Source organism: Rosa rugosa, chromosome 7 (genome assembly GCF_958449725.1).
Source record: "Rosa rugosa chromosome 7, drRosRugo1.1, whole genome shotgun sequence".
NCBI classification, from domain to species: domain Eukaryota; kingdom Viridiplantae; phylum Streptophyta; class Magnoliopsida; order Rosales; family Rosaceae; genus Rosa; species Rosa rugosa.
In genome coordinates this window covers 13955074-14025667 of record NC_084826.1, presented here as the reverse complement: position 1 = coordinate 14025667, position 70594 = coordinate 13955074, and the positions used below count along the sequence as shown (strand labels likewise).

Sequence of the window (70594 nt, the reverse complement as noted above, 5' to 3'; positions counted from 1 at the left end):
TATGCAAGCTTCACAAGTCTATCTATGGCTTAAAGCAATCTCCTTGTGCTTGGTATTCCAAGCTCAGTTCAGTTCTTGAGGAAGTAGGTTTTCACAGAAGCAATGCAGACTCTTCTTTGTTTATTCGGATTGGTTCAACAAGCAAGCTTGTGGTGCTCATCTATGTTGATGATTTAATTGTGACAGGTGACAATGTTGAAGAGATCAATATTCTTAAGCAATCCTTGCAAAATAGGTTTGCTATGAAAGATTTAGGCATCCTCAAATATTTTTCTTGGAATAGAAGTGGCCACTTCCAAAAAGGGTCTTTTTCTAAACCAAAGAAAATATGTTCTTGATCTTTTACAAGATAATGATCTGCAGGATTGCAAGCCTGCTTGCACTCCACTTGACAGCAAGCTCCAATTTGATGTACAAGGTGAGCCTCTCCTGAATGTGAGTTATTACCAAAGGCTGGTCGGTAAGCTTATTTACCTTACCATTACTCGTCCTGATATAGCTTATGCAGTAAGCATTGTCAGTCAGTTCATGCATTCGCCCACTTTGGCTCATCTTCACATTGTTAAACGCATTCTTCGTTACCTCAAAGGTTCTGCTGAAAGAGGTGTGTTGTTTAAAAACAATGGTAACACTCAAATCATGGGTTACACAGATGCTGATTGGGCAGGGAATTCTCTTGATCGTAAATCAACTACCGGTTTTGCACATTTGTTGGTGGTAACTTAGTTACCTGGAAAAGCAAGAAACATAGAGTGGTTGCTCGCTCTGGTGCAGAAGCTGAATATAGAGCTATGACTTCTACTGCTTGTGAGCTTATTTGGTTAAAGGGCCTCTTATCCGTTTTGGGGTTTCCAGGTTGTCAACCAATGCCTCTTTTCTATGACAATCAAGCTGCAATGCATATTGCATCTAATCCGGTATTTCATGAAAGAACCAAACACATAGAAGTTGACTGTCACTACATTCGAGCTCAAGTTCAATCCAAGATCATTTATACTCATTTCACCCGAAGCCATGATCAGTTGGCTGACATTTTCACCAAATTACTTCCCACTGCTCAGTTTCTCAAGATTTTGGGCAAGCTTGGATCAATGAATCCCCTTGATCCAGCTTAAGGGGGGAGTATTGGCAGTAGCAGTATGGCTTAGTTTACTGGTTTGACTTAGTTTACTGGTTTTCTAGTTTGTACATTAACTTCCACTGTTCATACCTTACCGTAGTTGTTAAGATAGAGTTGTTAAACATAGTTATGGGCTTAGTTGAGGTTAAAAGTATGGTTGCTTGTCTTTCCCCCTTATATAAAGGTGTACTCTTGTAATCAGTTTAATTCTATGAAGTAATATCAGAAAACCTTCCTCAAAGTTTCTGTCTTGTTTTCTTCATAAACATAAACACAACAAATCGCAGCAATTGAAACATGAACAAATCAAAATCAACAATCCAAAACAAAACCAAAGATGAATTCATTTGTTTCGAGATAACCACAAAGAACAAATTCCTAAACAAATTGTAACAGAACCCATGCTCATTAAATCACACACAAAACCCTAAATCGAATGACCGTAAAATTTAGATAAAGAAGTCACCTTTTATCAACTGAACCGAGCTCTCTCCCTCTCTCACTCTCTCTCTTCTCTCCTCTCACTATCAGATAGCACAGATCCAAGTCATCATCAAACCAATAATACCAGCACTAACTCAGTCTTTGTCATCAAAAATTGACCAATGTTGGAATAACAAAAACGCCAATTCAACACATCGCAAGGTCGTAAATCTAAAGAAAAATTAAGGGCAAAATCATCATTTTACTAAACAGTCCACGAGTTTTAGATGTATTTATGTATATCTATAATTTCACCTTAGAGAGGAAAGAGTCGTGACGACTAATCTCGCAAAAGACTCAAACAACAACAATATTGTTTTGGACTTTCGGATCTGGGCTTGTATAGATCATGTGGAGCTACATACCGTACCTGCTTAATATATAATATGAACCAAAAATAGATAAGATAAATTTGATATGGGAAGCAACGTACTCATCTCATATTCTCATATACAATTTGTGATGAAGCTTTTGCCAACGTCGCCTGCCCATCCAAGCTGCAATGTACCGTATGCATAATAATATTTGCCAACGTTGTTATGTTGTTATTTTGCAGCGCACGTTTAATATAATTTTTTTTTTTTTTTTAAGATTCTTGAGAGATCAATGGATGCTTACCTTGATATCATGACCTCTATTCTTGACAGTGGCGCTAGAAGGCTTGTGATTGATCTTTAGCTCTCCATACATTGAAGTTTTAGATTCAGGTTTGCCTACTGAAAGGACCACATGGTCCTAGCAATGCTGAAAGCGGAAAAATGGGTAAAGGCAAGTATATGCAGATGCAGGTGATTGAGATCACCTCTAGTCTCTAGAGGGTGATGAGTTAATAAAAGAAGGGGCGTTACTGTTGTATATATGACCATTATCACACTGCGTGTTTTGGCTTTAGTAGTACTAGACAGCTCGCCCGCGCGATGCTGCGGGTTTGTGTTTTTTCTTTCATTAATTTTATATGCAATATAGTAGTAATCATAAGCTAAGAAATATTAACCGAATATGTTATGGTTTTACATAACAAACTCCAAACTTGAGACTATTTCAGCCTACATAAAAGAAGATAATCGATAAGGAAACTAATGAGGTACGTTTATTGGTTTAAAATGGTACTAACTATGGAAATAAGTTGCCCTTTCGCATCTGTGCTAGTCCTACATTTCTCACTGATGAAATTTACAAAATATTCCAAATCTCAGCCTCCACCATACACTTCACCATCCTTGTTGCCCTTTGGAAAAAAATTTCAATGTAGGATACTCACTCCATACCTACATAGGACTTTGCATCAGGCCTGCCAATCCAAACCACATATTTCATATCAAAAAATTCAAGTTAATAATCTTGGGGAGTCAAATGCTATTAGTCAACACCAAGAGGAAAATAACTCTAATTCTAATTCAGGAGCTAGTTCCTCTTTTGCTCGATTCAGTTTCAAGCAAACACATAACCACCATCGGAGAACATGAATTATCTAAAGGCTTGTTTCAACTTATGAAAGCTCTAACATTAGCAAAAGCTTAGAAACTAAGATGTACTATCAGGTCGAACTCAATGCTTCGAAAGTATCTAACAAACGCACCAAATATAACATAGAAGGAAAATTGGAGCTCATAAAATACTTGCAACGTATTCATCAGGGGTCCAACTAATTAATGAAATCCCATTTAATCGTGATATTCTCAAATGGATCAAGCACATCATAAGCTTCTGCACAAACATCCATCAAAACAAACCTTAAAACATCAATCCTCAAGATTTCCTATAACGTTGACTTCATTATATGCAATGATTATCATGTCAAAACAAAGTTTCATCCAAAACCAAAACACTTGTTGATTCAAAGACAACTTCTTTCGGTTCATTATATTAAGGCATTTATACTATTACTAAATATAAATAAATTTGGAACACCAAATACAGATCATGACTATTTGTATTCAAACCCAAGAATTAAACAAACTGTAAAGGAATATTGAGTTTAAATGAGCATAAGAAAGAGAAGAGGTTGTCAGACGCATTTCATCAAACATGTGGTGAGCAACAGTTTCAGTTTGTCTTTCGCATTCATACTCAAATCAAACTGAACTAAATGCAAGACGTTGAATTTTTTATTGGGTTTTTCGATTTCAGATCGCACAACTCAAATCATGCTTGATTGAGTTCAACTGATTGCTCCTAAATCTCAGCTACCAACTACTTCAAAACCCACAAAGCGTTCAACTCAAACAGGAAAGAAAATTTCGAAATCCAATCCTCACCTATTCTCCACAACTTGGTGTATCGAATATTTCTTCCTCTTCCCGTCTTATGTTCTTCATCTCTCTCGGATCAGCCTTCATTCTCTCTCTCTCTCTCTCGCAGAAGACCCAGAAGAACTCTGTTATATTTCTCTCTCGCAATCTTCTTTCTATCTCTCAGCAGATCAGCAGGGCAGGGCAAGTGGGTGTAATTTGATTAGAAAGGAAGGGCAAAATCGTCGGCGGGTATTATAACAGACTGAATGGCAGGGATGTAACTTAAGAAAAAATTAAGGGCAAAAGCGTCATTTACTTCGGGCTCGAATGAACAGTAGCCACGCGAATGAACAGTTAACGCCCTTTAGATTATAGATAATTTCTTCCATGATTTTTTTTTGTTAAATCCATCTGTGTAATTGCCCATATATAGACATGAGTGGTGTAGTAAACTAGTAAAAATGTTACTCCTGGCCCGTGCATGGATAGTTTCATCGGGGTCTGTGATAACACGTGCAAAAGGCAAATTTCACAAAATGGCATATTTCTATGGTATAGCTGTATAACATAAAAATCACGTCCATGCATATTATTGAATTGTCAAAAATGTTGTTGAATTGGTATATATCCTTTCACACTGTGTGATCCACAAGCATGTTTCTCAAATGGAGTTAATTTCGTATCTATCTAAGGGAGAATATGTTAAGCTACAAATTTGTCATGCCAAAAAATATGTATGACTAGTTGACTACAACTTCGGCGTATGAGTCCTCTCAGGCATCCCCGCCATAATAATTAAAAGAAACGATTACTGATCTACCGGTTTTAATTAATTGGCAGTTTTAGGCTCACACATAGTAATTTGGATAAATTATTATTATGTGGTCTAAACTAATAATATTACTTGAATTTGGTGGGAACCATGCAGGGAATGAAAAAAAAAAATTAAATTAAGAGACCCAACAAAAATAATTGCAAGTCATATGAGCTAATAATATCAACCCGGACCACCACGTGTACTATGATCCGGGACAATGTTATAAGGACAATTCTTATGTTTACCCCTTGGGTGAATGATCATATTCACCCTCTCTTGCAATAAACGCATAATAAATGTATAATTTGTTAATCCAACCATTCATGTTGTATAACGTAATACAAAGATTAACTATGTAAAAAATCAATCAAATTGAAGACCTTTTAGTTATTCATTTCTATGAAATACATGGACGGTTCATCATAATAGTAGTAAGTGTTGTTAGAACCATCAATTTGTTTAATTCAATTAGATAATTAAACGATTTTTGATTCGATTGATTTTTTACAGAGATGATCTTTAAAAGCTAATTTAAGAGATGGACCGTTGGATTATAAATTTATTTAATAAAAGTATGTTAATCGACAATGGGGGTAAATATGCTTATTCACCCTAAGAGTGAACCTAAGAATTGTCCATGTTATAATCTCTCAGTAATTTAGAAATGGTAAGAATATATCGAGTAAAAATTTAAATGTTACTACAGAAATCTAACGTGTCGATGAAGATTATAGCTAGATAGCTTTTTGAAAGTAAGAAAGAAAAAAATCAAATTTATTAGTCTGTAAAGCTTTTGTAATTTTATAGAGGAGGGGGAGAATTTTCAGGGGGCCAATTATATAGAGGATAATATAGCGGTCATATACTCAAATATATGTGAAATTTGATGATCACTTGATGTTAGGCGGTCGAGATTTGCCTCGAAGCTAGTAAAGTAAGCACGCTGCCGGAAAAACGAACACCTTAAGTGATGGAGCTCCGGTTTTGAGCAAAATCACGCTCAGAGGCGAAGATGTGAAATATTGAGGACGTACTTTTCTGTTTTTGGAAGCCAAAACTACTTGAGAATCATATAAACTACATAAGTCAAAGGACCTTATGACTCCACAAGATTGAGTAGTAGTAGTAGTAGAAATCCTTAGCTAAGTCATTTATTAAATTTTCTAGTAGACTTATCCAACTTTTATTTAAATAAATGTTATTTAACTATCTTTTTGGAAATATTTTTTTTTTTACCAGATAAACAACTTAAATGTTACGACTAGTTTTTCGTGAGTCAAACTTACAACCTCTCACTTACGAAAGGAAGACTATGCCACAAACCAAATTGTACTGGGCATAAATAATTTTTCTTATAACCAATTATATATATTTTTAATTAAAATTATTATTACCGAAAAATTATATGCCTGTTCAGTATTATTTGGTCTAGTGGCATAAGTTTTCATTTTATAAATGGGAGATCGTGACTTCAACTTACAATAAAGTGATAGACTAATGAAATGTTTTTTTAATTTTTTGTTTGTTCAAGTAAATATCTAAACTTTTCTCTCTGCGAACGAAAAAAAACTTTTTCTCTCTTCTCGTCCGGCGGCGCGCCCTTACGGTGCCGTCGTCGGACGGGCCCTATTTATCCAGATTGGGTCTTCTATGAGGCTTAGAATCTTCGATCGTTGCCATCTCGATCTATTTGGGGTGGTTGCGGTGGCTGGTACTGTGTTGAGGAAACGGAAGGTGGCGGCGGCTGGCGTGTCTTGGTTGGTTGCCCGGTGGTCCGGTTGGAGGATTGGGTTGGTGTCGCAAGGTCTGAGGCCGGCAGGTGGTGACGAGCTTTTGTCGGTTTGGCTGGGATCCTTTGGAATCCAATCGGACCGGAATTGTTCGATCTGGTTTGGGTCTAAGAGATCCGAGATGGGGAGGGGATGGACTGGGAGTGGCGGCGCTCATCAGTGGTGCGACAGGGATGGTGGTACGATGGTGGCGGTGGTCCGGCGGAGTAGGTTTTCGTTGGAGGGGTTGGGATCCTTTGGAGTCCGATCGGATCGGAGTGACCTGATCCGGTTTGGGTCCATGGGATCCGAGATGGGGAGGGGATGGATGTGGGTTGGTGGCGCTCTTCGATGGCGTGACAGGGATGGTGATACGATGGTGGCGGCTGTCCTGTGGCGGTCCGGCGTAGTGGGCAGTTGCTCGGAGGTGGCCATGCTGGGCTTGGACCATGATTGGCTGGTGGTTGCTGCACTTCCTGTTTCTTTGGCAGAGGCTTGGGTTTGGGCCCTCGTATTGGGCCCGGCCTGGGCTGGTTTATGTTATTTCTATTTCAGTTTTATTTGTTTTAATTGGCTAGTATTGTCGCGCCTTTGGCGTGTAATAAGTCCCTGCATGTATTTTGTAGGGTTCGTCGGGCTAACTGCCTGTGTATGCACTTAGAGTGCCTTGTCTGCTCTAGGTAGGCGGCGAGCTCCTTGCTTTGTCAAATGGTCGCTACCTCCTAGTGGCAGGGTGAGACTAAGTGTCGTCGGATTTATTTTTCGACGGCAACATAGTAGGAAAGCTGTGCTAAAGCGGGTACTTATGCTATGTTGTAATCGGGTTACATATCGAGTTATCTTTCCACAATGTCACTACTATGTTAAAGCAAATGTTGTAGCTAATTGTGCACTCTTTGCTAGTTGGTGCTTGTTAGAATACAAGTCTCCTGTAGAGATTTCTGATATTATTTCAGAAAATACTCTAGATGCTTATTGTAATCAGGGGTTTAGGCTCAATGTCCCCCCCTTGTATTCGATAGTTTCATTAATCAAGGCTTGAGGGCAGCCGCACTAGCCCTTTATTCAAAAAAAAAGAAAAAAAAAAAGTGATAGACTAATTGTTGTATATGAGTTATTTATTTGATAAAAACTAGATAAATAAAAAAAAAACACACATCGTAAGGCAGGATCAAAACACCGGATTTACGCTTTTGCCTTGTATATAGTTAGTGCAATGATACTCTTCAAAAAGGGACGCCACACAGCCTTTCAACAGATGATGCAGCTTCATATTCGTCACTCTACGTCATTATTTGCTGCACAATTTAGGTGTTGTAATCGTTCTAATCTTTTTAGAGTCATCGAACTCGACAAGTTAGATTAATCAGTTTGAATAAGTTGCAGTAGAGGTTTAAGTTACTATATCAAATAATTGATGCTAGCTCATCAGTCATCGACTTAGGTATACAAATCTAATTCTTGAACCTTGTATGGATCCTTGCTAGAACTGCAGCATGATAAGCTTCCTCTTGCAGTCAAGGAGGTAGGACCTAACGAGTAATAAGAGTCAAAAAGTGACTGATATCAAACATATGTAGTGTATATCAGTGGGCCGTTGAGGGACGAGCAAATTTCTTTCACTACTCCAATCATTTCAACAAGCTCGAATATACAATGTCATATATTGACATTATCCAATGCAGATAGATTCTTTTTTGTCCTAGATACAGATGCATATTATTTCAATGTTACTGCAGAAAAGAAAAGAAGAAGCGTACTCTTTAGAAAATTCTTACCCTTTTGTTACTGGAGAGTGGAGACAAAAAAGCCTAAATTAAAGCGTATATAAGTATGTACGCATGCATTACTATAATCTATAATCATTCATATATGCGAGATATCTAGTTTGGTTAGAAAAAGAGGCTTGAGCTAGAGGTTATATATGGGTTGATTGTTTCAAGGTATATTCTGAGAAGGGTGTGAAGATTTTCAAAAGCTGATGAAACCGTAAAAGATGTTGGGGCGTATATGCACTTTTGAAATGCTTTATTTTAACTGTAGGGTGAAGGGTCCAGGTTGCAGTTAAAGTTGCAGAGAGGAGTATTATGCTTTACATGTTGGAGAGGGAAGGAATATGAACACAGTTCCTACTTTTAACATAAATATTCAACAATGGACCACCCCACTTGTCTCATCCTCTGAAACTAGTGTTGGTAACTTTGTCTTCACAATCCTTGATAAATTATAGCATAGAAATGAATGTATAATGTATTTGATGACCGCTGATAATGTGAATCTAACATCAGGTTTTGGTTTTGGTCCCCCTCTTTTGTATTCTTGTTTTCCTTTTCTTAATTTAAGAGGATAGGAAGGATCTCTTCCTCACCTATCCAAGCCTTTAAAAAAAAAAAAAATCTAACATCCGGTATTTAAATTCGACAAAAAAAAAAAGAAGTCAGGTATTTAAAGCCTAGCTAGCTTGCTTTATCATTAGAGCAAGTTCACCCGTTTGGTCACCAGGTTACATACTTTTCACTGCTTTTTAGTGTTTATTTCCACTCTTTGGGTCACGGACACAGTTTCCAATACGATCTGGGTCACCAGATCAGCTTGCAGGTCACCAGGGTGACACAGGGCACGAAATACACTGTGTCTGTGACCCAGAGAGTGAAAATATACATAAAAAGTAGAGAATAGTATGTGACTTGGTGACCCACGGGTGGACTTGCTCTTAGATAATAGATACCACAGTAGGAGATCTTCAGTTAGAATGTGTGCAATTGCTTCCTTCCAACACGATTACAACTATATATTAGTTTTCGGGACAACATTAGATGGATAATAATTTGTTGGTTGACATATTTTACGAGTCATTCGTAGTTCATGTATATCTCAATTTTAGCTAGTATTCAAACTTTAAGCAAATCTTAAAATTTGAGAGCTAAATTCTAACTCATATTTGACAGTTATATACCCTAAATTCTCTAAAATACTCAAACTTAAACTTTTTAAATATTGATCACATGTCTAGCAACAATTCGTTGAGCACACTATCAAACACTGTCAAGCAAAATATCGATCTCATGCATATAAATAGAGGGTCGGGCTCTTGCTTGGTACACAACTACACACTACTGACACTAGATAGAATCATCTTGCTAATAAAACCAATCCAAAAACCCTAAAACGCTAACCTCCATGATCGTGAGATTCATGCAATCCATAAAAGACTCATCGGAGATTCTGGAATTGAAACAATGCATCACACAGAACAGAAAGTAATCAAAGGGTGCCATAATGAAAGCACATGATTAACAGGGCAGGCCTAGGGCATTGTTTGTAGATGATGATCGATCATTAGGCGGGGTTTAGGGCTTTAAATAATTTGAAAACCAACAAAGCACCGTATTTCTATTATGTATTCTTTCTCATGTCTGATATGCCAAATCTTTTTCCTTTTATAATCAGTAAGCGTAGGACCCTCGTGTCCAATAAAAAGAATCCATGTCGAAGAAAAAAGGGGGATTCGTTCTGATCAATTTGTTCCCGCATCCGCAGGAGGAGGCTCCATTCCATTAACTAATCCTAGCTGCTCGAGTCTGGATATTACTGCTGAGGCTACTACTATTCACCATACTCTGTGAACTTTATGATGTAGGCCCTTCTATTCTGACCAACCCAGATTCATAACTAGGTAGGGTGAAAGCTCGTGAAGGGTTCTGAACTATAACTGGCAGGCATTGAAACAAGATTCATGACGAAAGGAAAATCCTAGCAGCTAGACTACTGTATTTCTGCAGCTGAATTCATGGCTTTCTTGCATCATTGCTTGAATTCAAGAAAGAAAGAAATTTACTGACTGGAGAGGTGAGGTGAGTAGGTCATGAGGTGACTATACAAGGTGGTCAAAGTTGCATTGTGCATAGCCGAATAGTGTTTATGGATTACTGGATCATGGCACGAGCTTAACAGTGCTCCGCATGCAGTAGCCAGGAGCCGGTCGCCCAGCAATAGTGTAGTAGTAGTCAGTAGTCAGTAGTGCAGTAATTTTTATTATTAGGTATTGGTCGACCAAAAGTCAAACTGTCCGGCTCAAGACGCCCCGAGACAATAACCTCTTTACCTAACTTTTCATATTGCATTAACCCTAGCCAGTCTGCAACGATCTGGTGCCATGTCAGCATTCCATTAGACTAACTACCCCATGCGGCTGGTTGAAAATAGTATTAGGAACCCAGCTTCATGGTTACTAATTTATACTTGTTCACAGTTCACCACAATATTGGATTAGCAATTTGGACTCTTGAGTGATGGTATTCCCACAACACATCCATAGTATATCATAATTTTTTTTTTCTTCTGAATTATCTATTTAGACCAAGAACTAAAAAATCGATAATATCCTTGAAATTTCAGCGATATTTCCGTTTTTTTAGGGTCTCGATATATCTTTGACTTACCAAGAGAATATCGGGACAATATTTCTGGAAATGTTCAAAATTTTCTAGAAATTCCGAGATTATCGCCACCTCTCGCTATATGTGGCTCGTGAAAACTAGCACTTGTCCTTATCTAATTATCTAATTTGCTAACTAGTAAAAAAACTTTTCTATGTATTTCAATGGACCATTTTCTACTTATTTTTCTGTTTATTTGAAGATCGATTTATTTTTAAACATATATAATTAATTGTAAAATATTATTATAATTAATAATTAACTCTCCTAATCTCTTTCAATCAAAAAAAAAAAAACTCTCCTAATCTCCTATTTAAATCATTTTTTAGAATTCTCATGTAGAATTTTATATCTTTGTCATGTCAATGTATTTTATTATACTCTAAATTACTACAATCATTATACAATTAAGTTCATCAAACACTTTTTTAAAAAATATTATAGGTAACTGATCATGTAAACATTTCATAAGAATTCATTAATAATTTTCATGTTACTTTCTAAATTTCAATCATTTTTTTCAAAAATTTACTTCGATCGAAATTTCTTCAATATTTTCATTGAAATTTCCATTTTTTAGACTATCGATATTCGATATTTTAGTCTTTAATTTGGAGAGGTGAGAAAGAAAAGAGAACCGAATTTTGATCGGTTTGTTTTGTTTGGTCGATTATTAGTATTTAAATTTATGAATGAAAATCTACCAAATAAATTGATTCACTTGCTTTTTTATGCACCTCTCAATCGCCTTCAACATTTCATAGCCCAGCACCTAGGTGACTTTTAGGCATTATAATCATTGTGCCCTGACATCGCCGTAATATGCAGAAATGAGGGAAGACATAAAGTTGTATGTGTACTATACGAATTAAGCACTTCAATTGTTGAACAATTATTTGAGTAGAAGAAGTTGTTTTCACTTACTCTTCTTGACCCTAACTATTTACAATAACCAAAACGTGTGATTGTATATGTTAGACGCTGATGAAAATTAACTTGTCAGAAAATAGAAACACACTGTTTTGGGGTTTGTCTTGAATTAAACACAAGGTGAGGACTCTACCATCAATTTAAAAGAGTACATTCGGGCATGGAGATTATGTCGAGCAAAGAAAATTGGATACAGCTTCCTCGAGAGCAGTGGATTCTCGCAGTGAATAGTCTCTCTCTCTCTCCCCTTCTTTTCCTTTTCACCTCCATTAAGTGAATCCCAAAAAGTCTTATCCTTATGATTATAAAGGAAGACAAAAAATCAACCAATTGGATCCATACAGTAACTAAGAAAGAGGAGGAGTGTGAGAAGAAACACCAACCTACTCACCATCTTCTCCTCTCCTCAATCACTGAACACTAACCCCATTTTTCCTCCAAAGAGGCCTAACCATTTCTAAGAGCTACCTAGCTATACTAATCCCTCCAAACATTCCTTCAAAAATGCTAAGCGCAACCTGCATTGTCCTCATCTCTCTTCTCGCTTCATTCTCTCTTTCTAAAGCCTACCTCAACCTCACTCTTCCAGGCCAACATCCCAACCCAGATGAAGTTGTTCAAGAAGTTCATAGGTACATTATTCACCTCTGTTTCCTCTGTTTCTTTCACCCCTCTCTTTGTAGATCTGAGTACTCGATACTTCATTTTTTCTTGCAGGAGGGTAAATGCTTCTATAGTAAGAAGACAAATGCTGCAAGTAACCAAGAGAGACCAGTTCTCTTCATGCCTAACCGGAAACCCTATCGACGATTGCTGGAAATGCGACCCAGACTGGCCCAGCAATCGTCAACGCTTAGCAGACTGCGCAATCGGGTTTGGTCAGTATGCTCTTGGAGGCAAAGGTGGGGAGTACTACATTGTCACCGACTCTTCCGACGATGATGCCGTGAATCCAAAGCCGGGAACTCTGAGATACGCTGTGATTCAGCCAGAACCGCTGTGGATTGTGTTCCCGAGCAACATGCTCATCAAGCTTTCTCAGGAGCTCATCTTTAATAGCTACAAGACTCTTGATGGGAGAGGAGCTAATGTTCACATTACGGGTGGGGGTTGCATTACTTTGCAGTATATAAGCAATGTCATCATCCACAATGTGCATATCCACCATTGTGTTCCCTCAGGTAAAAACAATTTCTCAGTTTCTTTCATGAATATGCGTTTCTATAGTTGCCAGAAAATGTGATCCATTCACAATCTTAGAGGGGAGTGAAGAAAATCTCAAAGGAATTTTTGCTTTTCACCACTTTAGTTTCTTTGAGACACTTTACTGGAAACCATATACTTTTCTGTCACTTAAAAAAGTTACATGTATTTGATTTACGAAATAAATATTGAGATCGCAGGTATAATTGTTTACCTAGAACGTTTGGTGTGCCAATAATTGCGAGTATCCAGTTTCCTTGATATGCTTGGTTTGTCTGTATCTAAGTTTCATGGTAGCTTGCTTTCCAATAAATTAAATTAAATTAAATTAAATTCATGGTAGCTTTATGTGTTTGGTTTGCTGTATCTGAGTTTCATATATAGTAGCTTGATGTGTTTGGTTTGTCTGTCTTAGTTTCATAGTAGCATTGGTCTATTTTTTGTGTTGATTTTGTACTTCTATCTAAAACGATACCGTTTTCAGATTTAAAGTTGATATTTAAGATTAAGGTGTCTTACAGTAACTATCAACATTTTGAAATTGTTTCATAATTTCAGATTTTAGAACCGTACTTTTCAAATAAATTACTATAATTTTGAGAGCTTTTACCATAATAATCATAACTTTTTTTGAAAGAGGGCCAGTACGGCTGCCCTTAAACTTTGATCATTACTGAAACTGCAGAATACATGGGGGAGACATCATATCTGAACTCCAAATTACAATAAGCATAAGGAGAATATCCCGAGATAATAATGGGAGTCTCTACGAAAAATATGTATTCTACCAAGCACCAATTACTATAATAATCATACTTTGAGTAAAGCATATTTTTATATTTTTTTCACCGTTAAATTTACTTGTACACTTGAGCTAATGATGAAAAAAATACTCACCGTTACGGCGTTACGTAACTACATCTTACCATTTACCATGCAGGGAACACTAATGTGCGGTCAAGCCCAACCCACTACGGCTACCGCACGAAGTCGGACGGCGACGGCATCTCCATCTTCGGGTCCAAAGACATATGGGTCGACCACTGCAGCCTATCACGCTGCAGGGACGGTCTGATCGACGCCGTGATGGGTTCCACTGGCATCACAATCTCAAACAACTACTTCACGAATCACAACGAAGTGATGCTACTGGGCCATAGCGACGATTACGTACCCGACACCGGCATGCAGGTGACCATAGCCTTCAACCACTTCGGCGAGAATCTGGTGCAGCGCATGCCCAGGTGCAGACGCGGCTACATCCACGTGGTGAACAACGACTTCACTGCATGGGAGATGTACGCGATCGGCGGGAGCGGGAACCCCACGATAAATAGCCAGGGCAACCGGTACACGGCGCCGACCAATAGGAACGCGAAGGAGGTGACGAAGCGCGTGGACACGGTGGAGGGGAGTTGGAAGGGGTGGAATTGGAGGTCGGAGGGGGACATAATGGTGAATGGAGCCTTCTTCGTGGCGTCCGGCGCCGGAGTGGAGATCAAGTACGAGAAGGCCTATAGTGTGGAGCCCAAGTCAGCGGTGCTCATTGACCAACTCATCATGCATGCTGGTGCTCTCGGAGTTGGTGGCAGGTCCGGTCTCTTTTTCTTTTTTAGTTCTTCTTTTTCTTTTCTACTGGTGCTGCACTTTGTTTTTTGCTCTTTTGGTTTCACTTTTACTTTTTCCTTAATTTGCTGGGGAATCCCTTTTCACAATAATTAACTAGTTCATGCCCTAATTTAAGGTGGGTTGAGTTAGAATCATCTACTTGGTTTGAGGTTGGGTTCATCTTGGGAGAAACAAGGACTCGTAGCATTATGGTTTTGCTTCCAACATGTCCCTCTTACTAAAATGATATATTAATGGATATTCATTTCGTTAGTGTTTTGGGGTTGTGGTATTATATTTGTAGAAGTGTGATTTTGCTAGGTAAGTTTTTTCTGGAAGCAGTTTTGTCTTGGTGGTAGATTCAAAGTGCTTTCTAAAGAAGTATCTTCCTAAGAAAGCAATAAAGATGGTTTCTACAACACATAAAGCACTTGATTTTTCTGCCGAACAATGTCATATAAGTATTTCACAGCTCTAGAGGCAAAACCAGACCACTTGGAGCTTTATTGTTTGAGAGTGTTTTAATTAGAAGCGGTTTTGCTCAAAAGCGCTTTTGTTAGGAGTACATAAAACTTGAAAGGCGTTACAAGTGCTAAGCACATTTGTCTAATCACCTTTTGGTTATATGGATCTTGGAAGTATGGAACAAACAAAAAGCTTCTTCGGGTTAGTTGCATATTTCATTATTCACTCCTTAACTCTTTGTTTATTAGTGTTCCAAGTCTTTGAGAATTGGGTTTTAGTTCTTTTTGGGATTTAAATGGAAAAAGCTGTTCAAAGATGCTCTGAGAATGTGACAATGAATTATAATGCAAATTTGAATGAGCAGGGACAACAATCTGGGGAAGTGGAACACAGGACCCAACGAAGGTTTCGATTCAGGCCCCGATTATGAGGATGAAATGTCTGGAAGCAGCATGAACATGCCAATGCAGCCACTTTCATCCACCTCCATTCTCTTTACCTTTTTGATTTCGTTCTCGTGTTGTTTTTGTATATTATCTCCGACTTGCATTTGATCGCATTGAGAAACTAACCAATGGTTTCAATTTCAACTTATTGTTAGCTTGGTGTACATTGTTGACCGCTTAATTTCTTACGGTTTAAGCTTTTCAGTTCATGGTTTAACATATACAAGTCTATGGTGATTTTTTTTTTTTTTTTGGTCATACTGGTTTGTATTTCCACATACTAGGTTAAGGCACAATCCGATCGGAAAGAAGTCAGTGATTAATTGGCTCGTTTATCAACAATTTAAGCTTTGAAGTTTAGTGATTGTATAGAACTTTTTTGTCTCGCAATAATCTTGGACCAAGGTTTATTATAACTTATAAGCAAGGCAGCAGCCATGTCACCATATTCACGTACCACATTAATAAATTTGGTACCCCATTCATACAGAAGATAAAATGCAAGACAAATCGAATCTATTATTGTCCCTTTTGCTTTAATTAGGTTAATGACTATTAATCAATTAATGCTTTTAATCAGGATATAAGATGTCTTCTAGAGCATATATACATCTAATTTTTAAGCTACTATTTAATGGAAGAGTACTGCTGGTGTCTGAATATGAATGAATAAAGGGTGATCGTGATGCAGTTCCTATCTAGTTCCATATCAGTTTTATTATTCAAGTTTGAACAAACTTTTCTCTATGACCTACTGTAGTTTTTGTGCTTTGGAGCTTTATATCCACACTCAGTCCAGTCTGGGCTACAAACTTAAATACTACTGTTTAAAGCAGGATAGGAGGTGACGATATACTAGTGCTAGGTTTTAAAACACGAAGAACTTGCCAACTTGGGGTATATGTATGTGACGTCTGCTGAAACTTCTGTTCAGTTCACGTAGCCATATAACTTTGACAGCCATGTTGCTGGGTGGATAATATTATATATCTTCTGCTCACGCTTGACTAACTCTTTTGCTCATCAAGAAGTACAACAAGCAGCATGCTAACTGCGAACCAATCAATTTTCTACTATATCTTCTGTCATCCATTGACAGATGACAGTAGGAGTGATGATAGTGCCAATGGTTTTGTTTTGAACATTGGTACGTCTAAGTTACATATACAATGTGGTTAACTTTTACCCTGTGACTCTGTTACATTCTGCTGTATGTTGTCCATGCTTGAATCTGTAATCTTGAATTTCTCATCCTCATAGATAGAATGAGCACACTAAAATGAAGATGATTAGCTGATGGTACCCCTATTTGAGTTCTCAATTTGATGCTTTAATATTCAATAAAATGCTGCAATATTTCGATTTTTACAGTTCTAAACGTACTTGATTAACCTCGATAGCTTCCACTGAAAAGTTCAGAATTCTAGGTTAGGGATTAGGATGTATCATATATCTCTTTGGAATCAATAGAAGTTGAACGGATAAATCACAAATTGTTACCTGATTGATACTAAAAGACTTGGACAAATCTTTTTTGTCGCAATATTGATTAATTCATTTAGAATTGATCTGTTCGCAATTAGCATGCTGCTTGTAATCTTGATGGTCTAGCATAAGCAAAAATCAGAAGACTAATTAATAGAACACTACTTTAAAATGGAAATGGCTCTTCTGCTCAGAATTGAAAGGTTCCAAATGTTGCTGTAACTGCTTTCTTGATTTAGGGGTCCGCTTATGTATTACTTGGTCTTAATTTGGATGTACACTAATAGAAAAGAATCTAAATTTTAGCTGAACAGTTGACAGAAAGTACATTTGAGGTGAAGTTATACCAATGAGTAGTATTGCTCCTTTTATTCAAAATTGGACCCTCTTTGAACCTCAGTTTACCAAAAAATGGTGGATGGAGCATTTAGTAAACAATTTGGAGACACTAGGCATTCATTACCAGCATTTACGATGACAAAAGGAAAAGCAACAGCTCAACACTGTAAAAGAGACAGATAATATAGACAAATATAGATTTGATTAAGAAAGTTGGGCAGCACATGCATGCCATTCGGAGTTACAGGTTGAAGGAGACCCTTCTTGCTAAGTGAAGTGCATTACATTAGTAGATCCCATTACTCTCTCCTAGGCAGATGAATTGACCAAAGCTATTCACCAGCATACTCTGTCCCCATATGTGCCAAAATTCCACTTGGTGAGTTGGGAAGAACAAACTGGAGTAACATGCACTACAGTTTGAAGGTTCATCAGATTTCAAAATTTATAGTGGGGTTAGTTCATGTCCCAGAGGGAACTTGAACAATCCCATGCATCACTATCATGATGTGGAATCCATGTTATACCACTTTGTTCACTCGATAATTCAGATATCCAATCTGATAACCATGTTTCATATGGAGAGCTTGGCAAGGCAAAGTCCGATAAACAGAGATCATCAGAGTAAGTTTCCTTAGCTCCCCATAAATTCTCAACTGAGTCCTGATCTTGATCAAAGTTATATTTTTTTTCAGCACTCATATCATCACAATCCTGAAAGAAAAGACCCTGTTGGGCCCTTTTCGATGTACATTGCAAGTTTCCAGCAGATGCAGCATCACCATCTTGAATTTGTGCTTTCTTCACTAAATGTGTCCTCCAGTAGTTCTTGATCTCATTATCAGTTCTTCCTGGCAACACTCTTGCAATCTTTGACCACCTGCATAAAAGGTAGATATGTATAGTTAGAGCAACACTTGGCAAACTCAGTGCAGCCTAGTTAACCACTTAGGAAACCTTGCTAATAGTGTTACTAGAAGGTAATGATGTCACAACTTACTTGTTACCCCAAAGTTCATGAAGTTGAAGGATAATTTTCTCTTCTTCGACAGATATGTGACCATGCTTAAGATTGGGGCGGAGATAGTTCAACCACCGCAACCTGCAACTCCTACCACTTCTCCTTAAACCTGCAGCATGTGAACAGCTTCTCAGTTTACTTGTTGAATACAAGAACAAAATCTGCATATCTCCTACTTTCAGTAGGAATCACCATACGTACCTGATTCCTTGGCTAATGCATCCCACCTCCGATCCCCCTTAAGTCTTACATACATGGTGAGTCGTTCATCTTCCTCTTCTAGCCATGGACCTTTGCGCAGTTTTTCACCTTCCACAGCTGCTGCTTCATAAGCCATTGTTGGAGTGACAAACCCTGAGACAGAAAACCCTTTTATATGAGAAGCAGGGTAGAGAATTAGGAAATTTAGAAAGAACAAGAGTGATGAGAATCTCTTAGATGGTACACTAGGTGGACAACACTAGTTTGTGGGAACTCCACCTTTGGCTTACATAACTTCATGCTTTTAGGGCAACAATTAGGTCATCTCATGAAGTTCGAGTTGATTGTAGCTTTATTTCCCCTAGTTGCATCACATGTTTTAGCTCTATATGCAGTGGTTGTTCTGGTATGAAAATATTTATATTAATGCAGTGCAAATATAGCCATTTTGTCTCTGCCTATTTTGGAAAACGTTAGCAGAGCGACATACTTTCGTATGATTAGAGCAAAAGAGGGAAAAGGATAGAGATAATGTTTTGGAAGGTAGTGAAGTAAGGGAAGATTTGAAAGAACTAGTTTAATAGATCTTCTGTATACTATATATTATCTGAAGGGAACTTGGTCTAGAAAGCATTATATATATTATCTAAACATCTGAAGAGAACTTGGAGTAGAAGCATATCAAACTCTTAAAGAGAGGGATTGAGAAGGGTTTATTGTTTTCGACCAAAAAATAAAGAAAGAAGGGTTTATTGGATCAAAAACTTCATCGACCTTTTATGTTTGATCCACAGTCAATTGACATGATTAAAGATTATAAGCAGCTTCATAACTGAACATATGCATGTATGAAGTATATGTAGCCAAAGGTTTTCCAAAATAACAAAACCAGACATTACTCAGGAACCTCATTTTATATAAATTTCAGTAAAAAGTATTCATGTCACATCCACACATCCGTAGAGTTCTGGGGCCAAAACGATGTTGAAAAAATAGAACTCTCGTGCAAAAGTACAACATAAGATATCTTCTGCTTCTGACCTAGATTCTAGGAACTACGCTTTGACTAGAGCACAAGCAAGAAGACAACACAGAGGGAGACATATTAGTATGTGAAGCTTCCTAGCCAGGCTTCTGCTCACTGCAACTCTCTCCTCTTGATAACGGGAAACCAGTGTGCTAGCGATCTATAAATGATTTATTCATGAGAGTGACAGCATCATCCATGAACTGCATGAAAGAAATACCAATGTGTCAATCATTGAGGTCCTTTAGAAATGTAGATTTCATGTATTATCTAAAGAAAGAGTAATGTTTTGGTTCCCAACAAAACCAAGTACTTGACGGGAAGAAAATTTAAATTATCATCAATAACGCATGGAAGTTATGCTTTTTAGACCCCAAGTCTACAAAGACATGATAACAGGCATAAAGTATTAACTTCCTTTTTCACTTGCAAGCAAGTGAATGTATAAAATTGATAGAGATCTTCCATTTATCAGATACAACTGAAACCTGCGTCCGATTCATAGTAAAACTAACCACTTCTAAACGGGTTGGTATCTATTCTCATAACCTTTAGCAGCAAGGAAATCTATATTCAATTCAGAACTTCATTATGTAGCTGGGCAAAGCCCATTTTCCGAATTCAATGTGATTTAACCAAAAGAGTAATAAGTTTCTTTAAATAATATAGGAGAACAAAGTGGCATAATCTTAGTGCATCAAAAGCAGACCAGGAAAACTGGGAGTTATGACAGGCTGATTTGACCATGTAGAAAACCCATTTCTCAGTTACAATACTTCGAAAGTTTACTTCATTTAAACCTTATTTCTTCTCTTTATTACTTGAATTTGCCATAACTTTTCATTCCTACTTTCCCATGCCATGTAACTGGGAACCAGCACCAGCAGTTTGCTTGGACAACACCAATTTCAAGGACAATTTATTGTTAAATTCTTCAATCTAAAGCTATCTGCTTTCATTACAAATTTAAATGGTAACCCAAATTAAACACCAGATCTAAAATTATAGAGATTACCTTTCCAATAGACTTAAGCTCACGTCCAATGGGTTCCAAAAATTGTAGGTCAACTTCAATAGGCCATACCTGCATGCCAAATATGGATCAGCTAAAGGTTTAAAAACGAATAATACAACCAAGTAACGGTCAGTAGCACCAAAATTCAAACTTAAAATGCCTATGACACAAGCACAGTAATCAAAAGTATCCAGCATTAGAGATTCTCCCTGTTTTACATTTTAAAATGTGATCTCTCAAACACACTTATCAAGCACAGTATCTGTTTTCCTAAAAGTAGAACATACATCAGCAAGCTTAGAAGTTAAAAGTAATAACTTTGTGGTAATATGAGAAAAGGAAAGCAATGTCCTACACTACAAACTACGATCAAAGGTGGGTAAAAAAAAAATCAAAAGGACAACCATTGGCGCCCAACCATTTTAAACTCACACAACATAAAAGTAGCAAACATTTCATTTCCATCTATGCCACCAAAATTGCAGACACCCAACACAATGCTTAAGCTATTAGTGAAACAGAACAGCAATCAGTTCAAACAAACACACAAAACTCGTGAGAGCTAAAAGGGACCCTTTTTTTTTTACCTTGAGACCAAGTAATTTGACGGGTGTGACTTGACCCGGAACAATGCAATCGGGTCCTGCGGCTTCCACAATGGCGTCCCTGGCCAACCCATTTCCTACCGGATTGGGGTGCTGCAAAAAGAAGACATTTTTATGAAGACCCAGATGATAAAAACCCAGTAATTACATATGTGTAGAAGAAGGAGAAGGACCTTCATGACGGAGATTGCATAATTGGTAGTGGGGTTTTGGGGCACACGAAGAATAGGGGAGTGGTGGATTTTGGGGACGGGTCTGGAGTTTGAGGCCCTCCAAGGTACGTCCTTTGGCAGTGAAGCCGGAGCTCCTCCTCCTCCTCCTCCTCCTTTGCGGGACATAAGGGTCTTTTTCTTGTTTCTGAATTGGTGACTCTGTGTGTGTCTGGATTGATAAGAGAAGGTGAGGAGAATCAGAGAAAGGAAGGAAGGAAGGAAGCCACAGAATGAAGGATAATGGTAGAAATGAAACCTGAGACGCTGGGGTTTTGTAATTTGTGAGATGCTCAAAATTTTGTGTTATCAAAAACGAACCACAGATTATCAAAAAAGAATGTAATTTCACCCAGAAAGATTGAATATTAAAAATAAAAAAAATTCACCCAAAAAGCCAAAATACTGGATTACCTTTATTTATTTTTTTGGGGCCGTGACCACTTACCCAATTTCAGCATGAACATTGCCCATTTATTCCACTAAGAGTTTTTTAACCCCCTTAGACAGTTTTGCCCCCTATTAAACTCTTTCCTCTCAGACTCTCTCTCTCACACACGCTTCCTCTCTTTCATCGACGGCAGAGACGACATCGCCGGAGCCTCAGAATCCGATTTGGGAGCGGATCGATTAGGAGCCACAGCGGCGTTGTCAGGTTCTATTCCGGCGCGTCAATATGGAAGAAGTTGAGGTGGCTGACGATTGGAAGTGGCCAGGTCTGGTTCGACTTGGTTTTGGTTCAAGTCCGATCTCTTGCCGGAATGGAGTGTGGGTCGAACGTCGGCAGCGTCTGAAGAATTTGGGTCATTGACGTCGGCGTCTGAAGATGATTCACGATCTGGTCTGATGCATCGACAAGATCTGTTGTACTCATCGTCTGGGTTCTTGGGTTTCGATTCCGTCGGCTATTATCACTGGTACACACCCAAGCGCAACTGACTCAACCAGACTCGTCGTCCAGACCCGAACGTCGACCGACGTATAGCCTTCAGAAGCCGGAGACGAAGCCACGGTGCCGCCGAAGATGGTGATTGGGTGCCCAAATCAGTTTCTGGTTTTTTTTTTTTTTTTTTTTTGCTACCCATTACATTTCCTGGCTACTGGGGGCAGTAGACACATTATTGGCCCCCAGTAGACTTTGATACGAGGGACAGGGATCACTATAGTGTGGTGTTTTGATAAGTTACCTGTTGTTTTCTATGTATTAAAGTCAAATTATCTGTGAATCCTACAAAATGGTTCATTTTTGGTGGTCTATTGGGAGACAATAGAGACATTGGACTTTGTATTGGGGGGCAATAATATGATTATTGGGAGGCACTAATATGATTATTGGGAGCCAATAATATGATTATAAATTGATCAATTGTGCCTGTAATGTATTCATTTTGGTTTTGGGAGTTCGTACAATTCACTGGACGGCAATAATATGATTTTTGGGAGGCAATAATATGATTATTGGGGGGCAATAATATGATTACTGGGGGGCAATAATATGGTTACTGGATATTATTAGGGACCGGTCGTCGGATTCCGGTCACCGGTCGTCGGATTCTGGTCAACGTTCGCCGGCGCCCTGCCACTGGTCACCAGAGGCCGGCAAGGTGGAGGATGACTTCTCCCTCTAAGTGAAAAAGAAGGAGAGGGCAAAAAAAAATAAAAAAAATTAATTGGGTAAAGGGGAAATAATCCCTTAGAGTGTTTTGGGTAAATGAGGTTAAAAAACAGTTGGTGGAGCAAGTGGGCAATTTTTAGCCTAAAATCGGGTAAATGATCATTTCCCCTTATTTTTTTGGCTTCTTTGATAGCAAGAATGCTAATTTCATTCAGTAGTTTTTACTCATCTGTTCGTAAAACTTAATATTTCGTGTTTATTAGTCTCCAAGGTTAATTACAATCTATTCTCAAAAAAAGGTTAATTACAATAATACTAAAAAACCCTAAGTGTGAGTTCTCTCTCCATGCATTCAAACCCTAAGAGTGAGTACGGCGGCTGCCGGCTGTTTTTTTCTTGTGACCTCCTCACCTCCATGGCGTCCATTGAGGCTGTTACCGCCTCCTTTGCAGCATCTCTTGCTTTAGCCGGCAATGAAGTTATCGATCTGTCTCTTCGAACTGGGGGTGCACCACGCCGTCCTCGACAATCCTACCTACCAAACCCTTGGCAAAGCAGCCTGCTGCCCTCAACGACCTCAGGCGATTCTTCAAACGCGTATGGGTGCTCGACAAAGGATTTAAGATTCAGGAGAGAGAGTAGAACCAGTTTGTGCTCGCTTTCGACCTTCAACGTGATCGAAACAAGGTGTTGCGTGGTGGTCCCTGGCGGTTTAACCATGCCCCGATTGTAATGAATGAATATGATGGCATGTCGCCGATCAGTTCGGCGAAGATGAACTCTTTATTCTTCTGGGTGAGGATCTCCAACATCCCACCTGCGTTTGAGGACCCAGACATGATCCAGGCTATTGCTTCTGTGGCGGGAAAGTTCTTAGAGCTGGATGACAAACTTTTCGACACTGTGGGTAAAGTTAGGGTTCGGGTTGCTCATGAATTGTCCAAACCCTTCTTTACACTGAAAACGCTCCGCGTTGCTCCGGGGATTGAAGCGGAGATATCCTTCTTCTTCGAAAACTTGGTAGGTATGTGCAACTCCTGCCATTTTCTGATGCACGGTGAGAATGGGTGTCCGGTTAGTGGGATGGATACTAGCCATACTGGGGTTCGAGCCACTGTTGATAAGAGAGTGGAGATCCCTGCTCCATCGTTGAGTTTTAATGCAGGTACATTCCTAAACGGCATGTTTTGTTTCCAGGGGGTGCAAACACCGGTCCTTCCACCGGTCAACAGGGCTCTTTTTAGTCATGACACTCCTAGCCGTAAACCTATAATCCTGCGGGAGAAGTTGCTTCCCAACAAACCGGATAATTCACTGGCCTTAGTCCCAGTCTCTGATCCTCATGATATTACTGGGATTGAACCTATTGTGCCAGCTCTCATTGAAGATGATAAAGATACGGGGAAGTCTGATGAGAAGTTGGAGAGTGACACAGATGTTCCTACCATGGTGGAGCCAAGAATTGAGAAGAGGGTATGCCCTCTCACCTCTGAGGCCTCTCCCAAAAAGCTAAAGATTTTTCTCCCGGACTTGTTCAAACAAGGGGATATGCATGATGCTCCAACAAAGAAGTTGAAGACCCCATGTTTCCCGACTAAGTTTTCAGCACGGTCTCTAGGACTCCTGGCAGCCTCGGGCAGCATTCTGGTGCCAAAAGAGCTAATCGTGGCAGGTACTACGATGCCACCAAAGAAGAGAGGAAGGCCACTTGGATCAAAAAATAAAAATCCACCCAAAGCAAAGAAGATTGCTGCTGCACAAGCCACTTGTTTGGAGTACCTTACTAAGCCTCCTAGCCCTAGTGAGAAGGGCAAGGAGAAAATTTAAGTTTTTTGTTTTTGTGACTTAGCCTATTTACTACACCTTTGTGTAGTTTATAGGCTCACTTGGAATAAGTGAGCATTGATATGTAGTAGTGAGTGGTGCTAGCATATCGCTCGTCTTACTTGCCTATGAGCAGTGACTGATATGTATCCGTGTCGTTCTGGCTTTAGTGAATGAAAACCCTATTATTATTGATTCAAAAAAAAAAAATCTGTTTCCAGTAAAATGATATCGTTTTTAATTTGATATCGAAAAAACGGGTGAGATTCTAATAAGGACAATTACAATGAAAACTTTTAAATCGACAATTGAATGACATGCGTGTTAAAAAAAATAATATTTTAACTAAAATTTGGACGACTCATTAGTGATTTGAAGTCCTCATTTTAAAATGTTCAACAAAAGCACTTCCTTAAAAAACCAACACAAACAAAAAAATAAAAATAAAAATATTCTTTCAATTGTGAAAAAGATAAGTAATCTCATATTTTTTTGAACCAAATCAATCATTTCATTCAACTCAAGCCAGAATGGCACGGATACATACCTTCCCTTGCCATCTTTAGACAAGTTTAGGACGTGGTATGCTAGCACCACCCATTAGACAACCAGTGCTCACTTATTCAAAAGCGAGCCTAATAACTATGAAAAGCAATACATAGAAATTAGGCAAAGTTTAGAAATAAAAACAAAATTTAAATTTTCTCCTTGCCCTTAACAGTTGGGCTAGGAGGTTTGGAGAGATAAGCAAAACAAGTCTCTTGCGCATCCGCAACCTTCTTTGACTTTGGAGGATTTTTATTCTTTGCTCCCAGAGGCCTTCCTCTTTTCTTCTTTGTGCCAGAGCTTGTTTGCATCACATCTTTAGGCACTAAAATATTACCAGGAGCTTCAACCATACCCAAAGATCTGGCAGAGAACTTACTTGTAAACATAGGCAGTTTTTGTTTCTTTGTCTGGATATCTGGCAGCAACGGTTTGAATAATTCTGGTAGCAGAATCTTTAGTTTTTGGGGAGACTTTGAAGGAGAGGGGGGGAGGTGACGCTTGTCACCCCTACTCTCCTTGTTCTCTGCTTCAACCGGTACAGCTGGTTCTGCATCCTTAGAGGCCTTCGGGCTATTTCTTGCAGACCCTACCTTCTTATCAAATTCCATGCCTTCACTTGGAGCGATAAGTTCAGAAGATGAGACCTCCATGTCCGGAGCTGCAATTACTGCCAACGCTAAAGGTTGGTGCACCTCCTTCTCCATTTCTGTGGCACTTAGAACTCTGTCACGCAGTATGATAGGTTTGCGTGCTTTAGAAGCTTCCTTGGGCTGGAATAAGGACCTGTAGATAGATGGCAAAATAGGTGTCTGCACACCTTGAAAACGAAAGGTTCCATCTACAAAAGTGTTAGCCGCAAACCCTAGAGAAGGACCAACCAAATCCTTCCTCTGTTCTCCAGTGCTGCGTCTTATACCTGTTGTGGCATGGCTACCAAGCAAAGGGCAATAGTCTCCCTCATGATAAATCAAATTGCAATGATCACACTTGCCTACCAGGTTTTCAAAAAAATATGAAATTTCAACCTCTACTCCAGGTGCCAGTTTTAGGGTTTTCTTGAGGAAAAAAGGTTTCGAAATATCATGTGCCACATGAACCCTAACCTTACCCGTATTTGCAAAGAGTTTATCATCCAACTCAAGATACTTACCAGCCACAGAAGCAATACCTCTGATCATGTCAGGCTCCTCAAACAATGGCAGAATATTACTAAGTCGAACCCAGAAGAAGAGGACAGTCAGATCAACCTCTTCAATAGCCTTGATGCCATCATACTCTTGAAGCACAACCGGAGCCTGGCTAAAACGCCATGGTCCACCCTTTAAAACCTTGCTACGATCTTTGCGCAAATCAAATTCCAGGACAAAACGGTTTGGAGCCCGCTCTTGAATCTTGAAACCTTTGTCAAGGACCCATACTCGCCGGAAAAAACGTTTCAGATCATTCAAAGCAGCCGGTTTCTTCACCAGATGACGTGCCAACAGAAAAGATTGCTTGGCACGTCGCTGGATTCCATTCGAGGCTCTTGAGACATCTACGACATCACTGCTAGCAAGCGCAAGTGATGCAGCAAAGGACGAGGTTACAGCATCAATGCTGGACATGTTGCTAGGTTTGGGATCAACAGAATAGCGACGGAGGTCGCTTTGGTTGTTTGGTTTGGTGGCGGCACACATAGCGCTGCCCTAGGTTTTTTTAGTGCATGAGTGATAAGTAATCTCATATGTGACTTGAACAAAAGAGAATAATCGAGCTAGAGTTATCACTAAAACAAGGGGTAGAGTATATTCGCTGAAATGATTGTTTACGTAACGAAAACATCTTGTATTTTTTAGTGTGAAAGTGAGAATGACGAAATTAAATGAAATATATCAAACAAGAGATTGCCAATAACATTGTTCCTTTTTATCTCTTTTTTTTTCTAATGGAATATTAGGGAACAGCAATGAACTTTGAAGTGATAGAAAATTCTCACGTCTTTTTTGGTACACTTTAGAATTCGTTCTAGCTTTGTGCCTTCTATTTTGGCTTTTTGGAAACTGCCTAATGCCTAGCACTTCCAAATTTGTTGGTTTCGGTCCTTTACGTTGGAATATTTCAAATTTTAAGTGAACAATACTCTTTCTATAATTATTGGAAATTGGAAAGTTAAGCCTTTCCATCCTAACATGTATGGCGCGAAGAGCTTGGCAAATGGCAACTCCAGAATTTAAACTTGATGAATTTTCCCAGTTGTGGAGGAACAAAGTAAAAGATTCAATACCTGACTGCAGGAGAATTAAAAAAAATGATGGGGAGAATACAAAATATATTTCACAAATAATCTGCAGCATGTTGCTAACAAATTCAATACAGCTTAAATTACATTTATCACTGCTTCTTCTGATATCTTCAACGACTGGAATCGAGATCAAAAAATTAAAACGCAAAAAAAAATATTAAAAAAGAATACCACCAAAATGAGAGGTGGAGCAGACTTGTCGTCATCTTCCTTCCATTCACTTTCCAGTGCCGGCAGGTACATGGAAACCTTGGTTGATCATTTAGACTGTAATCATATCCTCACCGGCTGCATCTGCCAGTTTTTTCCATGTCATCTCCCGCTGTTCTTCCACCTCTCTGGCCCTTGCCTCTCTCTCTGCAAGCTGCCTTTGGCACTCTTCAAACAGATCGGCATCCATTTCCAAGAACATTTTCCGAACATTGACAGTCAGCCCATGAACTGCTTGGTTCCAGTGAGTTGAAATATTGTTCTCCAATGCCTCAAAGATAATTGGTAATATAACATTCCGGTTTTGAGCAATTAAACTCACAATGTGCTCATTGTTCCACAAAAAGAGTGCTCGTTCTGCAACCTGCAATGCGAAAGAGACTAAGCAAATATTTTCAAGAAAATGCTATTCTCACTTTCTCAGAGTAATATACAACTTTTAGAAGTCCGATTGGAAATTTCTGAATCATTAATTAGCACACTAATATAAAAATAGTAGAAATTACTCTAACTCACATACCCTGCAGTGAACACTATAAGATAATCCATGACAGGGATCCAACTTTAAAATTTCAAACAGTTACTTCCTTAAGCCTTTTCAATGAGATTAGCTCAACAGTAACATTACCAAGCAGGTAGCACAACTATAGGCATATTATGGCACCATGCCAAAAAAAAAAAAAAGGTTGAGTAAGTTTTCCCCATGCCGATAAATACCAATACTTCCATTAGACAGCATTAGGCAACCTGATTCGTGGCATGATAAATAACTATAGAAGGCATAATATGAAAAAGTGGAAGTACTTCAGACCCATTCCAATAAGCTAACCACAGTTTCATATCTCCTAAAAACTCATGCATGATCAAAAACTTATACGAACAGACTTCTCAAATCAGGAATGCTGTCAGTAGGAAGCTCGAGGAGATGGATGGCATCACAAGCTAATATCAACCATTAAACCCTAAACTGAGGTAAAATTTCCAACAAAGGTTACCTCCATCATTGCTTCATCCAAATGGATATCTACCTAACACTCTTAACGTGTCCCCCCAGCCACACCCCCACCAACAATGCCACCACATGGCTACTTTAAATCCCACTTAGATTAGTGCTTACTTTCCAGGGGACTTTCCCCACACAGCAATCTGCACTTCTTCTTTTTTCCAACAGATATCATCATTGGTTACTTGTGATAAAGTATCAAACCAGCTCTTCTCACATATCACTTTCGATAATGTCTTTAAATGATATGGCCTCTAGGTATCTCTAGTGACTACAACTTTTTCTGATAAGATTACATTAACAACAATGTTATTATAGTCCATCTGCTTCTTCAATAGGAGTTTCAAATGCACTAGCATTTTAACCATAATACCAAGCAATTCTCAAGGATATCATATATATTGAATAACAATACCATGACAACCCCCTCTCCCCTCCCTCTTGAAACTCCCACAGAGGATAACCTCTTTGTTGCTATCAACCCGAAAACAACCTTCTATGTATTACCATTGAATTCTTTTGATAAATAAAATATGGGGAGTGAAATTTACACTCCCCATATTACAATCCACACTCCACATTTCATTTTTTGGTAACTTGAATTTTGTCTTTAATAACTTAAATTTTGTCTTTTTATATGAATATCAACCAAAAAGGGAAATGAGGAGTGTGGATTGCAAATTAGGGAGTGCGAATTTCATTCTCCGAAATTCTTTCAAAATAATAAAAATATCTTACAGAAAAAAGAACTTATTGTGAAACATCTCAGATCACTAATAACAACACTTTGTCGTTCAACTCGTATTGGCAGTTTAGATTCTTGATATGTCTACTTTTTCTTGCTAAGATTGACAGCTGAAAACTAACAGTAATATTCCCAGTCAATATAAAAGAAATAGCCATAGCTGCACAAAAGAGAACAGAATATAAAGGCAGATAGTCCCCCCATGGAGAAAGATGCAAGGTAAACAACTGTTCCCTCACCCATGTAATAGAACAGCAGCACAACACAAGAATAAGTGAATCTATCAAGATAGGAAGAAATGACTAACACCAAACTCTCTAGTAAAAAGATAAAAGGGGGACTGAGAAAAGTGAAATGGTAGCTAACAAGTTCTAGTAGGCAGCTTTTCCGAAATGCATATTTAGTTACAATAAACTAATCACTATGCATAAACGTTTTATATCAATGAGAAAGCTAAATCAAAGGAACAAGATCCTAAGCTATGTAATTACGGAATTATAGGAAAGAACTAACATCCTAATTACAAGCAATTAAATTAATTGCAGGAGAGCTAGGGGATGAACCTAGACAGCTAGATGAATGAGAGCTATAGATTAGGTGCTTTAACAAAGGTATTATCAGACAAGATAGCAGCTTTGAAAAACAGTTCAATATATTGATACAGTGAAATCATAAGTACAAACGAGAGCAGAAAAATGTAACAATATTCAATTGAAAATGAAATGGCAAGGCAAAGAATTTGACCATGCACAAGCAGAAGAATATCAATAAGTTACATTCACAAAACAGTGAAAAAGTCATTGAGAACCATTTCCGTGAAATCAAAAGTATTTAGTTTAGAACTTCAACACTACACGAAGCAACGCAATAAGATGAATAAATATATGCAAACCTGAAAATGAGAGCTGTTGAGGCAACGGGCAATCTGCCTGAAAAGAGGAACCATGCATCGCTGAAATTCTGCAGCTTGTGTTGCCTCCAGAACTTCTTCAAGTTCTCCAAGGAAAAGAACTTCCTTCTGACAATTGGTCACAGGCCAGTATTTCAACAAACCCCGTATAACAGTATCTGCTAGCTTGTAATCCTTTTCAACAAACTGAGTTATGCAGTAGGAGAGCTGCTGGTGATACACTGCAATCGGCTTAGGCTTATGCAGCGGAATAAGTGCTCGAACAAGAAACAGCTTATGCTCCTCTTTCATTGGAAGTGCAAACCCATTAATTATACTCCCAAGAATCTCTAAAAGCTCAGCGACCCCACTGTGCCTCTCTGTCTCATAGATAAACCGATAGAATATGTTATTAATAGCTTTCCTGATGAAGGGGCGGTGCACCATGAACTTCCCATATATGCGGTGAAGAATGTTTTTCAAGTACTCCCGCTCACGCGGATCCTCCGAATCAAACAAATCCAGTAGCTTCAACACAAACGAGTGATCAATGTACTTCTTGGCCACCTTGGTATCAGTATCAGACGACACAATGTATCTAAGCAGCAGCTCATAAACCAACTGCAAATGCGGCCAGGACGGCTCCAAATACAGCTCCTCCTCCTCGGGATCCGCATTCTCCTGGCCCGTGTTCTCGTGCGACGCCGGGGGCAAGCACCGGAATATATTAACCGAAACCATCCTTATCATTTCCTCCTGGCAAGTCTCGGTGATCTTCCCCGAACCGGATTGTATAAAATCAACCAATTCCAACAGTGTCTGCCGCTTAATCTCCTTCTCCCTAGGCGACTTGAGCGTGTCCGTAAAATCGAAATGGAAGCAGCAGACCTGCAATTTCCTGAGGAACAAGGTCTGCCGCTCCGAAACCGGAACGTCCCTAAACAACGGGAGAGGCTCGATGGTGCCGGAAGGCGGCAGGACCTGATTGGGCCCGCCGGAATTGGGCCCGGAAGCGGCCGGGCCGGCCCGGGAAGCGTGGTTCACGACGACATTCGCCGAAACCGCGCCGGAATTGCGGGCCCCATGGCCGTAGGAAGAAGGATCATGAGCATCAGACTTGGGGGTCTTTTTGTTTCCCTTGATGATTTTCTTGAACATAGTTGTTTTTTCCTAACCCTAGAATTTGGGATCAAATGCGAATCGGAAAGTGAAGATGGGAATGTTAAACTGGATGAATCTGGCATGCATGGAATAGCCTTCGATTCGAATTGGGGATTCAAATTGGGCACTAATCTTTTTCGGGTTATTTTTTTATTTTTTTTATTTTTTTTTGTTGTTGTTGATCAAACTCAGAAAACGAAATTGAAGAAGCGAAGAAGAGGAAGAAAGGTACCGTCTTTGAGATGAGTCGGTGGTGGTGGATCGGAATAGAGAGTCATCTGAACCGGATCGCCGGAATGCCGGCGACTTGATCGGACGGTGGTGGTTCCGGCGATCAAACCGATAGGAGAAAAAGCCAGAGAGAGAGAGAGAGAGTGCTGGGTGTGTGTGATGAGAGAGTGGGAGATAATTAAAACCAAATGAAAAGAAAAAGAAAGTGTTCAAAGGAAAAAAAAAACACAAACACAAACACAAACACACACACTGATGTTTATTTTTAAGGAATAATATTTTTAATTTTTAATTTTAAAATTTTGAGGTTCTTTTTTTTTGTTTGAGGACCACGTAAGGGAAAAAAAAAGAAAAAGAAAAAGGAATCTTAGTATTTTACCATGTTTGATGTTTCCTTGGGAGAGAACCTGGGAAGTTGGATTGGATCGCGCTTTGTAGATTTGTAGTGGGGACCACTTACTGGATTGAGGATGGTGAGTTTGCAGATATAGTAAACTTTCTATTTTAAGGTTTTGTTTTTATTTTTATTTTTTTGCTAAATTTAGCCAAGAGTAGCATTTGCTGTTGTGTGCATTATTTATATGGATTACTGGGTGTTTAGGGGGAAAAAGGAAGAGGAAAATAGAGGGATTATGGAAGAGATTTTTGGTTATTTTAGTTAGGGAAAAATTCACCAACGGTGTCTGGACACTTAAGGGACTTTCAGAATGATACCTGAACTTACAAAGTTATCAATGTGATACCTAGACTCATTTTTTCGTATCAATGTGATACCTACGGCCAATTTCCGTCACGGAGCCGTTACGGAAATTGGTCATAGGTACGACATTGATACGAAAAAATGAGTCCAGGTATCACATTGATAACTTTGTAAGTTCAGGTATCATTCTGAAAGTCCCTAAGTGTCCAGACACCGTTGGTGAAATTTTCCCAATTTTGCACGTGCAATGCACGTGAGTCACTTAATGAAGACAAAATGACCGATTTACCCTCAAATTCTTTCTTTCTTTTCTTTTCTTTCTTTCTTTCTTTCTTTCTTCTTCTTCTTTTCTGGTTTCTTATTCCCCTGATTTGAATCATCAAGATTCAAATCATCTTGCTTGTCCGATTCCCACCGCCGCTGCGTCTCAATCCACCTTCATGCACCACAGATGTTTCTGGTTCCCCCAACTTCAAATCCTATAGCAAATTGAAGTTGGGGGACCCAGAAACATCTGTGGTGCATGAAGGTGGATTGAGACGCAGCGGCGGTGTTTGATCGGCGATCGGCGGTGGGAATCGGACGAGCAAGATGATTTGAATCTTGATGATTCAAATCAGGGGAAGAAGAAACCAGAAAAGAAGAAGAAGAAAGAAAGAAAGAAAGAAAGAAAGAAGAATAAAGAAAAAAAAGAAAAGAAAAGAAAGAAAGAATTTGAGGGTAAATCGGTCATTTTGTCTTCATTAAGTGACTCACGTGCATTGCACGTGCAAAATTGGGAAAAATTCACCAACGGTGTCTGGACACTTAGGGGACTTTCAGAATGATACTTGAACTTACAAAGTTATCAATGTGATACCTGGACTCATTTTTTCGTATCAATGTGATACCTACGGCCAATTTCCGTAACGGCTCCGTGACGGAAATTGACCGTAGGTATCACATTGATACGAAAAAATGAGTCCAGGTATCACATTGATAACTTTGTAAGTTCAGGTATCATTCTGAAAGTCCCCTAAGTGTCCAGACACCGTTGGTGAATTTTTCCCTTTTAGTTAAGTCATGATTGAACCACATCAATGGATAATGTCATGTTTTAAATGAGCAGGTATGTTTGTTTATCCATTTTTTGTAGAAATGAGTTTTGAAATGACATCAAACTAACTAAACGGATTTAGGTTTTGAGATTGTATTGTGGGACAAGATTAATTAGTTGAAATTAATAAGATTGTACAACAGGAGTGTTCAAAAAAAGATTGTACAACGGAAATTCTTATCTTTAGACTCTAGTAGTGTCTAAAAATATTTTGAGAAAAATGCACTAACAGTCCCTCAACTCTTGTGCACCGACCAGTTTGATACCCAGACTCACAAAGCTATCAATGTGATACCTAAAGTCTTATATTGCTATCAACGACGTACTTCCATTAAATTTTCGTAACAGTTCCGTTAAAGAATTGACGTGGCAAACACTTAGAGAAAACAGAAAGGGCAAACATGTCTTTTTATCCAAATGGCAAACCTAATTGGTTTTTTTTTTTTTAATTTGACAGAAAAATTAATAAAAAATAAAAAAGAAATAAATAGCTTGAAGGCGTCGTCAAGGCCCTCCGCCGCATTTCCTCGCTTGCTTTCCGTCTGGCGATGCTCCGATCTGGTGCGCTCCTAACCGCCCTGCTCGGTGGCTCTCGGCCCTCTAGTCCGCCCAAGCGCTCCTTCTCCTCTTCCATCGGTCACGATGATGCTTACGAGACGGCTTTAGGCATTGTTGTTAGAACCGATTGGAATAGCTATTGGAATAGCTAGTGCTCCCTTATCCCACATAGGAGATAAGGCCATAGTTTGATCTCTTTATATATGTTTCCACAAGAAACATATTAAATAGACAAAGTGAAGGTGGAGGCCCATTGAATGGAAAACAAGACCTTTGCAATGAAAATATTGGAAATATATATATATATATATATTCAATATATCAAAGAGGGCCTTGGGCCTTGGGCCGAAATTAAAATTCCAATAAAACCATTTCTTTTATAAATTCGGATAAAGATAATAATTTTGGAAAATCTGATCCAAAAACTCCAAAAACTGATCCCAAAACGGTTGTAACTGTTCAAATCAAATTCAAATTGATTGAACAGTTACGTCTTCTTCTTCTTGTCCGCTCTTTATAAAAGAGGCATGAAGGTTCATTGCAGAATAAGAAAAAATCATTTTCTGACATCTCTTCTCACAAACACTCGAGAGAAACACAAGTGAAGTTCGCTAGGTTTCAAGGCAACGGTGCCACGCCTTGGAACGAGAGTTGTATCCTGCAGGGCAGTCGTCTACGATCAACCACAGCACTTGTGTGGGGACGAAATTCTGTCTTAGGACATTGCGATGCAAACGCAAGCCTCTCTCAACCAACCAAGTCAGTGATTGCATTTTTGTTAATTCAATTTGTTTTTGTATTGTGATATTTGGATATATATTATAGTTGCGATTCCTTTATTTAGTTTTGAAATATATATTGTGTATTCGTGGTATAACAATTGTTTCATGCACTGGGCTAGCCGTATTTGCACATTCGCAACAAGGAGTTCCCATGGGGTCCTGATGGCCTATTTGAAGCCAAGCACGAAGACCACCATTAAGCTGGATTGTGGCAGATTTCAGTGAGATACCATTTGGAATAATGCTCGTTCTTTTTCATGTCAAAACAGAGTTAGGCTGGCACTCTTGGAAATTTGTTGGATATCAATGCCTGCACTTATTTTGCATTATGAACAAGTACCCGAGCAAGGACTCCGCCACGAAGTCGAGAGTGAAGCTAGATCTTGTTTGATTTAGAATGAATATATGGGTTTAGGAATTAAACTCAATAGGGTGAATAGATGGATGGGCAATTGAATGTGAAGTCGTTTAAGTTTGCAATCGAATTCGGGAGGTGGACGTAGATTTGGACCTTTTTGCTTTGGATGTGGATTTGGTGGGATCTGCAAGGCAGATTTGGTGGTGACATAATAGGAATACTTCATCTGAGAGACTGTTCTCATTAACAAGTGGTGCTTTGAAGGTGAGCGGAGATACAGCAGCTATGCGAGAATTTAACAATGGGCTTGCAGAAGATCTGGAGGAAGATAAGCGAGAATAGAGTGTAATTAATCTTGCCCCGTAGAAAAGAGAATACCATAATGAAGCTTCAATGTCATATCCTCTTCGTGCATAATACCAAAATAACCCAGCAATTGTTCATGTCCTTGAATCCAATCCAGACAAAAAGGAAAAAAAAAGAATCGAAGCAATAACCCAAATCATCTATCATCATCAGCTCTGCCTTTCTCTCTCCACAGTCCACACCATCATCTATCATCTTCTTTACAGCTATAACCCAAATGATTTTACATGGTTTAATTCATCAAGGGAGAAGCAGATTTGATGAGACATGAAACAAATTTGGGATCTACTCTCTTAATTCTTCGTCAATCGGAGCTCTACCAGCTATACCGCGAATCTCGCGGATGGATTGAGATCAGTCAGATCACCCGGTCTGAATTTTTTTTCTGGGAAGAATGAGATCACAGTAACAGAGGAAGAAGAAGAGGAGAGAGAAAATTATAAAAAATATAAAAAAATCATTTAATTAAATAATTAAATTGTTGGTAGATGTTGAGGGTTATTTTGGTCATTTTCCATCTATGTTTTCTCCACGTGCTTGCCACGTCAGCTCTTTAACGAAACCGTTACGGAAATTTAACGGAAGTATGTCGTTGATAGCAATATAAGACTTTAGGTATCACATTGATAGTTTTGTGAGTCTGGGTATCAAACTTAGGGATGGCAAAAATCCCCATCGGGTATTCGACCCTAACGGGGAGAAATTCGAGGGAAATCGGGTAACGGGGATGGGGATCCCCAGTATTCGAATTATGAAATCGGGTACGGGGCGGGGATGGTATTTTGATCCCCATACCCATACCCACCCAATAAGAATTATCTGAAATATATATATATATATATATATGATATTATTATGTTAATAAATATGTTAAAAAAAAAGGAAGATTCTTTTAATAAAAGATCTTTATCAACATGTCAATTTTCCTTGATTGAAAAGTTTGATTTTAACTTCATATTTTATTGTATAAATTTTTATATAATAAATTAGTAATATTGTTAACGGGGATTGGGGCGGGTACGGGAACGTAATCCCCAATGGAGATGGGGACGGGGAATCCCCAGTATCTTATTACGGGAATTGGGGCGGGTAAGGGGATGGAGAATGAAGTCGGGTATGGGGATGGTAATTTAATCCCCTGACCCTACCCTCCCCATTGCCATCCCTAATCAAACTGGCCGGTGCACAAGAGTTGAGGCACTATTGGTGCATTTTTCTCAAATATTTTTTAAGAAAAAAATGCAAACAATACCTAAAGTTCTAACCCCGACCGAACTTTAGTACCTGAAACACTGTTGACCGTTACAGCGTTTGGTAGGTGGCAAACTTTGAGGGGCATTCTCGTCCTTCACTCAATATCTTCTTCTTCTTCCTCCTCACGCTCTATTCATCTTCTTCTTCCTCCTAACTCTCCCTATTTCTAGTCTTCAAAGTTCAAACTCAGTTTCACCTCTCAAGCTCTCATGCTTCAAATTTGAGTTTATCCGACTCTCTCAATCTTGAGTCGATTTCAAGAAGCCAAAAGTTGTAGCTAGACTCTTGACTAGACTTCAATTTTCAGATTTCTAAACTCATTTCCTTCAAACCCACTTGAAGAACCTAATCAAGTTCTCCTCCACAATAAGTGGAGTTTCAAGTACTTTAACCACATATTCTTCATCAAAGTCAAATCCCAATCCTTGAAACTAGATCAGCACTACTATGAAGCAAAGACAACAAACCCCCTAATTTATCCACATCAATCTCATGAACCTCTTCCTCTTTCCCTAACTCCCCAATTTCAATAGAACCCAGTTGCTCTGAAACACCAGTAACCTTATCCCCAGGGCAAAATCAACCATCTGGGCATCGCCATTTTTACCTAGTGAAATCGGACCGCGAAAACGATAACAGCGGTGATAGTGATATGGCGTTGGGAGGTGAGAAGCGTACTGGAGAAGAAGAAGAAAAGCGAATTCTCTTGGAGGAAAGAGGAGGAGACGATGATGTTGATGAGGGCAACTGTTCTTTGAATATCGATGATCTGTTCTCGTATACTACGAGAGACACAGTTTCGGAATCACGCTCTCTCTTCTTCCTTCTCCTCCAACCTCAACAGCCCCACCTTCTTTCTTCTCATGCAGCGCACCTTTTCGATCTCAAATCCCTTCCCCCACAGATTTTCAATCCAGATCAGACCCAGAACCCCAATTTTCACCAATTCGTTAAATTTCGTTGTTTTTTGTGTTTATGAGGAATTTGAATCTGTGGCTGCTTTGCTTCCCTTAGCTTTTGTGATTAATTGGAGGGAAGACGGCGCAATTGTGTGCTACCTTAGCCGAAAGAGAAGCCTTGAAATTAGGGTACATACGTCGGTTGTGATTCTTGCAATAAAGGGAAGGGCCACGAAGTAGCTGGCGAAGAATGATGAGATGGGTGCCCAGAGCAAATTTCTGGGTGCCGGGATAAAATTTTGACTAAAAAGTGGAGGAAAAAAAAACAAATAATATTAGAGACTCAAATTATCCATTTGTCAATTGACTAACGCCATAACGACCAACAATATTTCAGGTTCTAAAGTTGGGTCGGGGTCCGAACTTCAGGTACCAAAGTGATATATTTTTTTGTCAGGTACTAAAGTTACTAATGGGCCAAAGGTCAAATACTGTTTGCAGTTTTTTTTCCTATGTTTTTAATAGTATTTCAAATTTCAAATTTTGGATTGAGATGACTAGGTACTTTATTTTGGTTTGGATGAGGAAAAAGGAGAGAGAAAGCTAAATAATGTTCACCCCGTGAAGCACTAACCAAATAAATTATGTTTAACCACCCATTGTATGTAAACCTAATGGTGAAAAAAATCATTTTTAAGTTGAATTATTTTATTTTTCACCCTTAAGTTTACATTTAAAGGTGGTTGAGTATAATTTTGTCTATCTTCATACAAGATCATTTCCATCATCAGTGTCTGCTAATTCTTCTTTGACTCCTCTTATCTCTTATCCATCACCGCCACCTCCTCCTCCCAACGTTTCTTAGCTCAGGTCATCAAGATCGGTGAGTGGCTTCTTCCCCAATTTTCTTGAGCTCCTTCTCCTCCAGCTCAGCAAATCAACTCGCTTCCTTCTTTGGCATAGGGGCGCAACGCGGTTGCCCTACAACATACTCCTTATTATTATCTTGGACCGAAAACCCGATAAAACCCAACTGTAACGTTTTAATTCGGTTGAGGTTCCTACATTCTCTGTGTTTAGCCCGACCCATGCCCAACCCTAAAAGGCTAGAAAACATGTATTGAAGAAACAAATGATTCACCACAATAGTTATCAATATCGATATTGGACTTTTCTCATTTCATATACTCTCTCAATTCAAACTGTTTGAGCAAAGTTAAGTCAAATTGTCTACAACACATTAATATATTCATACATTAAGTAGACCAGTTCGATGAAGAGATAAACGAACTCTATATATTGATAGACATAATTAATTTACAAATGTAGGTACTAATCTGCTGCTCTAAGAAAGTAGCCTACGTACATTTGATATATAGATATATCAATGAACCATAAAACTTTCTGAATTCATGCATAGACCACAAACCAAAACTCAATAGATATTGATGAGTTATATGATCGAGTCAAATACTGTTTACACTGGCATTGACCTCTCTGTTGTAGTGAATTGAAGGCGTGCCGTGCATGACTTGCCTTTCTGGACCGGAACAAGCGAGCTAGCTAGGTACTCAGTCAAGGGTGATTGATTATATCGCCCGACACCCGTAGTTAGAATTTTTCGATTGATAGGATAAGATAGGTATTAGATATAATCAATTTATAACACCAAATTAAATAAGACCTGTTATTGTCATATTATAATTCGTGTGGAGGAATTTTAGTAGCAAAGGGGACCGAGTAGCTATTAACTTTGAAAATTTAGTAATAGCAGATAAGGTTGTCAAGGGCATAAGATTCAATATTCTCTGAAATGTGGCACAATAGGTGGTGAACCCGTAGAAAAGACTTCTGCCATCACCATCTCACTAGATAGGAATCCAGTCATCATTTGTAGACTTGTGACTGTGAGGTTGCCAAAATTCCAACTTCTATATTGATAATTATTTTCTAAATATGGTTTTAATTTAGTCTGTGTTTGTAGAGCTTTATCTCAAACACCAAGACCAAGGTGGTGAACCGGTGACAATGATCAGTAATTGTTTAGAGGATCACCTATCTTATATATACTTGGTAGATATTCTGGTAATATTTTTGATGCGATAAGTTGCTTATGATGTTCACCATCTTATCGGGCATCTTCTCCGATCCAGTTATGTTGGGTTTACTCGTTGATGGTTGTCTTCGATAAAATTTGTCCAAATCTAATAGTAGATGAGATCGGTAGTCTAGCTGTTGCTATTGCCTCTTTGACGAGCCTCGAGTTGATCTTAGGGCACGACTTACTTGGAATGGAATGGAATGTAATGGAATGATTACGGAGTAAAAATACTCTTGTGTTTACTAACACATAAAGGAATCGGAATGATTCCAGGTAAAAGAATTCATGTGTTTACTAACACATGAAGGAATGAGAATTGGTGTAGGTCCCACCTATTTATCAGGAATCGATTCCTGAATACTCAGAAATTCGATTACGAAGGGGGGAGATGGGTTTAGGAATCATTCCTCCGGAATCAATACCGATTCCTTTCTTCTCTCATTCCACTTGTCTCCGATTCATGATTATTTTCCATTCTTAGTAAGTAAACGTGTCATTAGAGTTGTCGACATATCCGGTAACCATTACTTGGTGGGGCAGCTCCTTATCGGCAACCTTGTAGTGTGCTTTGAGTGATGATTCTTTTTTATAAGTCTAAGAAACGAGTTATTATTGTACTGTTCGCTAAATTACATAATAAATAACCTTTTTTGATAAATTTATTTATGGGAGATTAATTTCATACATATAGCTTTCAAATGAAGCCCAATTTTGACACATGGCTACGTTAAACCCAATTTTGAGTCAATGGGCCTAGTGAAGAACTGTACTTTCCAATTTAATCAAGTAGTAATTTGAACTCATTGCAGCCAAGACAACAGTCCTTAATTACTGTGAATATGATCTTCTAATATGTTCATTCATTTTATGTGCTTCTTTAGTCACAGATTTTTATCCTAATATACAGGTTGGTTCGGGATCAGATTGACCGTTGCAACATTTATATTGAGAGAAAGTTCTATAACTATGTCAATAAAAACATTTCCCATTCTCGATATATTTCTCTCATTAACTGTAGTTCATAAAACATTGTTTGATGTTGTATATCAACAATTTTTGTGATGATATTTTAAGGCATAAGAGTAAATTAAGAAATAAATTTAAGTTCCACCGATACTTGCTTTTACTAATGTTCTTCGTGAGAATAAAGTAAGTGGTTAATATAATTTGTATATACTTAAGATCAGAGGTATAAATCATCTAAAGAGTTTTCAACACAAAGATCAAAACAATGACACTCAAACCGCATAGCTGCAAATTTCTATTGAAGGAAGAACCCTTGTCTGATCTTGCAATTTTCAGTTTTAATTTTGGGCTGGGTTGCAATGTTGATTCTCCCTCTATTTTGGGCTACAAGCAGCAAAATAAAATTTGAAACTTAGATTAGTTGGCATCTCATACCCAAATCTAAAGTTGATTAAGCATAAAGTTGACATCATATAACTCATCTTTATGTATGGTCATTTTGTTCATTTGCGAAGCAAGGCTTTTTTTTAATTTTTTTTTTGTAATTATTTTATTTTTTAAAGAAGCATTTGCAATTAAAACATGCAGTTAAGAAATTTTTTTTTGGTATGATTCACACGTATTGATGCAGTCAAGATTCAACCAAAAAAAAAATTTTAATAAATAATATTTCCACCCTTGTTTTATTTATTTATTTTGTCATGCTAATAACGTGTAGGGTATTTAAAAGAATAACAAACTACATATACCCCCTTAATAGGATTTCAAAACACAAAAAACTCCACAACATTTGGTTTTGAACATTTAAGGACAAAAGTTTACACTTAAGGACAATATGCTCTCCACTTGCCACATGTCATAAGTTAATTTACTTTTTTACCCTTAACTACTTATTTTGATATTTTGACTTGTAATTCCTTTATAAGAATTAAATCTTACAAATAAGGACAATATGCTCTCCACTTGCCACATGTCATGAGTTAATTTACTTTTTTTACCCTTAACTACTTCTTTTGACTTCTAATCCTTTAATATTACTTTTTTTTTTTAGAATAATCTTTTTATGTTAATTTGTTACCATGTGTCAATAAGACATTTATAATTTTAACCTTCATGCATGGATAACTAAATCTTAATAAAGAAAATTAATCCAAACTCTTTTTGTTCAAATCCAGCTGCTTGCTACTGTACTTGTACTCGTGTTATGCTACTGCACTCGTCATCGCCTAATCCTGCTACTGCACTCATACTCGTCTAGTTCTGCTACTGCACTTGTACTCGTATCCTGCTACTGCAGTCGTCATCGCCTAATCCTGCTACTGCACTAGTTCAATCCTGCTACTACACTCATACTCGTCTAGTTCTGCTACTGCACTTGTACTCGTGTCCTGCTACTGCAGTCGTCATCACTTAATCCTGCTACTGCACTAGTTCAATCCTGCTACTACACTCGCTGCACTCATACTCGTCCAGTTCTGCTACTGCACTCGTCATCGTCTAATCCTGCTACTACACTTATACTCATCCAGTTCTGCTACTGCACTTGTACTCGTGTCATTCTACTGCAGTCGTCATCACCTAATCCTGCTACTGCACTCATACTCGTCCAACCCTGCTACTGCACTCGTCATCGCCTAGTCCTGATTCCCAATATCACCATTCAAAACTAACTCAACCCACTTCCAAACTACCATCACAATAATAACAATTTGGCAAATTCAAACATTATCAGGGAATCCCATTTTCAATCGCATCAACCAGGGACATTCAACTATATTTCACCCACAAACTCCAAGGCCTTTTCCAATAAAATTTCAACTCACCTTATTTACAGTAACAAGAAATGGACCTCAAGCTGTTGTCCTCACTTCAAGACAAGAACACAACAATTCTTGAGAAATTCCCTTCTCCTCAGTTTCACCAACTCTGTAAATTAAACGTATCAAGCATCAGTTCTCATGCTAGCAGTAAGAATCGAGCTAGTAATAACCTAAGGAAACCCGAAATCAACACCGTGAACAATTATTCGAACGGAGACTGTAAACACCCAAATCCAACTTCCCCCAAAACGTAATCGAATTCAAAATCTATCTACACTAACATGTAGAGCTCAGAGAGGAGATTAAGTTTCATACCATGCATGGCTCAGTCCCTAGCCGGATTCGTCGGAAAATTCCCAGAAAGTTCGCCCGAAAGCTTGAGACTTCAGGCTTCGATTTGACTTCATCTGAGCTTCTCTGTGAAAACCCGAACCATAGATGTGATCGAGATACCGAGACCATTCGAACGTTAATGGTCCGCCTCTGCATCACCGCCGGAATTTGCAGAGAACCCGCCGAGATACTCAGAGCTTTCGAGCTTCGAATAGTAGCCGTCCGACGTCGGATCGAGAAATTAAGGACATGGATCACATCGCCGAACAGATGATTCGATCTCTGTCGGGTAGATCGATTGGGTCCCTGATCTGCAGAGGCCGCAGCCGAGGCCGAGCTCGAGAATGGGTCGAGGCGTCGAGCTATCTTGATGCGCATCAAATCTGTTTTGGGTTTTCGTTTCGGTTGTTGAGTATTATGCCCAGTGGCATGAGCGTAAATTGTAATGAAAATTGGGCATTTTAGTCAGTTTCTATCAAAATTCGAAGCCAGGCCTGCTTCATTTGGTTTTGGGCCTGAGATTGTGTCCTTATTTGTATAAAACAAATTAAATGTGGGTTTTTTGTGTTTATATATTTGGTTAGGTGCTACTATGTAATTTTCTATTAAAAGAATGATTCTAACTAAATCCATAAACCCTAAACCCATACCCTTTTCAAAAGAGGTCAATCTTCATCTAAAGAAACCCTAATTGCTAAAAATAAAAAAGAAACTAAGAAAGCCAATCAAAACATGCAAAACATGGAAGAATGGAGAGTTAGAGTAGCGCCGCTCGGTGTCGACGTTAATAACGTCATATCGGGTTGAGAAGCTGGAAGAGAACCTCCATTAGGTGTGGCGCGGCTAGGTGTCGGGATCGGACTTGGAAGGTCTTTCGTCGAACTCCACTTGGTGTAATCAACACCTGCTATCCACCCATTAGAATCGCCAGCTCTATGAACACCGGCCTTGGAGACTGCCATTGTGAGAAAGAAAAGCAGTATGAGATTTCTTTGAGCCATGAGTACTAAACAAAGAGAGACTGGACCTGAATTTTGAGAAAAAGAATTCAAGGAGAAAGAGCAAACTAATTTGAGTACCCAGGACTGAAAAGGTTGGCAATACTAGATTACTAGTAAGAAATATAACTGGTTTCGTAAAAGGAATAAAAGAGTGAGTCCCAAGGCTGCTAGGACTAGGCTAGGACTTAAGACCAAATGCTATACATACAATTCCTATATTAATTTGCGAGAAATGCCACTAATCAAGGGTATGAGTTAGGAGAAATTATTTTGTGGTCCTGGAGTACCACGTGGCGTTGCCATATGGCGGTCTGAGTCAATTATATTACTCGAATTTGGTGGGGACTATGCAGAGAGTGAAATAATAAAAAATAAAAAAATAAAGATGCATTTTGTTTTGTTTTATTGCTTTCTTTTAATGCATTTGCATCGCACTTAATAAAGCTTATCATCTTTCCCTTAAAAAAAAAAAAAAAAAAGTTTCAAAGGGTGGCAATAGTAGCATCCATTTTGATTTTCTCCATAGCACCCACCCAATGTTAAATACCAAGTCCTAAGCAAAGACATCCCACATTCCCACCTACTTCAAAGGGTGACAATAGTAGCACCCATTTCGATTTTCTCCACAGCACCCACCCAATGTTAAATACGAAGTCTTCAGCAAAGACATCCCACCTACTATCCTAAGAACTCTAAAAATCAATGGTTCAGAGGCAGCCATTGAGTCTTGCTCGTCTCGTTGCAACCTACAGAAGAGTTTAACCTTTTCGGGAACTTTAATTTGGAGCTCCTCTAACTGCTCTATAAACTTCCCTCTCGGCCCTTCTGCACCACTTAGCATATGCAAGAAAAACCACACACAAATTTTGAAATGAGACTTCTAACAGAAAAATTATTTGCTGTACCGAAAATGAGTCAAATTCCAAACCGGTAAGGATATATGAAAGATCGAATGGATCTAGAACACAAGATTGAATTGTTCATAGATACGCAATCTAGGGCTGTGCCTCATCGATAAGACAGCAATGCGATCGTGAGATGTTTACCTGTCTTGCATTGTTTGGTGGCTTGGTGGTGTGGGGTTGTACTAGCTAGAACTTGAGGCACTTTGAGTTTGAGCCCCAGAAAATGACATTGTTGAATATTCATTTCATTGACATGATAAACTGGTAAGCAGCAGGCACAAGAATCGTACCACAACCCAGGAATTAAAATTTTAAAGCGCCGCAACTATTGATGTGTCCAGGCAATATTATTGCGATACCTCCTGTTGTCCATTCCACCAAAGAACACCACAACTTCTGCCAAACGTCAAAACCCATGATTGCGCCTAACATGCCTTGTTGTGTGCAGAAAAGTTGGTACCACAAACAAATGAACTTGAGGGATTACGTCTTTCATTTCCTCGCCTTGCAGTGGAGTTGGACCATCAACTCATAGTTGGATTTCAGAACCAGGAACGTACGAGTTGATCAGTCTTTAGTTATTTGCAGGCCCGCAGCATCTCTTGCCAGTTGTCTTGGCCTCTTTAGTTATTTCTAATTGAAAAAAGTCTTAGGCCTCGTTTGGTTCACGGAAATGAAAGTAATTCTTTTGTCTTTCTCATGGGAAGGGAAATGAAATTTCTCAACAACTTTCCATTCTGATGTTTGGTAACGTAAGGAAAATTATCAGGAAAGTTGTTAAAAAGTTAGTAAATAATGTAATAAAAAAATATGTTGTGAGTAATAAATACAAGGAAAAAATGGGGGAAAGTGATTCCTTTGGGGTTTGGAAGGAACCACTTTCCCCCTTATTTTCCCTTCCTTTAGGAAATGATTTCTTTTCCTTTTGCATCCCAAACGCAAGAAAGGAACAGAAAGCATGAACAAGTTTCATTTCCTAATTCTTACTTTTCGCAAACCAAACGTTGCCTTAACGGACTTTTCTACTGCCCGCAAAAAGAGGTCTTTAGGTCATTCAACCAATGACCAATAGGTACCAAAATTATGCCCACTTCTCTGATACGAGATATTTGTATGACATTTATCCGTATTTAGTCCTACATGAACCGAGAAATTAAATAAGAAAGAAGAATTGGAAAATGATATGAAGTTGGAGGTATGTGCACAAGTTGAAGGAGGTTTGGAGGCTGATGGGATAAGAGATCGAATAAGCTGTGCAGAGGTTTATTCAAGCCAACTGGCAAGTTCCTGAAGTAAGCTAATAGGTGCAGACAGGCCAGCATTCAAATCTGGTCAGGACCCAACTTTGGATTTTGGTATCTATTCTTCTCCACTAAGATTTCATACCCCATGTAGTATAATACCCACATGAATCCAACGAGGAAATGACAAAGTAAATTTGGTAGAGGGCCTTGGTCAACAATAGCATGAACTTTGCAATCATTTGAGGGCGAGTTTTGGATTGATCTAAATCATTTGAGGGTTAGTTTTGGATTGATCTAAATCATTTGAGGGTTAGTTTTGGATTGATCTAAAAGAGTTCCAGAAAAACAAAACTGGAAAATGAATCAGAATAAGATTGAAACTATTGCTTTTAAATGGCAATTAAAGCACAAGCAGAACCATTATCTCATTAAGACAAAGCTTTGTACATAATTGCATCACTGCATCATCAAGGTTTTGTTACAAGAACACCACTAGTATGGTGCATTCTGAACAATCATGGAATCATAGAGCAGTTAGCTAGCTGTTTATTTGTTTTCCCCTGACCTATTTTTTTGACTCCAAGTCTGCCTCTGGTCCTTGTGCTGCTTTTGATGAGCTTGAAGTATCGGCACCAACAACACCTAGAGCGAAATCTGCTTCTGCTGCCTCAGCTTCCTCTCTGAACTTCTTGTAAATATCACTTTGGTAGAATTTTCTTGTTCTGATCACCAAAATAAATGAAACAAGGCTCCCAAACAATGCCACAGCAGCAATTATGATGAAAGCCAATTTGTAACATTCCACTCCTACACAAGTTAAGTCTTGTCCTGCTTCTCTATTCTTCCCCAAAGTCTCTAGTTGCTTCAAAGCCGCTGCATCATACAAGTTTCCGGCAACTTTCACATTGAGGATATAAGCCCCAATAGGGCTAGCAGCACCACCAAAATTGATTAAGGTGGCATAGTACTTGAGGCCAAAGAGTTCAGAAATGATGGCAAAAATCAATGGCCATTGAGCTCCAAAACAGAACCCAATAATCACAGAAGAAAAGTAGAGAGAGTTGGGGACCCCGAACGCTATTAGGAGATGGCCAACACATGATAAGAGAAGCACTAGAGTGAGCATAAGTGGTCTTGGGAATTTGTACTTCTTCAAAAGGGCTTCTGAAGAAAAGCCAGAAGTAACTCTTCCAAGGTAGTTCCATATGCTTACCAGAGATATGAAAGTGCTAATGCTGTCAGTTGGGTAGCCTAATGAGTTCCCAATCTGACCGAGATTATCAATCGCGGTTAAGGTACCTCCAACACCACAGATTGTAGCAATGAACAAGATCAACATGTCAATGCTAAAAAGTGCTTGCAAAATCGAGTAATCCTCACCTCTAACGGGCGGCTTGAAGACAGTTTGCAAGCAAGATTTATGCTTCTGCTGGGTTTGTGGAGTTGCAACAGGTACTAATTCAGCAGGAGCTGGATTTTCAGCTACTACTTTGAGCTGAATTGGCTCATTCACAGCTTTGATTTTCGTCTTCCAGAGCTTGAATTCTTCGATTATAACAACCGCGATTGGAAGAAAGAGTAGTATAAGCACAACTGAAGCACCTCCAATGTAACAAATTCTAGAAAAATTCAGCTTGTGCTGCATGATAATCAAAGCCATGAGAAATCCAGCTAGTCCGAGAGTAATGTAAAGAAGATTGTAGAAAATCCTGAGCTCATTTGGCTGTCTAACGATCTTGATCAAACGAATGATGGGAAGAAACACAATCGAAACAGCAGCCGGAAGCCAAGCAATTAGTAAAATCAAAGCCTTTGAGTTACGTCCATAGAAAGCACGGTAGAGCTGTGTGATAATAGCACCACTCAAACCAACAAGTCCCTTCAAAAGCCCCAAAACACTTCCTCTACTAGAAGGAAAGTTCTTCACACAGCTCACCACAGCTCCTGTGTTTGAGAAAGTCTGAGAATTTGCACCTATGCAAATGTACAAACACATCTGCCACACGCGTGGTTTCGAGGTTCGACCAGTGACAGCTAGCCAGATCATGAAGTAACCGAAAAAGTTCATGACTGAACCGATTAAGAGCACCACCCATGGAGCTGTGACTTCGTTAACTAGACCAGCTATGATTCCGACATTGCCTCCCAAGTCCTTGAAGAAGCTTAGGAGATTGAGTGTTGTTTGGTCATAGCCCAAAGAGGTTTTGACGTCTGTGGAGTAGAGACCAAACATGTAGGTTGCTCCGGCCACGGAGAGGATTAGCATTGAAGCAAACACCATGAACCATCGTCCACGGAGTACTTGCAACCCAAAGCTTCTCATTTCCGTGGAGCCAAAAGCACCAGAACTAAACTCTGCCGCCACCATTTTTTCGAGTTTTGTTCTGGACAGAGATGTCTAACACCGAGTGCATATATTTATAACAGAGATTTGGCCCAAGAGGTGTTTCAGGTTGACTAGCCAGTTGACTTGCCTCAAGGAATGGAGGAAAGCTTTTCTGGCCGGTAGGAGATAAGGTGGACTGGTGGAGAATGGAGATTTAAAGAGTTCAATCCCCCATATCTTTTGAAGCATGTGTACACAAAACTACAAACATACAAAAATACAGAATTGATGACTAGCGGATACAAGTGCAGGTGACATCAAATTAAGGCTATCAAACTACAAACAAACATTTTGTGTTTCTTTGACCAAAAAAAAAAATGTCACTCTCTCTCTCTAATAACATTTCATAGAATTATTATGAAGGATTACAGCCACAGAGGAGTCTTTAAGTAAAACCTTAATAAGCTATTGCGGCCTACTTTTGTCACCACAAACTCTAAAAAGAAGTTGATAATCATCTTTTAATTTTTCATTAGTGATAGTATGTGGGAAGTAGGGTAGGAAATGAGATTTCAGTCATGAAAAAAAATGAAAAAAAAAAGAAGTTTGTATCCACTAGAGCTATAAGTTCTCACGATTACAAGGTTGTTACCCGATTATATTGTTATATTAATGCAGAGATAATTAATATGCGCCTCACACCTTTTTATTTTTTTGAGTAGAAATGATATTTTTATGGGTGGTTCTAGTTGGACTTCCAAATTTGCTATTTTGACCTCTCATACTTAGTACACCTCTAATTTACTTTTTAGAATACTTAAAATGCTATTTTGACCTCTCATACTTAGTACACCTCTAATTTGTTTTGAATTTATTTTTGTATTAAATGATGGGCCATGTATAGAAATTATTGTTTTTACTTAATTATTTTAGGTAAATTTTAAAACTATATGTCAATATAAGGAAATTCCGGAAAAATAAAAAATAAAAAATCAATTTAATTGAATGTTATATTTAGGGAGGTAATTTAAGAAGAGTATTTTTTTTAATAAAAAAAAAAAAGTATTTTTTTTTCATTTTTTTTTTCATTTTTCTCTCTTTGTCCTTATTTGTCTTTTCATATGACTTGACAAAGTATATTAATAATTGAAAAAAGTTGGATGTCCAAATATCAACTTTTATTGATATCTAATAATGTGGCAACATTACTAATCTACCATTGTTATAAAATAACATTTTTCAAAATTTAACCACTCTATTAGATGTCGTATTTTGTCCTCAATGTAATTAATAGTTAATCATTCACTTATAAGTTATATTTTATCTGATACGCGATTCTCCAATCTTCGTAAGTTATATATTGTCATATTGATGCAAAGATATTTAACATGACTTTCTTACTTTGGACAGAGGTTACATATTTCCTGTAAATTTTCGTTCTTTTAATTGAACTTTCTGAAAGCAATGGTCAGTTCAGGCAAAACCAAGAGGGCTCCCTTTCAAAACCAGCTGGTAGAGATTGAAATCATGAAATGAAAGCTAACCAATGACAGACCTAATTACATATTTAGATCGATTTGTGGCTTGGAAGTACTTGTGTTTATCATCGGTGGTCCATTGGGAGCCTCATAAACACATTCATGATTGATCACCCTCACAGATTGAAATATGAATATAGTCATAAACGTAACAAAAGAAAACAAGAAGAAGAAAAGAAAGCTACAAATTTATGACATCATTAGCTGCATCATTCAACAAAGACGATTTTGTGTTCAAAAAAATGACATACAAAAGGGGTCGTAAATTCGTAATATATTCTCAACACGTGAAATGTACCGTATTGCAGGTATCCTATCCTCCAAACCTAATTGAGCCACGGGTGGTAATATGAATGTCAAAAACCAAACAGAGCAAACATGAAAAATGAGTTGGAATCATTTCGAACATGTTTCTTCATTTTTTTTTTTTTTTTACAATATTAGTGAATCAATAACTTCTACAATTTAGGAATTCAGTCGATCAAGTTACCTTGAATTTTTTGTGTTGAGATTTTGGGAGAGCGCAAAAAAGATTCTCATCTAAAGCTGGTTCATCCTCATCAAACTAAGTTTCGTAATTAATCTCAGATTGAGCATGAAGTGTATGACCAAAAGGTTCTTCATTTTCCAAATCATCCCAACAAAGCGTTTGAACTTATGTTCTACTAAAACAAAATCCTCAATGTCAACCAAAGTGTTTAAAGGAAGTCCAACTATCTCTTGTTCATTTGCAGCAATGAGCTCATCTTATTGCACTTGAGCAAAGATCTCAAAACTGTTACTAGTGGAAACATTGACATTACCTGTAGATCTTGTTGGAACCATGCCATCTACATGTCGTTCACTTGGACCAGCCAACATAGTCCCACTTGAACCAATAGGCTCAATCTCATCAATAGATGCATCAACTAAGACAGCAAGCCTATTATTAGTGTTTTGAGCAACGAATGGATCTAATAGCTCCTTGGATACCCCATTCTCAATGGTATCTTCAATGTGGATAATCTCTGGAGAAGCAATCCCAATTTCTGATTGTTCAACATGTGAGAAAATTTTCGGAGTAGCCTTGATCCTATATTCTGGACGAACTTTTTTTACCTCTACTATCCTCATCATGGTCATCACGAGAGCGACCTCTTGGCTTCTCTTGTTCCTTAAACTCACGTGACAAGTTCTCATAAGCAATGCCTACAGAGAAAACATGACTATATTTTTCCACCATAAAGTTGGCAGTTAAGTCGTTATCAACTAAGATGCGGGCATAATAACCAAATTGATGTTCTTTCGTCGCTTTATCGATGTGCAATGGTGTCCCTACTCCATGGGCAATCTCCATAATATATGGCGAGGATGCCGTAATCCTGCTTGATCCAGAAATTCGAATCCACACTTACGTATGTCTTTGAAGAAGATTAGCACCTAGTTTGAAATCTGGTTTCCGATCCATTCAAATAATCAAAAAATTCCATTCGCAAGAGAACATGTACCACAGTATACCACTTCTCCAAATTCTTCCCATGTCATCTTCACCATTGAATGAATGTCTAAGAAACCTTTTATCCAAAGGGACCAAGTGCTATGGATTTATAAGGTTCCATTGAGCTGCAAGAGATGCTTTCAGAGAATCAGTTCTGGGAGGAACCGACCCATCATTATTATGAGTGATTCATGCTCACTCATTTTCCATCATTCCACCACTCAGTCAGCTATTTTCATCCGAATCAAGTTAAAACACCCCGTTCTTCTTCTTTTTTAAAGAATGGGCACCTCAAGTAACTCAATGAGAACGTTTTCTTTCTTCTTTTTGCTTGTTAGCAGATCCATTTAATTGAAATGGACAAGCAAAAATACGTCGCAATCCATTTCAGAGGAGATTTGAATTGTACTGGAATAATTTGACAATTCAATTACCTTGGACCACGCATTAGATGATGGGTTTATGGCATCAAGATTTGACGATAATTGATGGCAATTATTGAACTTAATGAAGGATAAACGACAATATACGTAAATACATTAACAATAACAGTTCATTAATATTAATTTGGCAAGAGTATTCCACATAATGGAAATTTATTGATGCAAATTTGCTTCATTCAATTATGATTGTGACTTTGTATAAGCAAATAAATAAGAGCTAAATTTATTTCACCTCCTTAAATTTAACATTTAAAATTGTTTGTACCCCTAAATTGGTAATTTGATCACAAATAACCTTATTCTCTCCAATCTGATCAATCATAGTTAACTCATATATGATCTATCAATTGCTTCGTGAACTGTCGACATGATGAGCCACTTAAACTAGTTTTTGACTTTCTCTTACCCGACAAACACATCATTTCCAAACAGAAATTTGCTATGAACACCCTTTCGAGCTCAGCCGCTACTGGTGAAGAGTGTAACTAAGCATAATGAAATTTGAAGAGCACAAACAAATAATTTTAGGTGTAAATCTCATGTAGAAAATATGAAATTAATTCTAAGAAATAATGTTTACACAAGATGTATTTAGATCCATAACATAATTTGCATGTCAATGCAGTACATGTAAATTGGATCAGTCTAAATTCCATCCAATATATCTGATAAGAGAGAGTTTTATTGGACACATTAGCGCATGCAGGACTGGTTCGGGATGATGGTGATGATGCGTGTGTGTGTGCATGTGTGTGTTATGAGGATCACTTCTTATACATTCGTATATATGAAGTACTACGTATTAGCCGGCTTTCCATGGACCTAGCTTGCTTACTGACTTTTAATTTGATTTGGTATATATTTATAGAACTTAAGAGCTAGGTTTCAGGGTCACCTTGGAGATTCAACAAAGTTGGATTCGAATAATAAACAGAAGCGTGAGCTGGAATTCTGGAATATTTAGTTCAAGGGTCCGCCGGTGCCGGCCACAAACCAAAATAAACATCTGTTTTTCTTTTTCTTTCTTTTATCAAGACTAATGCCATTGTTTCCCCCATTGTTATATATATATATCTATATATATATATATATATATATATATATAGAGGACCGTTCTGAAGAGGACGTCCACAACCCAGAAAAAGTGCGGACGTCCCTCCTCCGGCGTCGAGAAGGCGGCGATGGCTGCGCTGCGGTTGCCGGACGAACTCTCTGAACATCCCGGACCACTTTCCAGTCGGGTGGACTCGCTGGTAACCACTTTCCAGTCGACCTTGATCGGACTACCACTTTGCAGTCGACCACGCTGCCCAGACCTCCAACCTCGATCTCTTTGGCCTTCGTCTTCACTGCAAACTGGTCTGGGATGCATGTAGCCACCGTCCGGCAAGAGGCGCGCCGCCGTCGGAGCTTGATCGCGGAGAAAGGAGGGACGTCCGCACTTTTTCTGGGTTGCGGACGTCCTCTTCAGAACATATTCGTATATATATAAATAACTTTGCTGCTTAGGAACGGATTTCCAGTTTTTTTTCCACTTTTTTATTACACATTCACATCTTAACCGTTCAGTTTTTAGGTCCTAATATATATATAGATCACTTCTGCAAAATTTCAGCCAAATTGATAATCGTTAAGGCATCCAAAACTGCAATTTACACGAATTGACCGAATCTGTCTAACCGGAACCGTTCGTGTTTATAATGTTAAATTCCAGTTTTGGATGCCTTAACGATCATCAAATTGGCTGAAATTTGCAGAATTTATAGATTCTTGACCGAATCTGTCTAACCGGAACCGTTCGTGTTTATAATGTTAAATTCCAGTTTTGGATGCCTTAACGATCATCAAATTGGCTGAAATTTGCAGAATTTATAGATTCTGGAACTGTACAATGTGTACAGGCATCCTGTATTTCAAGAGTTCATCTATATACGGTATCCATATTTCAGACCTATACTGGTAAACAGCGACAAGCGTGGTCCGTGGCCCACCATTGTACCGATACTGTCCCAACTTAACCACCCGTTAGGTGTTGGGTTTTAATTACAAAAGACCTCGGTACAATTAGGTGAGATCCACCCACTTATAAGTTATATTTTTATTTGTCACTTTTCCAATGTGGGATCTTTCCTCTCCAACACGCCCCCTCACGTGCAACCTAACTTTAGGTCTGCACGTGAAATTAATTAACAATCCAATTCCCACATTAGAAATTGGGACGCAAGTCTCATATTGGAGACTTGGCCAATATCACAATCCAAATTCGGGCCCATGACAATTGGAGACGCAATTAGAGAGAGATCCGCTCTGATACCATGTTAAACAGCGACAAGCGTGGCTCGTGGTCCACCATTGTACCGATACTGTCCCAACTTAACCACCCGTTAGGTGTTGGGTTTTAATTACAAAATGCCTCGGTACAATTGAATGAGATCCACCCACTTATAAGTTATATTTTTATTTGTCACTTTTCCAATGTAGGATTTTTCCTCTCCAACATATACATGTTAACTCATCTCTGTAGTATGATTTGACCTCAATGAAGTTGATAGGTTGAATGCATTTATGAATGTATAGAATACAGTTAAGGATTGGACTCCACGAACAACCAAAATACAGGTTTCACAACGCATTGTGCACTAGTTTATCCTAATATAATGAAATATGAAATGAGCCTGCTAATTAACCATCCATTTTGTCCGAGGGTATAGTTACAGATCGAAGCTGCTATAGGTAACGTACCCACGTACTATGGAATCCGATCCGGACCATATTTCTGTCTTTCTTGTCAAGTTCCTTGATTTGTCCGACTCGTTCGTAAATATATAATGATCATCATCACCTACATTATTAATTTCTCTCTTTTTAACTATAAATATGGCCCATTGCCTCCAGTCAAAGACAACAAAGGCCGGCCTCTTCTTGTTCTATAGCCATTGTCTTGCTGAATCTTGCTCTTCCTGCTTCCTCTCACAACTACTGTTACTATAACTGAATTTGCTAACTTATCCAATTTCATTCAGTGCTGAGAGTAGAGAAAAGGGGCTTAAACACTATGGTGGAGGATGATGCTAAGAGGTTGGAAGAAGGGTTCGGGAATAAACCAGTGCCTGAAGTCAATGAAGAAGAGCATAAGAAGGATATTTTGATCAGTACTGAGAAAGTAGCATATGAAAGTGGTGGAAGTGGAGATATAATTGACCGTTTGGAGGAGAAGATAGCTGTGTCGGAGCCTCGGGAGGTGGAGCAAGTCAAGGGTGAGGAGGAACAACCACTGCAGGTTAAGCAGAAGAGCAAGAGGGTTGCTACTTTGGATGCATTCAGAGGCCTTACCATTGTGGTATGTTTATTACTACTTAAGAGACAAGACACTATGTATCTAGTTATATATGAACAGTTCTAATTCACAGTCCAATAATACGAACATGTTAGACTGCATGATATAGCGTAATTATGCTGATGGTGTGTATGTGAAGGTCATGATATTGGTGGATGACGCCGGGGGAGCATACTCGCGTATTGACCACTCGCCATGGAATGGATGCACCTTGGCTGACTTTGTCATGCCCTTCTTCCTCTTCATAGTTGGTGTCGCCATTGCCCTTGCTCTTAAGGTATATACACTTCCTCTTTCAGTGTTTTAGGACATAAAAATCGCTATAGGTAGAAATGGCAAGTTTTCAAAGTAATGGATTCTTCTCATACTAGCTTGTCTTGACTTTGCTTGACTTTTAATTCAAGCTGTGTATTAAAATTTGTAATTTTCTTTTATACTCGACGGATGAGGCTAACTTGTTACATGCATGGTTTGACACATGTTTTGTTGGCATACATTCATTTCGGAAAGTTGTCATACGTGGCGATGGTTAAGTGAACCAAATTAATTTCCCCAAATTATTGGTTTGTATGCAAGTTAATATACATGTCAATTGTCAATTTCTTTGCAGAGAATTCCCAAGACCAGTGATGCCATCAAGAAGATTATTCTGAGAACAATAAAGCTTCTCTTTTGGGGAATCATTTTGCAAGGTAACTGGAAAATTTAGATTTTGTCCTTCTCTGTCAAGGAAAAGGGTATTTACTAGAGAAGAAGTCTACTTTATTTGTTTAACAAACAAGTAGTTTGCATCAATTTTTAGGTGGATACTCTCATGCACCCTATGATTTAGCTTATGGAGTTGACATGAAAAAAATTAGATGGTTTGGCATCCTCCAGGTGTGTTTAATTTCCTCTAACCCCTACTCTTTTATATTACCTTTTCCCATTCTAATATTCTTCTTTCGTTTTTTGTGTGTGCATTGTGTGCTTTGTTTATGATAAACAGAGAATAGCATTGGTTTACTGTGTTGTTGCTCTAATAGAGACATTTACCACCAAACTCAGACCAACCGTTCTTGAATCTGGACCGGTCTCTATTTTCACAGCATATAGATGGCAGTGGTAAGCGTTAAAACACATTAACCAATTCGTTTTATATACCCTTTTGAGTTCCTGTCCAAGGGTTTCAGGTTTCACTATTAATTTGCTTCTTACAATCCAGGATTGGAGGATTTGTTGCCTTCCTGGTCTACATGATTACAACATTTTCGCTTTATGTTCCGGATTGGAGTTTTGTGGTACTCCACGACGATGGCTCAACAAAGAAATACTTGGTATGCTAATTCTGTTCAATAAATGACTACATATGTGAAACTTTCACTATGACTGTTATGATATCTGACAATGCTTTATTTTTCAGGTTGAGTGTGGGATGAGAGGACATCTAGGACCTGCTTGCAATGCAGTTGGATACGTGGATCGACAGGTCTGGGGCATAAATCATCTCTACAATCAACCTGTTTGGAGCCGTTTGAAGGTTAGCTCTAATATTTGATGCTGCAGGACTTCAAATAAAATCATTCTGCATTTTTTTTACCAAAGAAGGATCCAATGATCTCTTTCCTTTTTAATTTAGGGGTAAAGTGCTGTGAGTTTAGGTTGTAGTTGAGATATAGACATGAGCATAATGCTAGCAGAAAGACTGAAATTGGGAGATAAAAAAGAGAGCTTTCTGTTGATAAATATGATTTATTGTGACAACTTGTAGGCATGCACACTTAGTGCTCCCAGCGCTGGTCCTTTTAGAAAGGGCGCTCCAAGTTGGTGCAGAGCTCCTTTTGAACCAGAAGGCCTTTTGAGGTATGCTTATCGAGTAACACCAGTGAATTAAAAGTTCAAAGTTATGATGACAAGAGCCAGACACGGAAATTTATTTGTTGCTTCTTTCTTAGTTCCATTTCAGCTATTCTTAGTGGCACGATCGGCATCCATTACGGACACATTTTGACCCACTTCAAGGTTACCACTCGTTTCTCTCAAAGCTTTCATATTAGTAGTACTTCTTAGTTACAATCAATTTGGAAACTTTAATATGGATGACGAAGTTGGATTCTCAATTCTGATGCAGGGTCACGCAGAGAGGCTCAAACAATGGGTCTCAATGGGGCTTGTCTTAATTATCATAGGCATCATTCTACATTTTACAGATGGTGAGATTCCTTGACCATCAAGCAATCTCTCTGCCTCAAATTATAATGAACCATCAGGCCATCTATGTTTTATATAAGCCCTTATTATATTGCCTACTTTCTTGCAGCAATTCCTATCAATAAGCAACTCTACAGCTTCAGCTATGTCTGTTTCACAGCTGGTGCAGCTGGATTAGTTTTCTCTGGATTTTACTTACTGGTATAAAACAATTAATCTATTCAACCTATAGCTAGTAGTGCTCTATATTTTCACTTCTTGTGGAAATAATGACTGTATCTTTTATTTGCAAATAGATTGATGTTTGGGGCTATCGGACGCCATTCTTATTCCTGGAATGGATAGGAATGAATGCAATGCTAGTGTTTGTGATGGCAGCTCAAGGCATCTTTGCAGGCTTCGTAAATGGATGGTACTATGAATCCCCAGACAAAACACTAGTAAGTAGTACAACCATATCAGATTTCAATTGCTTTGACATAAATTTCATGTAAACTTAATCTAATGAATCGTGGAACAAAACTCCACTCAACAGGTGTACTGGATCCAGGAGCATGTGTTTAACAATGTATGGCACTCAGAGAGGCTAGGAACCCTCTTATATGTCATATTTGCTGAAATTACATTCTGGGGAGTAGTTTCTGGCATATTGCACAAACTCGGAATATATTGGAAGTTGTAGAAGCCAAAATTGCTACAAGATGTACAATTTTCATGGGTTCTTTTCAGTTTGGTTTTCTTTTCTATTTATCCATTTTCTGGTGAATAGATTTTTTTTTTGTGTTTCTGTACGTTGCTTTATTTGCTTATTAGTTAGGGAAAGTAGTATACTATCAAACTGTCAGTACATATGTACCAGCTTTTATCTAAATTCCATCTAGTGCTTCCATCTTTTAAGCAAAGTGTAATTTGACAGAATGAAATAGGAGCACATAAACCTTATCTGTGCTCGTGGAAGCTGGGAAACTTTGTGAACTGAGACACCTTTACCAGCACGGAATTTTCACCTTTCCATAAAGATGGCAAACAAGACTAATAAAGTTATAAAGTTATGACTGGGACTACAACAGTCTAAAAGCTAACAAACATTCAAAAGGCATTCACAAAGTTCATAACAAATCTAAATCCAATATATTTTAAAGAATAGGGCCACAGTTCAATTTGATCTCGTATTTACCTCGTTCAAGATGAGCTTGAAAAGAAGCGAGCTGAGATTGAACTCAAAAACTTACTGAAATCACATTCTGGAATATACAGAATGTACTGGAAGCTATAGAAGCATAAGTTGCAAGAAGATAAAAACGGTAAAACCAGACAGAAGCAACTGCTATACTTGAGAAATTCACATACTTCCTTTGTACCCTTCATGGTTCTTTTCCAATTGATTTTTTTTTTTTTGTAAATTTCTGATAGATTCTTCATTGGTTCTATTCTTTAATATGCTTTAGCATTTATCTGAGTTTCGCTTGAGTGTGCTCAAGTTGGACTGAACTCTATTAGAGCTCAAACCTTATGTGCACTTGTGGAAGTGGGAGAACTTTTTGACCTAAAATACCTATTGGTCTTTTACTAGCAAAGAATCCACCTTTCATAAAGCCTATGGGAAACAAGACTAGTAAACTAGACTAGACTTTGTCATAAAAAAATAAAAAATAAACTAGACTAGACTTCACCTTTTGTGTGAACTTATACATAGACGGCCTTCATTTTGAAGTATTGCTGCCGAATGAAAGAGCGGATCGTGGAAGGTTTTCCTCAATTCTCAATAGCTGAAAGAAACGACCACGAAAATAATGGCAAAAAGAAGACAATAATTGTAGTGAGCTATGGTGCTGAAATAAAGGAAGAAATGAGTTCGAATCAGTCCAGAGAGGGGATAGATAAAGACATCAACGGTGTAGTACAGGTCCTTCTGTTCCCACATTTTTTACCCTCCCAAAAGTTGGTGGTGAAACCACCTCAGAAAGACAATCACAAAGTTCATGACAGATACCTAAACAGCATTGTAGGGTTTGAAAGTCACTTTCAATCTAGATTATTTGGCTTCAAAATATGCAGCAAATAATTGTTACTATATTGGAATACAATAATACATAACAAAAGAAACTACTTGTACATTGTGAACTTTTTTATATAAATAGCACGACTAAGGCTTTGTCAGCTCTGCATTAGTAGGATGAGGACAACCAACAAAACACAGTGAACCCAAAGTTTTGAATAAAAAATAAAGGACAGTGGTCTTTGCCGCAGAAACTGGATCCAACTTACTTGGGGGTGCATCAAAAGAATCTGTAATTAATATTTGTTGCTTTTGCTGGACTAAATCTTTAAAAAGCACTAGAATTGGGAGCTGGTAAGAGTTCTTAACAATATTCCATTTCTGCACATGTTAATACTTTAAGAACAATGTCCACGTTCAAGTCCTATCCTTAAAATAAATATAATAAGTTTTAACTCTCAACAGAAGCAATAGTTTAGTAAGAGGCTAAACTTAAACAATTACATATTAGATGTCATCAATTTAAAGAAGAGAGAAAGAGAGAAAGTAGAGTAGACACTGAAGGAACTCCACTTGCCAATAGCAACGAGATTTCTGTTATAATTCAGCATTTTAGCCTACAGAGCTATATACAATATAGATAAGACTGCCTGGAATTGTGAACTGCACATTTGGTCCTAACTTCTACCAACCACATCACTAGAGGATTACTTAAAACTATAATAACATGATAGAAATGGCACCATTATATACCTTTGTACAACAATATGCAAGTGCCATGGGAACTGTACTTGTACTCTCCTTTTCCATGTCTTCACTACTGATTTGCTCTCATTCATACTATACAGAAGTTGTGATGTCGAACTATGCAACTGGTTTAGCCTTTTAACAATATATATCCCATCAATTGCATTCAGTGATGTGGTAGCACGGAGAAGTAAGCTGTACAGTAGCGGGCAGCAATCCAAGAGCAATGGCGATGGCATTTGTTATCACTCCCAACCCATCAACATCTTCCAAACTCCTTCTTCAATCTTGTTCCTTGGAACTGGCAAGCCATCTCCTTCATCAAGCAAGATTCTATAAACTTCCCATTCCCGATCTTTAACTAAATGCCTTCCAATCTTAGCCTGCAAAACAATAGAGAGCATGTTTAGCCAGATATAGAGAAAGATAAACAAGGAGACTGGTCCAGACAACAACATTTTGTAACAAAATGGCTGAAAGCAAACACCTGAAAAAGAGCTATAATTCCTCATAAAACTATAATAACCCTTATTACCATTTGCATAGAAAGGGACTACATGAAAAAAACCAAACACTACAAAATATGTATCGGGTAATTACCGAAAATATGCCAGTGTCCAGCATCTTGAGAGCAAGGGTTATATCATGGAAAACAAGAGGCCGGCCTTTCCCAGATAATTCCACCGGATTAGCAACCAGGAGCTCTGTATCAGGACCTTTGCTAACAACAGCTACTCTGAGAGGACGAAGTAGTTCCATCTGCAAACGAGATGTCAACGCATTCTGCTTGCTTGGATCAACTATCTTCTTTCCATCAGCTTGCACGATGAACAAGTCAATCTCACAGTTTCTTCTTTGTTTTGTAGAGAAGCGACCATAAGAGATCTGGTTCATAATCAGAATCACATGATCAGATATTGAAACCTACAAGGCTTCTGTAAGAATAAAATGAAATCTTTGTTATTGGAATATCACATTAATTTACCTGAATATTATAATCCTTTAGAGTTCTCATTATATCATAAAGGAGGCCTTTGTGATCTTTGCAAACGATTTGGACCAGTGTGTGGCCAGGACTGAGCGAATTGTCCATATTCACAGAAACACAGCTAGAGGTGACTTGTCCACTTGGGAGTTCATCAGGCATTTCCAAATGAAACATGTCCTCCATAAGAACAGAAGGGAGAAATGAAGATGACTGTGAACATGCAGTAATCTCTGGACCAACCATTTCAATATCACAACTTATCATGGCATTGCCCGTAGCAGCTTTTAAGTGGTCAGATACCTCATCCTTTCTCTTATTTGTATGCAGAAGTTCCCTAATAAAAACACAATGTCAGTGTGTTAATCTTATATGTGCCTGGAAAAATACAAAATTTGGGTGAGGCATATCCTAATTGGTAACCTCACCTCTCCTCTAATCTCTAAAGAAGAGGTCCCAAGAAGAAAAAAGAAAAGAAATGTTCCGCTACTCAAAAAAAGAAAAAAAAAATTGGAAGAATATATCCTTCCATCACATTTTCTCATCACAAATCAAGTTTTGAACAAAAAATATAAAAGAGGAAGACTTGAAGAGCAAGCGGAAAATATGCATCAAAATCTTCAAATATGCAATGAAATGGTGAAGGACACCAATCCACATGAGATAGAGATATCAGCATATGCTATAACCATTGGAATGGTTAAGCCAGCCAACAGTTCACATTTGTGTACAAGACATGCATACCAAACTTGTAGTCATACGATTACAACCCTATAATTCCATCTGAAGTTTCACTCAATTGAAACCAGTCAAATTGCCATTTCTTCTGACATCAGGACTTCATAGACATTACAAACAGCCAAAAGAATGCCAGAAAATCACCTAATATGACGTTTAAGAGAATAAATAGAGAAATTAGTAGTACCTAGTGTCTGTGACGAAAAACAGGTCCATCACTTTCCCATCCGGGGTGGTGGATACCTTGACTTTCTTTATGGTGAGCTCGAGTTCACATAGAACCTCTGTCACATCTGCACAATAAGTACAAGTATGTAAACCATCAATTAGTGGTTTTAGCAAAAACTCTTAGCACACAAATTCCATCTATGTTGTGAATCGCGATGAGAATTCTTACTCCTATGAGGCTCTCTAATATGCTAGCTCACATTATCCCCATAACTACTGTAAATTTATCAACAATTTTAAGAATGAATTGCTCATTCAAAAAAGAGATTCATTTACAACTAAAGAAACAAGCAGATACAGAAACAAGAATTAAACGCTAAAACCAAAAATTACCATGTAAAATCCCTCTCCGATCATAACAACAGAACTTGAGAAGGAACACATCTGGAGGCTTTGGAGGCTGCAATTCATAGCGGTAAAAGGAAATCCCAGAAGCTGAAGAAAAAGATGGACAAGTCTCCATTAACCTCCTCTTCAACAAATCCCACCTTGTTCCTGAGTTCCCAACCACCCAAAACACTAAGAAGCACCACTTCCCATCCGTTGATACATCTTCAAAACAAAAGGACAAACGCGTCAAACTTCAAGTACCCATAACTTGTTTCACAAATTCATAGGAAAATCACAAACAAAAGGACAATCTCATAGAATCTATATTTGAAACAAGTAGAGGAATCAAAAGACATAAAAAAAAAATATTGAACCTTTACTTTCAAATTTCTTATCTTTGCTCGTCTATTATTTGAGCAACAAAAACTGATAGAAGTTGAAATTCACAAAAATGGCAAGAGAAGAATGATTATAGGTCTCACCTCCTCTGACAATGCTAAGACCAAAGAAGAGAATGATGCGACACAAGTCACAGCCCAAGCCGGTTTTGTCTGGGCAATTTATGGTAATCACACTTGGGCCGCCTTCTTTCTCTGGCTCTGTAATGATTACCACATCGTCGTGTAGAATACCCATGTCTTCTTCTTCTTCTTCCTCCTCTGTTTTGATTATATACTTTGCTTTTGTTTGTGAAAGCTGACCCTGTTGTTGATCTTGTTTCAAAAAGGAGCACAATTTAGGAGACGCATAAAAAGAGCAGAAGATGAACAGAAAGAGAGTTGAAGCCTCTCTTCTTCTCTCTCTCTCTCTCTCTCTCTCTCTCTCTCTCTGTCTGACTTGAGGAGTTGAGCTTGTGATTCACTGGCTTGTTCTTCTTGTTGTCGGGTTGCTTTCTTTGTCGTTGTTTTTATCCTGGTTCTCTCTTCTTCTTCTGTGATGCCGAGCCTTTCAGTCTTGTGAATCGCGGAAGTGACACGACATTCTGGGTACAAACTACAAAGGGGAGTCAAGGATGGGTTGGCTGGCGTTATATGTGTTACACTTATACTTCTCGCACGAGTTTCTAAAACAATAGGATTACCAGTTTACTAATTCCATGGAAAAAATATTCATAACAATTGATTGGCCGTAATGTAATCAAAAAATTGTCTCTCAAACCGGTGATTTACAAACACAAAATTTATCCTTTATTTGGGGTTTGATAAGTTCTAAGACTACTTTTGTTTCTGCCCCCTTTTCTTGATGCTCTTGAGTTTCACGAAAAGATACAACATTGTTAAATGCATTCTATCGTGTTTAATGGAAGTTACTTATCTTTCTCTTTGAGAGGTGTGAGATAATAAAAAAATCCAAGTAATATAATATCAATGTAATGAAACTCAGGTGACGCTATCCGATTTCAAGACAAATAATAATATCAGGCTTCAATTGCAAGTTGTTGTTCTCGATTTGCTGTGAGTTACCCAAACTTAATCTCTCAAGTGGTTCTATACCACTTAGAAAGGGTTTTCGATAACGACACAATATCTACAGTGTTGGGGTGATTATTATGGATGTTGATATGGAGTTTTGCATGCCCATCCTTCAAAGAAAACTAGAACCAAGATGTTTTCTTTATGCTTATTATAATATAGGGTTCAGACTCTACGTCCCTTTTTGTATTATGTAATTTCATTAATTAAAACTTAAAGATAGCCGCACCAACTTCATTTCAAAAATAAATAAATAAAACTACTAAAAAAGGACCCTATAAATCTAAATTTGAAATGCCTTTCTCTAATCTTGCTGCCATGGCATGGCATCTTATCCAGAAAAGCAAGCAACTAAGACCCCAGAGTGACGTGGCATCAACGCGGATCAATATCATTGGACCTTGTTCAATTAATTTAGTCGGCGCCACCTCGAAGTTCCATTGACTCCGTAACGGAGAAGTTGGAATCATCTCGCGATATATTGGCGTGCGAGACCCTCGTGACTCGCGTCACATGCACGCACATGCGGAGCGTCAGCCCGTCGTCACGACACTTCTATTTCTGTGGACGGTCCACTCACGTGCTTCGCTTGGCGGAGGTTTCAAGAAAGCTTCCCTTGTCTATTTTCCACTATGGTTTCCCGCACTCACAGATTAGTTGCACCTAATCACCTCATTTTCCTGATTGATCACTCATTTTTCCTAATCCTCCTTTGCTTTTTTGTTTTTTTCTCGCTTTCGTAAAGAGATTCGAACTTAAAACGTTATTTCACGATGTTGCCTATGACCAGCTTTACTATATAAAAAAATTAATCATACTTAGTTTATTACTTAGTGTTTAAATGACAAAATTAAAACCTTACAACTTATTGTTAATACTTTACTATAGCACTTTGCACTACTTATTCACTTTAGAAAGCTCGTAATGACCTTATCTTTAGAGATAAAATACATATTTCAATTCAAATAGTCCATGCTACAGCCCGTTATCTGTTTCTTTATGATTGCTCTAATCCTAATCCTCCAAGAAGATTTTTTTCTCAGACTTTAATTAAATGGCAGCCACCTCATTCTGGTTCCTTGAAATTAAATTTTGATGGTTCAGTTTTACAGAATTACAGTAGTGCAGGAGGCTTTGTTTTTAGGAATGCACAAGGTGAACCTATTTTAGCGGCTGTGAACCACCTTGGCTCATCTGATGTCCTTACTACTGAGGCTATGGTTCTTAGAGCAGGCTTGCATGCTGCTTGGTTGCATAGATATCTATGCTTTTGAAGGTGAAGGTGATTCTAAGCTTTTGATTGACAGTATAAATGGTTGCATTCAAACCCCCTAGAGAATCAAGCCACTGGTTCAAGATATACTCAAGTTGACCACTGTTCTCAACTCAGTTTCTTTTAAGCATGTGAAGAGGGAAGCGAATTTCTTAGCCGATGGTATTGCCTCTGTTGGTCATCACGGTCCTGCTCAGAGTTGGAATAAATCTTTACCCCTAGCTGCTAGTCATGCGTTACTATTTGATGAGTTAGGTCTTGGTTGTGTTAGAGGGTTTGTTTTGTAATTTTTTTTGCTTTGTTGAAAAAAAAAAAAAAAACCTTACAACTTCTCGTTTATAATCCAAAATAGTAGAAAAATGAAACTCTTACTCCTGATTATATTGATAAAATATTTTCTGAATTTGAACCCTTGACCAATTTGTAATTGTCTTTACAAGTACGATAAACTGATAAATAGTAATTTATACGTAAAATTTGTGTATTAAGAAGGTATTATGTATTTGATGAGAAGAAAAAATATTACATCTACATTTTTTCCACTTCAAGATTTACGGTATTTTATGTATTAAAAACATGACTAGAGACCTCAGAGTTATTTACTTGATTTCATGAAAAAAGAAAAGAACAAAGGGAAATAAAATCATCAAAAACTGAAAGTGAGGTTTGCATAGAAATTTAGAGATGGTGACTCCTCCCAAGGAAAGGAGTGAGGTCATAGGTACCATGTCATCAATCTTGGTAGAGAATAGAGATAGTACAATAATTTAAATGGAGGTTCCAATATGGGTGCGAATCTGGGAAGGTGATTGCTCATTGGAGATTCCAATAGATGATTGTTAGGAATATTCCCACTGAGTTGCACCGACATTGCACATTACCTTAGTCTAGTGCATTTCCATGGTTGGAGCAATAGAGCATAGGTAATGGAATTTTACTGCTCCTTTCCTACATAAGCTTAGCACTATGACTATAATTAGGCCTCTTCAAAAAAAAAAAAAAAAAAAAAAAGACTATAATTAGGCCATGTCACATGCTCAGTTGCACAAGACATGAGAGTGCTCGATCGTGTGCAAAACTTTTTTACGAAATCTCATACATGATTAGATTCTCTACTTAGAGATAAGGCTCTTTTGTTGTTTGGCCAATGAGTGGATCTCTTCTCCAGATTTTTTTGGCCCTCACATGTGAATTTTGTTGGTTATGAACGGTAACAAATTCATAACTTTTTCTTTATAAATAATTTATAAAGACAATTGAGCTCGCTGTAGAAATTTCAAATTATTTTATCAAATGTCGCTATCTTATTCTTATTTTATTTCAAGTAACTCGTCGAACACATTATCTTAACACTTTTTAAGAAAATTAAATATTAAATTAAATTTCAAACTATTATATCAATTTTCGTTGTTTTATTTTAAGTAAATTTGTCTAACATATTCTTAACAATTTCTTAGAAATTAAGTTAAATATTAGATTAGACTGATAGAGTTAGAGTAGAAGATAAGAAAGGGAATCCAAATTATCAACACAGTGACGATTAATCATTGATGGATTTGTTTCTTACACACCATCAAATCCTTTGAACTCTATCCCTGTGAGCACAGTTAACTTTATCTCCCAAAGATCTCTCTAATAATCCAAAAACAGGCCTGTGTGTCGCATTCTAGAGCAGCAAAGCCAACGGTGTCCTTAATCCCACGTTATATCCTTGCAAGTTACAACTGGATTTTCCTGCATCTTTGTCAATACAACCATAATTATGATAATTGTATTAAAGTTAGGGAGATAAAGACTCCAAGGTTTTTCTGTTTTTCACCCTTTATCAAATTCACGTGAAAGAGACTGGTAGATTTTTCCTCTGCCTGGGTTTCGGTAAAATAGCCAGCCATTGCTGCTTTCAACAGCTAATTGGCACATGTCCCTTTTGGGAGAGAGAGAGAGAGAGAGAGAGAGAGACGAAAAGTCAGAAAGGAAAAGTCAGTAGTAGTGATGCCGGACATGTTGGTCTACTTCTAGCTCAGGGACTCACTGTGCGTCCTGTTTTTCCTGGGTTAGCTAAGCACACTATGTTTGAATATAGATATGCCGTCTCCGGTGTGTTTGGGCCAAAGTTTCAAATTTCTCCAAAAGTACTACCTAAATTTTCATAGAAATTTCCGTAATTTAGAAGTACTGAAATGAAATTCATATGTTATATCATTTCCGTCAAGAGTTTTCTGAAAATTTTCAAAATTTTTCGTACATTTCCGTGAAATTATTAATTTCTGAAGTATCTACACACACAAAATAAATTTAAAAATTCACATCGAAATTTCTCCAAAATTTTTGTGAAATTTGTATGTCACCGACAACAAAGTTTTTTTACTCATATTTTCATAGAAAAAATATGAAATTTTAATTTTTTTACCAATCAAGTTGAATATAACAAAAAAACCTTTTTGCTTTTATCGGCTGCCAAAATTATTTTCAAAATTCATATACTTGGGAGCAGTATTGTATGATACTAAATGGAAGCAGTTCAACCATATGGATCGAACCACATCGTAGTAGCTCTTATTATTAATACTTTATATTGTTTTTATTATACTTATTCATTTTCATTCACGGGGTTTTGGTATTACGTCCCCCCCCCCTCCCGCTCCGGTTGTATTTTTCTAATTATTAGTGAAAAAAGGTGTGATGGCCAAGCCTCCCACTGTGTTCTAGCAATCCAAAAAGAAAAGTAAATCACATTCACATTATCATTATACAACACAATTATAAGTACATATAGATAAAAACACTAGTTTAGCAACCTACTACAGTACTAGTTAATTACTCGTCCATATTAAATATCACAATTCTATTTTATTTGAATAAAGGGCTGGTGCGGCTGCCCTCAAGCCTTGATTAATGAAACTGTCGAATACAAAGGGGGGACATTGAGCCTAAACCCCTGATTACAATAAGCATCTAGAATATTTTCCTAAATAATATCAGAAATCTTTACAGAAGACTTGTATTCTAACAAGCACCAACTAGCAAAGAGCGCACAAATAGCGACTCCATTTGTTTTAACATAGCAGTGACATAGCGAAAAGATAACTCGATATGTACCCCGAGTACAACGTAGCATAATTACCAGCTTTAGAGAGACTACATTGTAAATAGGTTTATTATAGGTTAGTTTAGTCTATGTAAAAGTTTCATTCAAAAATATCATTTTATAAATGCAATTAATGTGATTTCTTTATTTTTAACCGAAATGTCCACCGAAATTTCCTTAAATTTGAAATACCGAAACCGAAATTTAAAACCTTGGTTTGGGCTAGCTAAGAAATAATTACGTGGGATCATGATAGCATTAGCAAGGTGGTTGGTTCCCGACAATCAACAGCCAACCAAATACCGTCAAGAATATGAAATTCTAGGTCGGAAATACTACTTGGTATTGAATAATAACGTAGGAAAAATCTTCATCATCTCAATGGTAGACCAATTCATAGAGTTAGACTACGAATACTTAATTTTGTATAGATTTAGCACACTAGCTAATAGTATACAATATCGACTATCAATCCAATTGTAGACGATTTCCGTCACTGTATGGATTCAGTCTATAATAACAAGGGCAATACGTTCTCCGACTTTAAGATGAAATGAGTTTGACAATAAAAAATTTGATGTACAATGTTGGTAGGCAATTCTCCTCTAAATCAAATGTTTGGAGTTAAGTTTGTCTAATATGGTATCAAAATACGTTGTTTGTGTAGAATCACTGTAAATCTGTATGTAATTAGGATTTTATTTAATTAGGATATCCTGTAATTATGGAAAGATTGTTTCCTATTAGAGTTAGACTACTCCTTTGTACTTATATATATACCCTCATTGTGGGATGAATAGAATTATCGAATTAACCCTGAATTGAAGTATTCTTTTCTACTTGGTATCAGAGCAGGTTCAATCCTTTGAACTTGCGCTGCATCCTTTGAATCCTGAATCCTGAAGAACACCACAAACCGCTGCGTACCACCACCATTGAAATCAAACCATCCTGAATTTCAAACCACCATCACCCTACCTTTTTTCGAAAAAAAAAGAAAAGAAAAAAAAAATTTCTTTTCCAAAACATTCATATCCATCTTGAAACCCTTGAAAATCCAAACCTGCTAAAATCATGAATTCCTCAATGATGCAATCAGAGAAACAGGCTATTGGGCATTCGGTGACTACCGAATTTTCTGTTATGGCTCAATGCAAACAGGGTCCTCCTCCAGGCTTCTCAGGACCTTCTCAACGCCGTCTTCTGGGTAAACCAAATCCATATGCAAACAAAAGGTGCATTATTTGTGGGGAATTAGGTCATAGCAAGGAGCGGTGCTATGAAGTGATTGGTTACCCTGATTGGTGGGACTTCACCAAGAAACCGCGAAAGAATCTGGGCAAGGCCGCTGTTGCTACTACAGAGGAAGTTTACCTAGACAATGCCTCCGCTAATGTAGCGCAGTCAGGTATGAAGGGTAATGTTACATTTAATAGTACATGGATAATTGATACAGGTGCATCTGACCATATGACCAATGACCCAAGTCTTGTGCAAAACCTTAGACGTTCCCCTCAAGACTTTGTCTCTACTGCTGATGGTACTCCAACTCCGGTCACCGGAGAAGGTTCTATTGCTTTATCTGATACCTTAACCCTTGAATCTGTCTTAGTTGTTCCATCACTAGCTTATAATCTCCTGTCTGTTGGTCAAGTTATTTTAGCTCTTGCATGTATTGTGACCTTCTATCCGTCTTTCTGTGTGTTTCAGGATATTCTGACTCGACGGATTCTTGGTTATGGTGTTAGAAGGGGGAAATTATACTATCTGGATCTGACAGAGACTGGAAAGAAACAGAAGCATCTTTTGGGACAAGCTAATCAGATCAACGGGGTAGAGAATGCGAAGGAAGCTGTCTGGTTATGGCATCGCCGTTTAGGTCATCTATCCTTTCGTTATCTTAAGAAGCTGCAACCTCAATTGTTTTCAGTTGTTAGTGAATTGGATTTCCACTGTGACATCTGTGAACTGGCCAAGAGTCACCGTATTTCATATTCACCAAGTCTTAATAAAAGTCCTGTTCCTTTTATGAAGATTCACTCCGATGTCTGGGGTCCAGCGAAAATTCCTTCTCTTTCTGGAGCTCGGTATTTTGTAACGTTTATTGATGATTGCA

General features: G+C 38.1%; 7 protein-coding genes and 1 long non-coding RNA gene across 8 annotated transcripts; 2 read left to right on the top strand and 6 right to left on the bottom strand.

Annotated features, from left to right (window-relative positions):
- Positions 1-2572: 2572 nt before the first annotated feature.
- Positions 2573-4076, bottom strand: LOC133722223 (uncharacterized). The gene is made up of 2 exons (XR_009852564.1): positions 3862-4076; positions 2573-2894 (listed from the first exon to the last, which is right to left on the bottom strand). It is a non-coding gene; the product is annotated as an uncharacterized LOC133722223 (long non-coding RNA).
- A 7918-nt stretch (positions 4077-11994) lies between these two features.
- On the top strand, positions 11995-15731 carry LOC133723580 (probable pectate lyase 12). The gene is made up of 4 exons (XM_062150443.1): positions 11995-12424; positions 12510-12973; positions 13936-14587; positions 15433-15731. Exons 1-4 carry the CDS (start codon positions 12297-12299, stop codon positions 15620-15622), a joined length of 1434 nt encoding a protein of 477 aa, XP_062006427.1. The 5' UTR covers positions 11995-12296; the 3' UTR covers positions 15623-15731.
- Positions 15732-17577: 1846 nt separating this feature from the next.
- On the bottom strand, positions 17578-19337 carry LOC133719855 (transcription factor MYB27). The gene is made up of 3 exons (XM_062146042.1): positions 18561-19337; positions 18339-18468; positions 17578-18218 (listed from the first exon to the last, which is right to left on the bottom strand). Exons 1-3 carry the CDS (start codon positions 18694-18696, stop codon positions 17795-17797), a joined length of 690 nt encoding a protein of 229 aa, XP_062002026.1. The 5' UTR covers positions 18697-19337; the 3' UTR covers positions 17578-17794.
- Positions 19338-19455: 118 nt separating this feature from the next.
- On the bottom strand, positions 19456-21728 carry LOC133719856 (uncharacterized). The gene is made up of 4 exons (XM_062146044.1): positions 21381-21728; positions 21190-21300; positions 20603-20671; positions 19456-19790 (listed from the first exon to the last, which is right to left on the bottom strand). Exons 1-4 carry the CDS (start codon positions 21543-21545, stop codon positions 19740-19742), a joined length of 396 nt encoding a protein of 131 aa, XP_062002028.1. The 5' UTR covers positions 21546-21728; the 3' UTR covers positions 19456-19739.
- Positions 21729-27692: 5964 nt separating this feature from the next.
- Positions 27693-32140, bottom strand: LOC133719854 (serine/threonine protein phosphatase 2A 57 kDa regulatory subunit B' beta isoform). The gene is made up of 2 exons (XM_062146041.1): positions 30536-32140; positions 27693-28259 (listed from the first exon to the last, which is right to left on the bottom strand). The coding sequence occupies exons 1-2, from the start codon at positions 31688-31690 to the stop codon at positions 27948-27950; spliced, it is 1467 nt and encodes a 488-aa protein (XP_062002025.1). The 5' UTR covers positions 31691-32140; the 3' UTR covers positions 27693-27947.
- A 14554-nt stretch (positions 32141-46694) lies between these two features.
- LOC133720735 (protein NUCLEAR FUSION DEFECTIVE 4-like) lies at positions 46695-48815 on the bottom strand. The gene has a single exon (XM_062147192.1). It carries the CDS (start codon positions 48673-48675, stop codon positions 46873-46875), a length of 1803 nt encoding a protein of 600 aa, XP_062003176.1. The 5' UTR covers positions 48676-48815; the 3' UTR covers positions 46695-46872.
- Positions 48816-54987: 6172 nt separating this feature from the next.
- On the top strand, positions 54988-58511 carry LOC133721698 (uncharacterized). Its single transcript, XM_062148381.1, has 13 exons — positions 54988-55431; positions 55568-55705; positions 56039-56120; positions 56231-56307; positions 56417-56532; positions 56633-56744; positions 56831-56947; positions 57179-57270; positions 57363-57429; positions 57539-57620; positions 57728-57819; positions 57915-58058; positions 58154-58511. Exons 1-13 carry the CDS (start codon positions 55147-55149, stop codon positions 58298-58300), a joined length of 1551 nt encoding a protein of 516 aa, XP_062004365.1. The 5' UTR covers positions 54988-55146; the 3' UTR covers positions 58301-58511.
- Positions 58512-60176: 1665 nt separating this feature from the next.
- Positions 60177-63662, bottom strand: LOC133721450 (ACT domain-containing protein ACR10). Its single transcript, XM_062148069.1, has 6 exons — positions 63128-63662; positions 62649-62867; positions 62275-62380; positions 61350-61686; positions 60965-61249; positions 60177-60747 (listed from the first exon to the last, which is right to left on the bottom strand). The coding sequence occupies exons 1-6, from the start codon at positions 63279-63281 to the stop codon at positions 60610-60612; spliced, it is 1239 nt and encodes a 412-aa protein (XP_062004053.1). The 5' UTR covers positions 63282-63662; the 3' UTR covers positions 60177-60609.
- Positions 63663-70594: the final 6932 nt, after the last annotated feature.

Coding starts and splice junctions, on each gene's coding strand:
- LOC133723580 (XM_062150443.1), top strand. CDS start 12,297: ATGCTAAGCGCAACCTGCATTGTCCTCATCTCTCTTCTCGCTTCATTC. Junction 12,425..12,509: donor GTTGTTCAAGAAGTTCATAG/GTACATTATTCA, acceptor TTTTTCTTGCAG/GAGGGTAAATGCTTCTATAG. Junction 14,588..15,432: donor GCTCTCGGAGTTGGTGGCAG/GTCCGGTCTCTT, acceptor TTGAATGAGCAG/GGACAACAATCTGGGGAAGT.
- LOC133719854 (XM_062146041.1), bottom strand. CDS start 31,690: ATGTTCAAGAAAATCATCAAGGGAAACAAAAAGACCCCCAAGTCTGAT. Junction 28,260..30,535: donor TCAACAGCTCTCATTTTCAG/GTTTGCATATAT, acceptor TTCGCATTGCAG/GTTGCAGAACGAGCACTCTT.
- LOC133719855 (XM_062146042.1), bottom strand. CDS start 18,696: ATGGCTTATGAAGCAGCAGCTGTGGAAGGTGAAAAACTGCGCAAAGGT. Junction 18,469..18,560: donor TGCATTAGCCAAGGAATCAG/GTACGTATGGTG, acceptor CACATGCTGCAG/GTTTAAGGAGAAGTGGTAGG. Junction 18,219..18,338: donor CATGAACTTTGGGGTAACAA/GTAAGTTGTGAC, acceptor CCTTTTATGCAG/GTGGTCAAAGATTGCAAGAG.
- LOC133720735 (XM_062147192.1), bottom strand. CDS start 48,675: ATGGTGGCGGCAGAGTTTAGTTCTGGTGCTTTTGGCTCCACGGAAATG.
- LOC133721698 (XM_062148381.1), top strand. CDS start 55,147: ATGGTGGAGGATGATGCTAAGAGGTTGGAAGAAGGGTTCGGGAATAAA. Junction 56,121..56,230: donor TTGGGGAATCATTTTGCAAG/GTAACTGGAAAA, acceptor ATCAATTTTTAG/GTGGATACTCTCATGCACCC. Junction 57,621..57,727: donor CATTCTACATTTTACAGATG/GTGAGATTCCTT, acceptor ACTTTCTTGCAG/CAATTCCTATCAATAAGCAA.
- LOC133719856 (XM_062146044.1), bottom strand. CDS start 21,545: ATGTCCCGCAAAGGAGGAGGAGGAGGAGGAGGAGCTCCGGCTTCACTG. Junction 21,301..21,380: donor ATGCAATCTCCGTCATGAAG/GTCCTTCTCCTT, acceptor TTCTTTTTGCAG/CACCCCAATCCGGTAGGAAA. Junction 20,672..21,189: donor TCAAATTACTTGGTCTCAAG/GTAAAAAAAAAA, acceptor TTTGGCATGCAG/GTATGGCCTATTGAAGTTGA.
- LOC133721450 (XM_062148069.1), bottom strand. CDS start 63,281: ATGGGTATTCTACACGACGATGTGGTAATCATTACAGAGCCAGAGAAA. Junction 62,381..62,648: donor TCGGAGAGGGATTTTACATG/GTAATTTTTGGT, acceptor CTTATTGTGCAG/ATGTGACAGAGGTTCTATGT. Junction 60,748..60,964: donor TGGACACTGGCATATTTTCG/GTAATTACCCGA, acceptor ATTGTTTTGCAG/GCTAAGATTGGAAGGCATTT.